Consider the following 66,667-nt stretch of genomic DNA (forward strand, 5'->3'; position numbering starts at 1 on the left):
TCCATTACTTTTTTATTCGTATTCATATAACATCCAGAGCATCTCTGGGGCACGTTCCGTTCCCGTAGACACCCAGGCCCGGCCCAGTCGACCTCGAACCGAGCCACACAGCAGCACGGTCTCCTACGGGGCTTTGCCCCCGCCCCTCGCTCAGGGGAGCCTCCCCGCCCGCAGAAACCCGACCACACTCCCTGCCAACTGCCTTTCTGAGGCCGACCTCTCCCGGCACCGCAGCCGCGGCTTCTCCGCCCGCGCCCAGGCACCGCCCCCGGCGGTTCCGCCCCCTCGCCGGCCCGGGGCCAGGCGGCGGTTGACGGCAGCGGCCGCGAGGTATGGCGGCGGAAGGGGACGCATTTCTGAGGGCCCAGGGCAGGACTCTGACCGCCTTCCGCCAAGGTACGCGCCCCGAAGGGCTGCGCCGAGCGGAACCTCGGCACAGGGCTGCGGCTTCCGGCGGGCTCTCTTCCCCGCCGCGCAGCCGGGGGGTGCGGGCGGGGCGTGGGGAGGGGAGGCCCGGGCCCGTACCCGGCGGCAGCGGGAACGGGGGGCGGCTCGGAGCGGCTGGGACAGGGCCTGGGGCCGTCTGGGTGTGCTGCTGCCGGGCGGTGGAGGCTGTGCCGGAGCGAGCGCCAGGCGCCCCAGCTTGTTACCGAGTGTCGTTGGTTTGCACCAAATTCGTTTTGAAGTGCTTGTCGGTGCTGCTAAACCAGATCTCTGTAGCTCGTGAAACTGACGGTGCCAGCGCTGTGCAGTCATGTGTTTGTATCCATAGGGGTGATCTACCAAGTTATAAACACTTTATGTTACTTGAGTGAAAGGCTGGCGTACCATAGGATGCGTAGTACCAAGGTCTCAGTTTCTTCCATGTGCTTCAGCCTCTGTCAGGGTGCAGGTCAGTAGCTAGTTCCTCCGCAGCTTCCATGCTGTGCAGAGACAGCTCTGTTAATGCCTAAATATAAATGAGCTCCGTAGGAGACACACTTCCTCCCAGGTGAAGAAGGTGATGAGGCCAAGCCAGAGACAGAAGCCACCTGCTTACTGCTGTTTTTTGTCTTGTGGCCGGGCCATCAGAGGAGTATGTTGAACATCTCTGTGTACCACACCTCTTTATAAAATTTCTCGCAAGGATGGAGGTTCTACAGTGTGCCTGGATTTTTCCAGGTGTGTAACTAGCACTATGGAAGGTATTTTGTTTCATTGTTTGTTTATAAATTACAAATTGCTCTGGTGGGATGGGCAAGGCTACTCAGTCCCAACAGTCCTGTGGTAATCTCTTGGGCTTCATTGGAAATATTTGCCTGTACTTGTTGCCAAATAAAGAAAACTCTGAATACATGAAGTATATGTATACAATTGTTCTGGCAACTTATTGCAGATGGTGTGGTTGATTTGGAGCAGAATACCTAGCATTTGTTGAGGGGACAGATGGCAGACAAGCCATCTAGTGATATCAACTGTATAGTGATTGTAACAAAGGGAGTCTTCAGCAGCACTGTAAAAATTTCTGAATAAAAGCTTTATCCAAGTACTTGAAAATTGCCTTAATTGTGGAAGAAAGAAAAGTGACTTGCATATCTATTTTACAGGTGTGGATTTTTTCCTCCTGAAGTGCCCTTGTTTGATACTCTTTAAATATTAAGACTTTCTTACCAACTGGTTATTAGTCTCATTCAGGACCTTTTTAGGCAATCATAGTCCAGCTAACATCTTTGGGTACGATGTTTTTCATCAATAATTTACTTAGCTCTTTCCTAAGAGTCTGAAGTTCAACTCAAGCTTGTAATAACTAATTGATCGGGGAAAAAAAAATAGAACTAAGGGCTGATAAAATTGAAGCAAAGTTTCTTGCGGTTTAAGATGAAAACTAGTTATCAGTGTTGTATTTCATCAGTCTTTAGGTTTCACTTCTCTTAAACAGGTAGCTACACAAAACTTTTACTACCACTGCTATGGCTCGGCATACAGCTTCACCATTGAGATCTTAATTTCCTTTTTTTTCTTAATACCCTTTCTGCAAAATCACTCCTCTACACCTTATCCCCTAATAGTAATTTGCTCAGTCTGCTTTCACATAATGTGGCAGTTAATACCTGTAACCTGCTCTAATCTGTTCTTGATAGGTGACATATATGAGTGAGAAGCTCAAGGTTAGAGATGTAAATTACCCATGTAATCAACAGAGCATAGTAGCAAACAGTGCATAAATAGATTACTTGGCTGGCAAGAGACCTGTTTATGCTTTGGCTTTATTGTTTTAATAAATTCTCTCTCTTTTCCATGCATGTGAATTTATGATTCAGATGGCTACTACTTAGTTGAAGAAACAGGACCATATATTTGGGTAAATTCTGTCTTCAATGCTTCTCCCAAAAAGTCATGTGGTTTTTTGAGTTGGATTTTGTTTGTTGGCTTGATTTTTGTCCCAGGTATGTGAATGGTATATTATGCAAAGAATTTCTGTGAAAGTAGGTTGTGACTGTTTGGCCCTGTCTGAGTGCCAGACAGACCCTGGTCTGGGGTCCTCCACAGGCTGCAAGTGGATCTCTGTTCCCCCATGGTCAGCCATGGACTGCAGGACAGCTGCCTCACCATGCTCTTCACCACAGGTCGCAGAGGTGTCTTTCTTCCCAGGCTTGAGCACATCCTCCCCCTCTTTCTCCACTGACCTTGGTGTCTGCAGAAATGTTTTCACATTCTTCCTCTTGCTGCTGCAGTTCAGCAGCTGCCCAGCAGCTTCTTTCCCTTCTCAAATACATTATTCACAGAGACATTACCTCAGTCACTCTGTGGCCAGGCCTTGGTCAGTGGTGGGTCCATCTTAGAATTGACTGGCATTAGCCCTGTCAGCTACAGGGGAAGCTTCTGGCAGCTCTTTGTTTAAAGAAGCCACCCCTGTAGCCCCCCACTACTAAAACCTGGCACAGGCAAAACCACTACATAGAGGGAACACTTTTTTTCAAGTAACTAAACAAGTGATAGTAATGTGGTCTTAACTGGTTGACAGGTGTCTCTGCTTTGAACCTGTGTTCTGCTAGTTTTAGTCAATGGTTCCAAAACCTTTATCTGGAAGAGGTGGATAAGCAGCATTGCAGACTCAGGGTCTGTTCCACATGTGATTTTTATGTTCCTCAGTCATGCCTTCTTTGTTGCACGTGCTGGAACTATCATTGTTTATACAAAGTTAGCGGTCTTTTTCCCACGTTCCTTATCCTGCACTGTTCTGCGCTGCAGTTCATCTGCTTTCTTGAACAGTCACTGCACAATGAAGTCTCTCCCTAGTTCTTCGTGCCTTATTCTCATACTGCTTTGTTTGTAGCAAATATTTCTTCCTTGCTCTTTAGTCACTGTTACCTGTTGCTTTGCATCTGCTGAACTGGATAGGTCCCAGTAGAGATTCAGGGAGGATAGATGTGTCTTGTCCATTTCTTTATTTTTTCTTTTGTGCCAGTTTTTAATGCATATGAGGACATTCATAGAATCACAGACTATCTCAAATTGGAAGGGGCCTGTAAGGATCATTTCAAGACAGCTTGGCTTCTTTAGGAGGCTTTGGTGAGTAACTGTCAGTATTGAGTGGATTTTCCTTGGCCATGTAAAAGCTGTCCGTTACTCTCTCTGAAGAATCAGGAACTGCAGTAGTTATTGTCTTTTTTATACTTTAAGTTAACTTGTCCACGCAGATTCCAGCTTTGCATTCAGTGGTTACCAGATTGCTCAGGAAACCCTTTATAAGTGTAGGTGTGATACTGACCATCTTCCTGCTCATGTGGTACAAAGGCAATTTTAAGCAAGAGGTAACTCTCCAGGGGTGAACGTTTTTTTCCTTTTGAGATCTTCTGTGGATGACACCTAATCTGAATGGTTTGTTGTTGTTCATAGAATTATAAAATGGTAGGGGTTGGAAGGGACTTTTAGAGATCATCTAGTCCAACCCCCCTGCAGAAGTAGGGTCACCTAGATCAGGTCACATAGGAACATGTCCAGGTGGGTCTTTAACACCTCCAAGGAAGGAGACTCCACAACCCCTCTGGGCAGCCTGTGCCAGGGCTCCCTCACCCTCACAGTGAAACAGTTTTTTCCTATGTTTAAGTGGAACTTTTTGTGTTCCAGCTTCATCCCATTACCCCTTGTCCTGTTGCTAGCTACTATAGAAAAAAGGGATGTCCCAACCTCCTGACACCCACCCTTTAGACATTTATAAATGTTAATAAGATCACCCCTCAATCTCCTCTTCTCCAGACTAAACAGCCCCAGTTCCCGTAGCCTTTCCTCATATGAAAGATGTTCCATTCCCCTGATCATCTTGGTGGCCCTGTGCTGGACTCTCTCCAGCACTTCCCTGTCCCTCTTGAGCTGAGGAGACCAGAACTGGACACAGGACTCCAGATGAGGCCTCACCAGGGCAGAGTAGAGAGGGAGATGAACCTCACTCGACCTGCTGGCCACACTCTTCTTGATGCATCCCAGGATGCCATTGGCTTTCTTGGCCACGAGGGCACATTGCTGGCTCATATTTAGCTTATTATCAATCAGGACTCCCAGGTCTCTCTCTGCAGAGCTGCTCTTCAGCAGCTCGACCCCCAGCCTGTACTGGTGCATGGGGTTGTTCCTTCCCAGATGCAGGACTCTGCATTTGTCCTTGTTGAACCTCATGAACTTCATGTCTAGTTGTTGAATTATCTACTGATACTTTGAAACAGATCTGATGCATTGTCTGAAAGAAAGAATTCTGGCATTAGATCTTCACAAGTTCCTTCATAATAAGCGTGGATGCAAAAAAATTCCATTGTTTGTCTGCTCTGCCTTTATCTGTGAGTGCATCTTGCATGGCTGGAACATGTTAGCCTTAACAAGTGTCTGTCAGATTACCTGCTCCTAATTCCTCTAAAAAAGGCTTTAATAGTTTTCAGATTTGTCCTATTTACAGTTGTTCTTCACCTTTAGTTTGTTTTTGAACTTTTGTATCTAACCTTCCAGTGTATAAAGTCTTTACTATTTTCTTTATTTGGATGCTTTAGCCTTTTGAAGGGATGGTTTCCTGCTCTTACTAGTGTCCTTATGGCTGTTTTTTAAGTTGTTAAGTCAGTCTGGATTCTTTTTTGGTCTTTCTGAAGTTCTTAGTAAATGCTGTGCATATGGTCTGAGCCTTTGGGATAGTGTTTTTGAATGGTTTCCGTGCTGCCTTCAAGGATTTTTGCACTTTATAAAAGCATCATAATTACATATAATTCGCCTTCCTTTGAAATTAAATACAACCACAGTTGATTTCTTATTTTTTCTTGCTGTCACATGAGTGCTGAATCTTGGCACATTACAATTACTGTTCCAGAGCTCTTCAACAGTAATATTTTTGAGCACTGATCAGAAGTGCTTCCCAGCTAGCATATTCCATTCCCAATACTGTCTCCATCTCTCATATGAATTAGGCAAATTTTTACGTGGGTTTTGAGCAACTTTCTGTGACTTCACCTTGTCATTATGCAAGCCACCCCCCTTCACACCTACAGTCTTGGGCTGTAAAGTTTCTGTAATGAGTTTACATGTTAAATTTAGGGGTGGGCATAAAGGCATGACTAGAATTTAGCATTCTGTAGCCCTCAGTCCAAATAAACTGTGTCTGAGGGGGCATTTCTTACCTTGGTAGTTATCTAAGAAGTTTAAAAGTATACTTTTTAAAAATAGTAACACTGCCAAACTTATTTGAGAAACTGTATTCTGTCAGTTAGAGTTTTTACCAACTACATCTCTTTAGTTTAGGCTCACTGTATGTCATTTGTGCAGTAATTACTCTTCAAAAAGGTTTTATTTTCTCTCAAAAAAAGCCCCAGACATGTTTTAATACCTATTTTGAAGGGTTTTTTAGCCTGGTTCATAAAATTGTGCCTTCCAAAAGAGGTTGCCTTGGTCATTCATCAGAACCCTGGACAGTCATATCTCTCAGGTACATGTGGAAAATATAGCTGCAATGAATGCAAATTCAATGACATTGAAATCTCTTGTATTTAGAGATACAGACCGTAACAATGGTGTCTTTGGAGCCATATTTGTTGATAATGTTTTAATATTAAATAAGGAATTACTAAGAATTTATTGCAAGTCCATTATTGTTTTTCAAGAGGAATGAAAACAAATTCCTTTAAAGGTAAACTGCAAAACAATGGCAAGGAAAATATTTCTGCCTTCTGTGTTGTTTATGATGTGTAAGCACTGCCTTCAGTTAAAATAGTCTAGTTTCCTTCCTGCTTATAGCTTCTTTATAAAACCAATGCTTCTTTTCCAATTTTACCTAAAAAAAGAATCACAGGCACAGTTTGTATGCAGAGATAACTCAGGGCAGGGAGCCACATACCTGTTTCTGCAATTTGGTGATCTTTCAAAGAAGTTAAATTTATTCCCCTGTCAAAGCCAAGATGAGAATGAGGGTATTTTTATTTATTTATTACTGCCCAGAGTATACTGAGAAAACACTAGGTGTGTGTATCCATGTCCATTCTTCTCTGATACAGTAGTGTCCATAGAGAAACTATGGACAGGAGTAACTTTTCATTACTAATTTGTTTCCATTAAATGCTGTAGAGTGTAGAGGAAGAAGAAAACCATTGTACTTTTAAAAGAAATCCCACCAAGGAAATACTGGAAATCCCACCTGTACTACCTGACTGTCAGAGGCCAGTTTGCTGTGGTTTATGTGAGCAATCTTTGTGTATATGTGTTTGTGATCCTTGGCGAGGAAGAAGAAAAGGGAGGAGAAATTAGGAAAAGCAAAAAGAGAAGAAATAAAGGCATGACAAGATAGTAGCTGTTGTCCTCTAGAAATGGTGAGATTTGGCTTAAATCCCACCTGATTCTATGAAGTGTCTTTTTGTGAGTGATAACAATGCACGGCTGAGGTTTTCTCTTGGGAATTGATGCTGACTGCTTTGGCCCTTCACAGAATTAATGCTTAGATAAAATTAGAAGCTGGCACCATTTTTCAGGCTATGCTACTAAAAATGCATTGCATTGATCTTCTCTCTGTACTTTGGCATCCATGAGAGCAGAAAAAGAGTGGGAAGTTATTGAAACTGAGGCATAACAACATGTTCTGAAGTTGGACATCCGTGGCAATCAGCTGTACAGCTCTTAAGGAGGCCTGGGAACTAAACAGACTTGGAATAGGAGTTTTTTTGTGGCTCAATGTCTAAGAGCAGCTCCACAGACATTATACGTCTTTCAGAAATGGGAATCATATATGTATCAGTTATCTGACACATCCCTTTGCTTGTCTGGCATTTGCATTTTCTATTGTTGTGGTGAATTCTGACAGCTGCAAACAACCTCTGCGCACAGGGATGAAAAGCCAATTTGCAGGCCTTCTCAGCTCTGCTCAGTTTTGCTATGCAAAGGAAAAGGCAGGAAAAAAAATACTTATCAATTGAATCCTTATCTTCTTCTGCTTTACCTAGCATGCACTTTGTCTAATACTGCTACATAGCTCATCTAAAGGCTTGAAAATTGAAACTCCCAGCAAGAAGGAAGCCTTTGTCCTTTCCATAAAGTCCTTGCTTGCTACATTTGAAGCAAAGATAGCAACTGTACACGCCGTTTCATTTAAACCTTATGGAGTAACATCTAGGACCTGGATCATGACTAGATGATCACTGCAAAAGCAGCTGTTCCCCCTCCCACCACTTGTGCCCAATACTGTTTGTTACTAACCCTCTGCCAGACTTTGGCATTCCCCTAGCATAGCAACAGAATGATTTGTCTGAGCATTCTCCTTGTGATTCAGTGCAAAGTCCAAAAAAGAAATGGTTCAAGTAATCTTTTATGGTGTCTGACTTAGCACTTAAGCGGGCAAGGTTCATTTGCACAGCCTACTGTACGTGTTCTGCTTGAGGATGCTAACATGCAGCTGCCGAGGGACAGAAGTATCATACAGAGGTTTTGTTGATAATTATCTGAACACAAGCCACTGATAAATCATATGTTACACAAAAGACTTCTAGAGCCATCTATGGAAGATGTTTTTACATACTATTTCTCATTGCTACCCTCTCATCATATTGGTCTGTTATAAGAGCAGGTGTGCATTTTAAGCAAAATTAGCCAAATTGCACTAGTTGCAACTCTAAACTGTGCTTGGACTGATGTTATGCCTTGGACAGATAAGGGAAAACTTGCATAAACTCCTCTGCAGGCACATCAGTGAGGGTAGTTAAGAGTTATTTCCTGGATGAGCTAATATCAGAGCAGGCTTTTTGGTACAGGTGCAAGTTTGCACTAGTAGTATTATACCAATACAGCCCTCTTCATGATATCCTGCTTTTATTTATAGTACTTTATAGTAATTGAAACACATTCCTGATAAGCAAAAACTTAGATTGTTAGTTTAAATTGAGTGTCCACATATTATTTCCTTACCATGTATTTTATTGTTTTGTGGGGAACTAAATCAGTAAGCACTTAAACTAAATCAGTAAGTTTAACTTGATAAGTAACAAGCTAATGGAGTTTGGTTTAAGTACTAGGCTTACTTGCTTTTAAATAAGAGTTCCTAGTTGAAGTGATTAAATAACAAGACAAAGGTAGAAAATATTTATTCAACCTGTTATTTTTTGTAACTATTTGGTAAGTTATCAAATACCCCCAAAATAGCTGTTGACTGAATTATTTGACTAAGACCAGTTAATTAAGCAAATATTTTAAGTAAATGTTTTCTATGTAGCTCTGATTCACGGATCTTTTCTGTTGTCCCTGCTTTGCTTTCTTCATTTTGTCTTTTTCTTTCCTCCAGGAGAATATAGCATGTACCTCTGCGTCATTTTCAGTTCCTTTCTCTTTTTCACCTTCTATCTCTTTCCTTTTCTCCCCACTCTTCTTCACCTCCACCCCTGCATCTTCTGTTTCTCCTTTCTTCTACCACTTCTTGATTCTGTCTATGTACTGAACTTCTCTTTTGAAATTCATCTTAGCAGTGTCTCTCTCTCTGCCTCACATGACCATCACTCACCCACTCAAACCAGAGCATCTGTGTACAGTCTTGGAAACATTCAGGTACTTAAAACCTAGAGAGCTACTGTATTGGCATGAATATAAGGCAGGGGCAAAAAAACACCCATATATATGAAGCGTATATTAGAATAGCCCCTAGTCTGGCTTTGCAACCTGCTTTGCATCAGCTCTGCATGCTCCTTGGCAGTGCATTGTCTTCTTGCCAGACTTCTCTCTGTTCAAGCATTATAGATGAAGCTCCTGGTTACCTGGGACCTGATCCAGTCCTGCTGCCTATGCCAGCCAGCCTGCCTGACAGCTACCTGGCCTGCTGCAGGAGCTCCAGCTGCCTTTGGCCACCAGACCCATCCCTGGGGCTCTGGAAAGGGAAGCACAGTTTGTCTGTAACTGCAACACAGTCTCTTTTGAAACAAAGACCAGCTGTCTTTTCTAAGTAGTTCCTGTAAAAATAAATGGGTAAATGTCTCTATATTTTACTTAGACTACTATGGTGAAACTTACTGGCTTCAGATGAGTTGATACAAAACAAGTAGATTTTGCACAGCACTAGTTATCAATACTGTCTACAGAGTTACTGTCAAGGGCACAGGTGTTAAAAATCCTGCCTTGTTATTCAAAGATTTGAGTTTGAGGATTGTGTCGCTCCTCTAAAACAAATTCCCATTTCAGACTTTATTTTTTGTTAGTTATATTTTCTCTAGGTCATAGTGGATTTCTCATACAAACTTCTTTAACTGATTTCTTTTCTATAACTTTCCACTTACAAAAACTGTCAAGTTTATTTTACTGTACAAATGATGCCTTTGATGCAGCATGTAAGCTGGTTTTTATAGCAATTACATTTTTCCATGCAAGATATGAAATAAAAACCTAAATTACTTTGTGTCATTGAGCTGCTTCCATGAGTCTTCTATTTCAAATTCATGGATACATGGATCATTTAACTCCTCTGCAGAAGTTACGTAATTGGAAAAGTTAATTTAATTTCAGAATTAAAGCCTAATGAATGGCTAAAAGTTTCTGGCTATAAAATATGTGATTATTGTTCAGAACAAGAGAATGCTAGTATAAATTAACACATAGTGTTAACAGATTATAAATACTTTTGTTTGGAAATTAAATGTTACTTTAACTAAAATGTAGAGGCTTGCATTTGGCAAAATGATCTGATGCCATAGCAACAGATGATAATTACAAGCAGTTTCTGGGACTTGCCCACATTACTTCTCCTTCACCCCATCCTATCTATGTCCATGGTGCAAGAGATGATTCCTGAACTCTGGTTTCTAACCTTCCTTGAAAGAAACATACCTCCCTTCTTGCAAAGTAAGAAGCTGCAGTTCTAGATCACTTGAAAGAAAACGAAAAGTAAATCAATGCAGTGTGCATGGTACTTGCTTGTGTACTGTCATTGGAAGATTAGTTTTGCCTCAAGACTGTATTTCAGAGCAGGCTGACATAATATAGAAATAAATTTGTGGATTATATTTTCCTTTGAAATCATTTGGTGTATCTGATTTTTTTAGATTCACCTATAGATTGATGTAGTCAGTGAGTTTAACAGGTGAAATACTGTTTAAAATAAACCCCAATAACACTAAAATGTATTCAACCAAATGCAGTCATCAAAATGGAAATGTTCAGGTTGCAATTAAATGCACTTAGCTGGAGAAACCACAGTATATTTGTGTTTGTACTTTAATTCCAACTTGAGACATGAATCTAGGACACAAGATACCCAATCTTGTTTTTCATTTGTAGCCAACTGTTGCTTTATTTGACCAGTGTTATTTTTTTTTCTTAATGTGCGTGTAGTTTTACATATCAAACTTCTTTTTTGGTACTTGTTATTATAGCCTGAGAAAAATGAGTATACAAGAAAATTGTAGCAGTACAAATTCTGTTGTAGCCTCCATCTGCACTGACTTTACCAATGACCATTTTTTTCCAAGTTTTCACCTTTTTATCATAGGTCTCAGGACCTATTGTGACCATTTTAAATTAGGATTTTCGTTGTTGCTCCTAATTCTGATGTTGCTAGCTTTTATTTGCTGACCTTGGCCCTGTTGAATAGCTTCAGTTCCAACTCCAAAAAATGGGCTACATCCAACTTCTATGTAAAAGTATAAGAACAAAATGCATTTTACCCCTTAATAATTTATGAACAAGTCTCCTGGAACCATCAAGTGTGAAGTGTGTTGTGTATGTTTTAACTTCTTAATTAAAGAAGCAATAATTGGAGACTTAAAAGAATCAACTGAAATCTAATGTTATACACTTGTGCTATGTTGTAGTCTTGTAATTCCAGCACTATTTACTGAATTCCTCACATACTTTTTTTCTCTAATCAGTCTGTAATTACCATGTGGTATAATTAGATTAATATACTTTCATTTATTGCGACTACCCATTAGAGGGAAATTTTGTACTTCTGCCTTTGTATTAGTCCTATATGAATGACTACAGAATTCTGTACTTTCATTAAAGGAGCCTCAGCTTACTTAGGTGAAGAGCAATCAATTTAATGATGCGTGGAAACTTCCATTCTCCTTATAAGTTTCTCTAGAGCTTAATTTTTTTTCTCTCCTGTTTAATTCTAAGATGATGAGTACCAATGGAAGGGGCCTTTCTACTTCATCCAAGGAGCAGATCCTCAGTTTGGACTGATGAAAGCTTGGACAGTTGGAGACACTGAGAATGGAGATGATGAATGGGGAGAAGAAATAAAATTAGCAGAGCAAGCAGTCAAGGCCATCAACAAACTAAACCCTAAACCCAAGTTCTTTGTGTTGTGTGGAGACCTGATCCATGGAATGCCAGGTAAAGCAATTTAAAAGTGTAGAATGGGCATTGTGATTCTATTTTCTTTATATTTCAGATTAGCAACAAAGCTAACTTAATTTCCTTGGCTTCTCAATATTTTATATGCTACTGTTTTGGTGTTTGGGGAAAAAAAGTGTGCTTTGTGGATGATTCTTGAGATGTGATTTCTTCATCTGACTACATGTATTATTCATTTTAGGGATATACTTTTGTTAGTTGCTTTATTTTTGGTGGGCCCGAGGAAATTTTCTTTGAAACAAAAGCGTACACATTAAAATTCTTTCTTCTAAACAAATTGCTTTGAGAAGACAAATGGAGACTCTAACCTTTGAGGAAAAGCCATGTTAAGAAAAGAACAAAAAATAGCTGTGACTTTTTGAGTACCCGAAGTGGATGAAGCTCAGAGAATTGTCTGGTTTTTTTAATGCTTAATAAATGCAACTGCTTCAGTATTTAAATTCCTAAAATGTTAAAAACGAGCAAATTCAAGTTTTAGCATAGTGTTGCTGTGGGAATTTGAGATCAGTGTTTCTGAGCACAACCATTAGGAATAACAGGCAGTCAAGAAAGGTGAGTTGCAAAGTTTGACAGCTATAACTTTAAAACAGACTGGTATTACTTTCAACTTCATAAAAAATAAATACTTTTCTTGGAAGTGGGAAAAAAAAGTGATGTTACCAGTTGACAAGTGGTCTGAAAAACAGATCTAAGTTTAGTGCCATAGCTATGTATTTGACAGCACAACAGTCCATAAAATGAGCTTGCAAATACAGTGTCCTGTCTGATCTGCTTTGTGTTCCACTTGCAGCTTCCAAGCTCTTGTTTGTTCAGAAAAATTTTGAGAGTGTTGGAGATCTTTCACTACTTCCTTCAGTGTCCCACAAAGTGGATTTTAAAACCTTGGCTGTCAAATTGAAAAGTCGGTTTGATTGATATTATTTATAAGCTACAGAGTTTCTTTTGATCAGAACATGATTTTAGTGATAGAGCAGGGAAAAAATAAAAAGCAACAGATACAAGCTTGATCCTGTCTACTGTGTAACACCTCAGTAGTTTGACCATAATATAAAGTCTGCCATTATGCTGTTTTATTGGTTTACATTCTTGCTTTTCATTTTGGAAGTGCATATTTAACCTAGAATCATAAAAGAGTAATAATAACCTATTCCTAAGAATCATCTGGCCTTCCTATATCAGAGTTTTAATAAGTATTTTCATTAGGACTTCTTAATTTGTGTAAGTGTTCCAAATATATTATCTTCAGTATCTCTTGTAAGAGCAAGAAAATTCAGGACAAATAATAGGCATTCTACATCCCGCTGGAAAGAGTCTTTCACTCACAGATTTAAATAATGTAGCAAGCTAAGTTAATTTAATTTTACCTGGATATTTCTTTAAGACTTATAAAACAATACAAATTTCTGAATGGCTAGAAACAATTAATCAGGAGTGTGTGTGTGGCAGCTGCAGGGTTTTTTTCTGGTAATGGATCTCTGTAGTCATTGTCTCAATTACCAGTATATGTCTTGGACTTCTTCAACGCACTAAATCCACGTCAGAGTTTTGCGAAACTTTGTCATGTATTCACTTTGCTAACAAAGACACAAAAGAAACTGAATCTTTTGCACTGCTGAGATCATTTATGTTGTGTGATGTATGTGCTGTGCATTATATAAGTATTGGAAGCTGCCTAGTGCAATTTCCAAGAAACTGCAAGAAAGAGCAGTTCATTGCTCAATGATCTTAATGGTCTTTTCTAGCCTAAATCATTCTGCAATTCTATGATTACCTCACTTGAGCCACTGTATTTTAATTCATATAATAAGCTCTTGTTGATTGAAATTATGTTAATACTTTGCAAGCCTGCGTTATCTTGTAGTTATATAAAGTAGTTAAGGAAATGGACTACTATAAAGCATTTTAGAATATTCAACTGGAACAAATACTTGTTTCATTACTGCCCTTGTAGAGGCTTGTACAAAAGCCATACAAATGGCTTGCTGTGCAGTGAGTTGGTAAACATATAAGTACAATTTAATGCCATATATATAAACAATTTTACAGTTAAACATTTGTCTTTCTGATGAGAGGGATAAAAAGTAAATCACTCTGCAGGTGCAGATACCTGTAGATTAACACACTTTGACTAGTGGCCCAGAAGGGCAGGGACACGTGGTACAACAAGGAGACATAAATGCAGAGTCAGAAATATACTTCATAGAAGATAAATCTAAATGTGTGTGTTGAAAAGATTTTTTTTTTTTAAAAAAAAAACCAAAACACTTTAGTTTAAACTGTATGAATGTGTACCTTGGAAATAATAGTTTTTTCAAAGGATTTTTTCCTATCTTTGCCTCTCGCTTACCTTCTGGAATAGAAATACCTTCAAAGCACAGAAAGAGTTAAAGGATACTTACTGACAAATTCATTGGTGTGGCTTGTTCATAGCTATTACTAGATGAGACATTGCAAGACATTTGCTTTAAGAAGACAAGATGTTGGCCTTGTAAGAACTTATTTGCTGTGTGTTCTTTCATCAAAATAGAAATCCTCCAATGTTAGAAATGAAAACTTTTCACATACCTCTCAGCGCAAATTTTTGGAAAACTTGGAAGCCCTGCACTTTCTCAAGACACGTTCTCACCTTTTCTGCCACATTCCATGCTAAACTCTAGGGACTGAGATTACTTCCTTCTTGTGGAGAAATGCTTAAATTTCTTCTCTTACATGGGTGTGGGAGGAGCTGGGAAACTACAGACAGGGCAGCCTTGCCTTCACCCCTGGAAAGGTGAGGGGACAACTCATCCTGGATGCCACCTCAATACACATGAAGGAGATGGTTATCAGGAGTACTCAACAGGGATTTACCAAGGGGAAATCCTGCTTGACCAACCTGATAGCCTTCTATGAGAAAGTAACTAGCTGGCTAGATGAGGGGAGGGCGGTAGATGTCATCTACCTTGACTTCAGCAAGGCTTTTGTCACTGTCTCCCATAACATCCTCATGGAAAAGCTCAGGCAGTGTGGCTTGGACAAGTGGACAGTGAGGTGGATCGAGAGCTGGCTGAATGACACAGCCCAGAGGGTGGTGATCAATCAAGCTGAGTCAGGTTGGAGGCCTGTAGCCAGTGGGGTTCTACAGGGGTCAGTTCTGGGGCCAGTCGTGTTCAGCATCTTCATCAACGACCTGGATGAGGGGACAGAGTGTACCCTCAGCAAGTTCACTGATGACACCAAACTGGGAGGACTGGCTGATTCCCCAGAGGCTGTGCTGCCATTCAGCAGGATCTTGACCGGCTGGAGAGTTGGGCAGAGAGGAGCCTCATGAGGTTCAACAAGGACAAGTGTAGAGTCCTGCATCTGGGAAGGAACAACCCCATGCACCAGTACAGGCTGGGGATTGAGCTGCTGAAGAGCAGCTCTGCAGAGACCTGAGAATCCTAATAAACTAAACATGAGCCAGCAATGTGCTTTTGTGGCCAAGAACAACGGCATCCTGGGATGCATCAAGAAGAGTGTGACCAGCAGGTCAAGGACGGTTCTGCTACCCCTCTACTCTGTCCTGGTGAAGCCACATCTGGAGTCCTGTGTTCAGTTCTGGGCTCCCCAGCTCAAGAGAATCAGGGAACTTCTAGAGAGAGTCCAGCGCAGGGCCATGAAGATGATCAGGGGACTGGAACATCTTTCCTATGAGGAAAGGCTGCAGAAACTGGGGCTGTTCAGCCTAGAGGAGACTAAGGGGGGAACCCCATTAATACTTAGAAGTATTTGAAAGGTCTATGTCAAGAGGATGGTGCAACACTTTTTTTTCTGTATTGTCCAGCCATAGAACTAGGAGTAATGGACATAAACTGGGACACAAAGTTCCACTTAACGAAAAACTTCTTTGCTGTAAGAGTAATGGAGCCCTGGCACAGGCTGCCCAAGGGAGAGTGTGGAGTCTCCTTCTCTGGAGGTTTTCAAAACCCACTTGGACGTATTCGTGAGTGACCTGATCTAGGTGGACCTGCTTGAGCAGAGAGGTTGGACTACATGATCTCTAGAAGTCCTTTCCAGTCTATGATTCTATGTGTTTGAACTGCTAGTGTATTCATGCACCAGTTATGACTTGGATAAAAAGCAGGAGCCATTATATTCCACTGTCACATGGCATAAGTCTCTCTACTAATACCATGCTTGAGATTTCTTACTTCTTCACATGTCCCATTTAGACAATTCTAACTTAAAGTGAAGACACAGTGAGATAAAAAGCTGCCAGCAACTGATTAAACTCTTTAAATATTTTAAATAATCCCATTTCATTATTTGTTGTACTGCTATATTATTTTTGTTATCTTTGTGAGCACTTTCATTACTTGTTACAACAAAAACTTGAAATTTTAAGAACTTTTTGGCAATATCATGTTAATGAAAAAGAGCAAACAGAGAATCTAAATTTTTGTAGCAAATAACTTCTCAGGTAATTTGAACATATAAATGTTTGCAGAATTGAAGACTAGTAGCAATATTTCTCTTGCTGGAGAAATTCAAATATTTTCACTCTTCTATCTAAGGAAGTTTAGTCCTACATAACACATTCCTGTAGTGTAATGGCCCTGCAATCATTTCATACTTCTCCACTGAGGGGTCTCTCCAAGAAAAATCTCTATGTCAATTCCCTTATCAAGTTAGTTCAATAAAATGAAGGATTAAAAAATCTTTTGTTTTCAGTAGGCAAAAAATATAAATTACGTGAGACAAAACATTGATTTAACAATTATGAATGTCTTGTACGTGTATCTTATTTAATGTCTCAAAATTGCCTTTTAAATCACTTGTGTGTATCACCTATATTAAAACAGATAACATCAGAGTTAATGAAAGTTTCACAGTTACTGTTGCAGCATGGTTGTTGAAGAAAGTAATCAGCTGAAAGATCAGCTGAAGTTCAGCTGTATTTTATGATCCATTGGCCAATGTCTGTCAAGTCCTTTGTATTATACTGCTTTATAGTCAATGCCTGTCAATAAAAAGGAGGAAAGAAAGATCTTACTCTCTTAATATATATATTATGGGGTATTAAATGTGAAGTTTATGATGACATGTTCTAAAACATGCATTGTAGCCATTTAGCTGAAGCAATGTTGAAGCCCTTTGCAAAGGAACTCCAAGAAATCTCAGAATTCCAGCAGCTAGAAGTGTTGAACAGAATCCTGATCAGCTGGGAAGCAATCAGGCACAGCACTTGGAATACATTACAGATGTCATTAGAGCAACGAAGTAATCAGTGCCAGTATCTTGGTATTTATCTGCTGATTAAAAGGAGTTTGTACTCTGAATATTATTTTCAGAAGTTTTTCTTGATTACATAATCAAGAATAGAATATCTATTCCTGGTAATGCTAATATTGTGGTACATAATCAAGAATTTTAAGCAATACTGTATAGGGCAACTGTGTTACTGAAAATAATTTCTCTAAACTCAATGCTTACACCTAGATATACTTACACCTTACACTATCATAATGAAAGGCTTCATTCTAAAGACATTTATGTGCATTAAGTTAGTGTACTACAGCTTAATATGGCAAAAAGGGTAACCTGTCAAGTGGAAAATATTGTTGGTTGGATTATCCATTTGTTTTACTGCATATTTCTAAAAGTGGCTTTTTTCTTTTATCAAGTTGGAACCTTCTGCTTTGTTTTATGACAATTTCCTATGTTGTTCCATTAACAACCACCCTTTGAGCCGTTTTTTTTGTCCATCTAGTTCTCCACTCATCTAGACTGCAACAGTCCACAGTCTTTTGATAATTAGAGGGATGCCTCATGGTGACATCAGCCAGGTCTAGCAGTAGTCTTGAATGCATCCCATCAGGTCCCATGGACTTGCTTGGGTTGAAATTTTTCAGGAGATATTCGACAGAATCCTGTTCCACTACTGATGTTTCCTACGCTCCTTTAACTCTGGAAGAACATTACAGTGAAGACAGGCAAAAGAAGCACTGAGTTCCTGTCACTTGTCACTGCCTCACTCAGTAGTGGGACTATATTTTCTTTGTTTATTATTTTATTGCTACAGATGCCCCTTGCTGCTTTCAGCCCTGAGCGAGCTTCAGTTTTTCCAACACCAGCCCTGCATGCCCAGGTACTTTTTCAGTATTCTTCCTTTCAAGTCTCTGTGGTTCCATCTCCCTTTTACATCCCTTTTCCATCAGTACTCAGCATGATTTCCTCATTTAGCAAAGTCATTCTCTTGTCAGTTTACTTTTTTTTTCCCCCTCCCATCTCCCTCTCCCTCCTCCCCCCAGTATCAGGAAGGATCATTCTTGTGTTAGGAGGAGCTTGTTTTTGAAGACATGTCAACTCTCTCTCTGTTTTGCCTTTCAGAGTTGCCTCCCACAGGGTCCTATATATCAGTTAAGCCAGTCTGCTGTCCTGAGGCCCCAGAGCCACTGCCTTCCTTACTCCCCACAGGATCCTGAACTTTGGTGGCTGTTACAGCCAAGCTGCCCAGCATTAACACACCCCTAGTACTTTTATGTTTGCGAGTGGCAGGACTAGGAGAGCAGGCCCTGGTTGGCCCATCTGTTTCAGCAGGTTGCCCCAGACTCCTTTCTTGATTGGTGTCAGCAGCCATGAGAGAGGTTAGTCTCCCATAAGAGCCAGAGTCTGTGGTCTGGAGGATTTTTCAAGTTGTTTGTAGAAGACTTAATCCGCTTTGCCCATATTGGGTGGTCTGTAGCAAAACTCTACTCTTGGTGGCTGACCTTTCCTCTGATCCTGACTTATAAACCTGTTACTAGGCTCAACAAACCTGTTATCTGTACCATAGTGTAGCTCCTTCCATACACTGAGGAGAAACTGCCCTACCTTCTTTCTTGCATGTCTTTTCTGTTTCCATTTAACATGAAGCTTTGTGCTTTCTCCTTCGTCCCATGCCTCAAGTGCAGATTGGTGTCCATGGAACAGCTTCTGCATCTTGACACCTATCATTACAACAGCAGAGAATGCAGCTGTTTGCAGGTCACCCTGCTGAAGCCATGGAGAATCACTGACTTGTGAAGCTGAGAATCTAGCAGCTCTTTTTATGTGGCTGAATTCCTTTGGAGAAAACTGCATTGTTTTCAATGATAGTACCTCTGTCAGTAACTTGATAGACATCACTTCTAGACAGCAAAGTCCTTTATGTGATGAGGCTTTAGACCAGGTGTTTAATTAGTTTTCATTAATTGTTCTGCTTACATGGGTGAAAGAACAAGTAAGACAGCAAGTCTCTTGCAAACTTTACTTAGGTCTGGCTGTAATAAAATGTGGCTGTTTAGAGACTAAATGAAACGAGACTTGTCTAATAATGTGTATAATGAAAAAACCTGATAGAATTTGATTAAGCTTGATCTGTTAGCAGTGTGATAATGGATCAGTGAGCAGGTAATGTTTGTGCTTGCAGTTTTACATTCATTTGTGTGTATACGTTAATTAGAAGAAATCAAAATCACTAGAATTGAGTATTACAGCACTTGAAGTACACCAAATACTTGTGCTAATCCTTCAGTTAAGTGAAGACGTAATCTCTAGAGTACACACCTCTTACCTGGGTCATTCAGTGCTATATCATCTGATATCAGATTTTTCAGTCAAGTCCACATAGTGAATTTTTTTATTTTTCTTTTTTTCTTCTATCTTTGTTTTATATTGTTAAATATTTCTGAAACATTTAAGTCTGGTGAGGGAACCTCTAGTTCTGCCAAGGTGAGTGGAAACAGCACCTGACCGGTCAGAGCCATGAGTGTTGTGCTCTGTGTCAGAATTCCTTTGTTTTGCTTAGAGGTGAGGAAGATGCCTACATTGCTTGCATCTGCTATTTCAAAGTCTTTTCTCTGAAGGATTCACCTTTGTTTTTTTTAATATCCATTTGGAAAGAACAATCTAGAAAGCTGCGTAACTGATGGCAGGAGACTAAGCCATTGTATTTGAACTATACTGAATTCCAATGCAAAATTATTCTTATGTGCCTAGTGAAGTCATTATGATGGTACATCTTCCTTTTAATTAGTCTGCCTATACTTTCATTTCTCTCATTAGCTTCAGAAGCAATTGTGTATCTTGCTTTCTGTCTTGACCACAAGAAGACAAGCAGTTGTGCCTATTCATGCTTTCTTATTGATTCCTAAGGTCTGATGTTATGGGACATTTTTTTGCATAGATTTTTATTCATTTTACAGCTGATAAAAATATTTAAGTGGCCTTAGTCATTTCAGACATGTTTAGTAATTGGGTTTTTTTAATTTACCTTTCTTAGCTCTCTGGAATTACTTGTGCTGCATTTCTTCTCTAGGGCAGAGGCTGTGGGGTGGGAGGGAATCTGCAAGGCACTGTTATCCTTTCTTTCCAAGGAGCTGGAGTTAAAGCTGCTTTGTGCCATTTTGGACCTCAGCAGCAGCCCTGAAAGTGGTACACCTGGTTCCAGGAGATTGGTGCACAGAAGAGAACAAACCTTATTTAATGTGGTACATCTAAGTGATACTTGTTCTTGCAGTGGCTTTTCCTGCTGTCCCAGAATACTGGGGATCTTTGCAGTCTTTCCAAGATACTTGGTATTATTTCAAGTGTTTGCAATGCTGTAGTAAAGGGGTCTGTGAGGAAGGGCAGTACCTTTGTGGAATGAATATGATCACAATATGCATTTTGATCCAGGCTAAAGATGAGCACTCTTTAACTTCTTATATTCTGTTATTTAAAATGTTTCCTTAACATTAGACACGTTGACCATATAGGTTTAGCGGTTGTCTGCCTGGTAGAATAAGCATTGTCCTGGTTTTCATATGCTAATATGTATATTTTTTTGTATGTTTTCTTCCAGTCACATGTATGTAGAAATACATTTAAAGTCTTTTAAGTATTATGAATATGGTACACTGCAATAAAAAAGGCATATATTGTTTTGGGTTTTTTGAAGACACAAACTAGTTTTGCTTTAAAGACCAGAAAGTGGTAGGAGAGAATTAAACTGAAGGTGTCAAGTTTAAACAAAGCTGTCCTAGTCTGCATGGTACAGCAGGAGAAAAAATGAGAAGATTTTTACCAGCCATAACATTGCATGGCAGTGTATGCAGGAGGATGTCAACAACTAGTCCAGTGTCAAAAACTTAACTGTGCTTTTCAACAACACAAATTGTACAATGTTCAAAATTATTTGTCTGCAGAGACTATTACTGGGTAGACAAAGATGCTCAACTTAATTTTGTCCAACTTTTTGGATAGTTTTTGTTTAACCCACCAGTGTCAACCAAAGGCTGGATGGTTCTCTATAGTAGGCTAACAACATGGAGATGGTCAGAATATTGGTGCCTTAAAGCATGATAAAATGTGGATTCTCTCTTGTAAATGGACCAAGTTAAAACATCTGATTAATCATTTCAATCAGCTTTACAGAGCTGCAGTCATATTTGATTAATGTTCTCTTACTTCTCCTTGGTGGGCTTGCTATCTGTGTCTCTCGCTCTCCCTGTTGGGCCATAATTGGATTGTAAATTCTTCCAGGATTGTGACTTACATATTTTAATGACTTTACTGTGTTGTCTAATGTATACTTCAGGCTGTAAGCCCAATAAAAAGTGCCAGAACTGCAAGGCAGAAAGCAGAGGCACACCTATGGAGCTGGATGGAGTTAGGCTGCTGCTAAAGGAGACTGTTAGAGTCTGAATGTCTGAACTGCAGTTGAGGCAGCTACGTAAAATTTAAACATGCTAAAAAGAATAGCAGTGTAGCAACAACTGCTGTTTAATCCAACAGAGATCCATATGCTGAAGCAACATAGAAGATATGTAGTCTTACATTTGTAATATAACATTAGGAACTTAACAGGAGGGAACAAATGTCTGCTGATCTTGATGGAAAAAGCAAATTGTGCTTTGCACTGATGTTCTGCAGGGAGCTGGTATCTATATGTACAGTTTTCCATAGTCTGTTTCATAGGTGCATTACAGACAGTTATAGGTGTAAATTGACTGGTATCAATTTGAACCCATAACAAAACCCCTAATCTCTTGGGAATGCCATTTCATACTTTCCCATTGCTCAAGACCCCAGATTTGTAAATAGGATCTTTTTTTAATTATCCTGGGAAATGCTGGAATAGTCACATGTAGGTGTGAACATCTTTGTTACCCAGGAGCACAGTCAGAATGGTGTTACTCATTGCTACCTACAGACCAGTAGCCACATGCTTGTGTGCTTTTGGCTGACTTTGAAATGCCACAGTCCTGATCTATTGTGGTTCTTGTCAGCTTCTTACAGGAACGTGGCATGTGAACTGGAGTTTAGGGATGGGGTATGTTGCTACGGTGAATAATTTCAACACGAGGTGATGGGAAGTGGAGGGATGAGCTGACAGCAGAGGTTCCCAAGCTATAAACAAACAGCTCATTGATGGTCTGTTGCTGGTCAGTGAGGCAGTGCAGAGTTGGAGTTGGAAAAAGTCTACTTTAAGAGTAACGGGGAAAACAGCAGCCAAGTAGCAGGGCAGGGCACTGCTGCAGCTGGGAAAGCAGTGCTCTTGAGCACCATGCCACATGTACAGGTGAGAAAAGTACTGACCACTTAAAAAGTCTGACATCCTGTAAAAAGACAAGATCATGAATTTGGAGGGGAGTTGTCACAGAAACACTGTGAGATTGCTGGAGGTGCAAGTGCCTCAAGCATGCCTCCCTATTTCTTTCCCCTCTTTTGCCTGCTCTCTCTCTCTGCCTCAATCATCCCTGCCTGGCTGTCCCACTCCCTGCCTGCTGCTTTCAGGGGTCCTGACTTTTCTGGAATCTTCTCACCTGACAGCCAGTTCCCCATGACTGCATATGGTGCTCTGTGTGTGTGTATGTGTATCTCTAGTGCATATTTTTCCCCACACAAATTCAGCACATGTCACTAAGGCTCTAACTCCTCCATGAAGCCTCAATAAAGCATATCAGCTCAATTGGACTAATTACAATTTTGAGCAACACTATGTGCCTTATGTGAAAAGCAAAACCGTTGGCTACGTGTGTCCTCAAAATTATGTATCCTATCCTGTCTTCCATGCAAACAGTGTTTTTTTCATACAATAATACAGGTGATGGCAGGCACTAAGATTTTAAAAAGCAGGTGCCAAATATTGGGATTATGAGTTCATGTTTAGACAGCAATTAAGGGACATGATTTTCAAATCAGTGCTTCTCTGTCTGACTTCTGCTTGACAATTTGATGATCAGGATACAAGATGAGCTGGGCATACTGGCTTTTATGCAATCAGTACCTCTTATAAGCTCTGACACGTACACTGTAGAGAGTGAAGTTATTTACTTTCAGAATAGACAGCTTCAGAGCTGAGGAACATGTGAGCTGATCGTTTTGGTGTCCAGACAGCAGTATGGCTTCATTTCAGTTTATAATCACTGTAACATTTGAAGGCATCCGCTCTCCTGAGAGAATTACTAACTGGATTATCTTGAGCCTCTTTCCTGTGCCCAAATTTGATGTGCAACTGCTGCAGTTCAGAATGTCTCTGTGTCTTGTTTCTGTTAAATATTGAGTGCATTAATATGACTTCCTCCAGAAATGAAGTTTTCATAGGTACTGAGTCTTAAAGCACAGGCTGCAGTGTATTATTGCAAATTCCTGCCTTACAGAGTAACTCTTCCTTTTCTAAATCAAAGAGAAAACATATATCATAGCAAATGTTCCTAGTCAAAGCATTATTGTTTAAAACCTATTGCAAATGTTCTAAATTCTCTTACTTAAAGAACAGCCTTGGGCTTGACCAGGAGAGGTCAGTGAATACATCCTTTCTGCAAGAGCCAAACTTGGTACCTCCTAGGAAGTCTTGCCTGTCTTTTGGATTGGGATTCACTGAACAGAAACGTTGAGGTAGTATTGAATTTCACAACTCTTACATATTTGGTAAAGTCCACAGTCATTTATATAGGTGTGTTCTTCTTTCTTAGGAAACACTTCAGAGACGTTTACTGTACAGACTTGTAGATTTGCAATTGTTTTGCAGCCAGTTCAGCCTGATGTCCTTTCTGGGAGGCAGACTGCTGTGCTTGTACTTTATTATATCAGATATGAACTAGTTTGTTCACATTTCAATAACTGAGTTGTTGGGAGATTTGGAGATTTGCTGCTGGTAGGTTTTGCACAAAAGATGTGATATGAATGTAATGCTGAAATGTGCATGCAAATGCACTGGCTGCCATTTGTATATTTGTGAATTGAATTAATTACAGGGAAATGTCAGGTTCCATTCAAGTTCTTAATATTACATACAGCAAATGAGTAAGACATTTGACAAAGGAAAAAAATGTCTGGTAATGCTTAATATCTTTCACAAGAAGTGATTTTACCACAGTAAATATAGCTGTGAACTGCTTTTATTATTGCTTTTAAACTACCATTAGATAACCCATTTTGCTAAAACAAAGGAACATTAGTTTTAAAAAAACCTCACCAGTTAAAATTAAGATGCTCTGCTATTCCATAAGGGAAGTATGTCTATAAAGAGGTACTTGTAAAGTTTTAATTTCACTTAAAAATAAAAAGTTCTCTCAAAAATTTACTTGCTCATCTGGAAGGCAGAAGCATGAATGATGATGTTTGGTTTGTCTGTATAAGAAGCACATAAGCGTGTCTTAAATGGTGTCTTAAAATATGGTTCCAGCTTTAAAAATGACTGTGAGCAAGTCACCTCTACTATACTTGCTTATATTTTGTCATTTGAACTGGCTCATTGGTTTACTAACAAAAACAAGTGTATGTAGTTGTTTGAACTCCCATCAGCCTGGCACAGCTGGGGAGGAGGCAGCTGGATTCTACTGTCACATGCGGTTTCAGCAAATTGTCAGCTAAATCCCAATTCCAGAATCTTTGTCAGTGGAGATTTATAATAGAGCACAAAGTTGAAAAGGCACAGATCAACTTTTTAAGTGCAATGTAGAAGCAGTAGCTTTGAAATGTTGATACTGAATCAAAACTGTGGGTAAAAACCACATTATTGGTTGGATACAAGGTAATTTTTTTTATAAATACGTCACTGACTTATCAATGGGATTTTTTGTACTGTCACCTGAAATTACACAAGCATTGTTTAAGTTTGACCTGTTTTCCTGACAGTAAGTTAGCTTAATCTAAATCAACTCACCATATCAATCTCTTTTGCCATTGAAACCTATCAAAAACTTGGATATGCTCAGTAGGATGGAGCCCAAACCAGAAGGAATCTTTGGCTAATTTCCTCTCTAAACTCTTATGGTAATGTTAGTTAATAATGTCTAAAGAATTTTGGTAAATAGCACCCTATTTTTCAAATATCTAATACCTATTTCAGGAAATGTCACTATGGTTGTATAAATAAACACTTTATAGTAATTATCTGATTCTAGTAAGACCTAATGGAGCATTCAAAGCCTCCCAACTGCTTAGTGTGAAACGTAATTTGCTCTAATCAGCCCAAGAGTAGTGAAGCATAAGAGATTCTCCATGCATGTTTGACTATACATTGCAGTCTCATAGCACAAAGAAACCATTGAGCTGTCAGAAGCAAGTATTTAATCTTTAGTAAGTACTTACTTGTATTTGAGACCAAATCTCTAGTTCAGTCCACAGTTGAACTAAGGAATCCTATTGACAGTAAGTCTCCATATATGAAAGTCTTTGAGATATAACTAATTATGCTATTGTCTCAAATAATATACTTTTAAGTACTGATGCACAAGTATTAGGTTCAATACCAGTACTGAAAGTCTAGTAAAAGTACTAGATTTTATAAATGTAAATACATAAGGAAGCATAGTTTGATTATTTTTTCCATGTTCTATTTTATTCTCAGCTTTAGCAATTCAACTCCTGTCTATGAATATCTGAAAACTTGTACATGGAGTGGGCACTAAAAGAGACTTATTTCTTTTTCACATTGTACAGTGAATAGAATCTTTGTTGCCTCCTTTGTTTTCTTGGAATTGGATTTGCTATTTGTAAAGAGTAAATTCACAAAGTCAGTGCTTTGGGTTGTGAGGACAAGGTGATTAGAACTGTCTTTTTAGTTTAAAAGTATTTGCTTTTTAAAAGACTCATTTCTAGACTTTTCCATCCCTCTGGATTGTAAAGCATTTTCTTCTTCTTCCTTGGAAGTCAGTGGCAGGAGATGTAGCACACATAATTCACACAATAGTCAAGCTGAACCAAGTCTTTTCCAAACTGCCAACTGTTACGTGGTCAGTGTAGGCTAGCATGATTTTAATGGGTAAGAATTGGTCCAGAGCATCCAGCTCCTCCTGTCTGTAGCTCTGAGCAAGCCGGGTTACTACTCTGACCAGGGCACATCATCTATTTGTTGTGGGCTGTTCTCTGAACACCCCATAACCAACATGAGTGTGGGACAGACACACAAACAGGCAAAAAGATTATTTGGGCTAAGAGAACATATTCTAAGGAACAAGTGGTTTGTCACTGGTTGATATTAACTGCCTTTTCATTCTGCACTTGTTCTGACAGCAAAGATGTCTTTGCAAAGGTAGATGGTGCCTCAGATGTCAAGAAAAGTACATGTCTTTTTAAGGAATTGTACCCACTTGCTGCAAGTGTTCCTCAGTTGAACAGTGAGGGCAGTTTTGTCAGATTGAAGAGATTAATATTTCCAAAGAGTTACTGTTCATACTGTAACTACACAATATGAAAATATAAATATGAAGGTGGCCTCAAAAAGCTGTAAAGTTCTCACAGGTAGTCACCTGCAGGATATGTGAGAGACTAAAATCTTGCTCTGTCTCTTAAAAGCAAACAGTTATTGGAAATGACACTTTCATACTTTCATCTTGTTTTCAAGTTTGTTGTTGTAACTCCTGTAAAATTGTGGTATTTTTTCCCTGCTTTTAACGATGGTTTCTCCAGAAGAACATACCCAAAGGCAATGATGACCTATGCTTGATGTGACAGCTCTGCAGAGCTAGAAGATGAGTACAGATAAGAGCAGAGTTGTGCTTAAGTGAAGCATAATACTTATTTTCACAGCAGAAGGTGGAACAGTAAATGCCACAAATTAGGTTGTTAAGTGGGCACCTGTGTTCCTGGCACTCAGAAAAATGCCAGCCTTTGCAGTCATTATATTTAATACCGTGCACCAAAACTCTGGGAGCAGTTGATCCCCTAATAGGCTTCCTCATTCACTTTTGGAGTTTTGTCACTACTTGAATATAATAATCGTTAATTGTTAGCTAAAACTGTAGTTACATTTTCTTCTTGTTTCAATGCTCAAAGTTACAAAATGAATTTAATTTTTGTTTTCATGCAGGGGAATTCTTTAGTGTGATCACTTTTTGTGTCTTATTATTACTTGTTTCTAATTTACTGAAAAAAATCAGTTGCTTACAGCTGTAAACAAGTGAATATTTCCATTCCTGCTTTACAGTGGAACTAATGAGATGAAGTTCTTTATAAGTTAGACTGAGTAGTCAGTTTGTCCAATAGTGAATATAGTCATTTACATTATTCTTAACGACCTGATCATTATTCTTGTGACCTGATCTAGGTGGACCTGCTTCTGCAGGGGTGTTGGACTACATGATCTCTAAAGATCCCTTCCAACCCCTAACATTCTGTCATTAACATTGTAACAGGGTTTTTTTGCACCTCATAAAATCTTTTTCAGGCTATTTCAATATTAGAAATATGTATGGCTAAAGAAGAACTTTTACCCTTTACAGTACAGACAACCAGAAAACTATTTCAGGACATGACCATACTGGGTTTCTTAAAACTGATCAATTTACTCTTGCATGTAATAATTTGGAATAATGCAGTGTATTGTATGTCTTCATTATGGCAGATGCTAGAGGGGAAGCTTTTAAGTTTAAAATGAGTACAAACTAGCAAGAGCACTGAGTGGCCTGATAGATTTATTTTTTTGATTAATTGCAGTGCACAGTCCATTATCACATTTTAGAAGCATCCTAGGAAAAATGAATGTGGAGAGCAAGGTGGTTTTTTCCTAACTGTTGATGGACAATAAGGAAATCATTGCTTTTATGGGATAGTAACATGCAAACAAATGAGAAGAGGATGACTTCTGCCATGACAGGAAAGAGGAGACACTCATATTGATAAGCTGGGAAAGATTAGAAAAGGAGGCAGCACAGCAAGGAGCTTTTGAGGTGCTCTGAAGCTGAGTTGCATTTGCAAGGATCAAAGGAACCTGTGTATTGGTATTTGAGATATGGCAAGTTTAGAGGTCAGTTAAAGTTTTAGTTATGATAGCACATAAAAATTAGATGTGGTAAAGACATAATTGCAGAAGGAGCCTGCAAGAGACAGTCTGATCTTGATGATACCATTGGTTTTAGGCCTATGCTGTCTTCCAAGTGATGGGTGCAGCAATGGGGCTGTCACTGGGTAGGGAGTCGGCTGAGAGATACAGAGAGGGATGATGTAGTAGCTTGGTTGTAGCTCTGTTAAGCTGAAACCAACAGCCAGCTATCCAAAATGACAGCAGAGATGAAAGGCAATCTTGTTTTGAACAGGAGGAGACTGCTTTCCCACAGAGGGAGAGGCAGCAGTTAAATTTGTTTCAGTGGAGGTACTTACAAAAGGAGCATGCTGTGAAAGATATAGCCTTGGACTCCCGTCTCCTCTAGAAAGTTAGGGAATGCTACTAGGGAAAGTCCTTGAAATGGCCTGCAGAAGGAGTACAGCCACTACAGACAGTCATGAAAACTGAAAGAAAGGACAAAACATCTCAAGAACAGGAGAGTGCCCAAAATAATTAGACTTTTTGATTAAAGCAGTTGTGGTGCACTGTAAGGCCCAGGGAAATAGACAAATCTGTCTTTTGTTTGTCTGTAAAAGTCATGTGATTGCTTCCAACAACAGTTACTTGCCTTTTGATGTCAGAGTAATTCTCCTGATATCATAATAAATTACAGAAGGAATGGGCCCAGTGTGTTTATAAATTCCATTTTCATTGCTGGTGTTTTGACATTATTTTTTTGTGCTTTTATCAGATCTAGTTACTGCTTCTATTTGATATTTTGTACACTATTTTAATGTACAATTTAGCTCTTGCCTGTTCTTTGATAATCAGTCTCTTGGGTTAAATGTTAGGCAGATTGCAGTTGTCAAATCAGGGCTTTTCAAGAGTGTTGCTTGCATAAATGCTCATAGTTAAACATTTTTCAACTTCATTCTCTTTCAAGCGGGAAAATTGTGCTTTCTGTTAAAAATGATGTGTTTGCAGATCCTCTAAGTTTGGGACACTTTTAAGATACATTGAAATACTAAGACACAGTAATTTAGAAATCCAGGAAATTATTGTGCTACATTTTTCAAGTTAAATTGGCTGGGGGTATTTTGGTTAGCTTTATCCTAAAAGTGCCTGTGCCAGACCTCAGCTGAAGTTGAGTGAAGATGTTGCAGACAGAGACCACTGTAACTTAGTGCAAAGCATCAGAGGGGTGTAAACGTATACTCTGGTTCAGTTGGGACTCCCCTTGCCAAACTCTTTAGAGTAAGATGTTAGGTCCATGTGGGTTGTAGCCTGTTCTGTGGCAAACCATGACACAGTACCTCCCGTGTCAAGATTTGCGAACTGGTAAACCAGAGGTGCTGTTCTGGCTCCTGAGAACACCTACCCCAAAAGGACATGTAGAAACTGCAAATCACAGGTAGAGCTGCAGTAGTTGTGCCCTGCAGCTGAGTCAGCTTGCAGCAGCCAGATCCCTGCAAGTGACTTCTCAGAAGACCTTTCGAGAGTAGAAAGTTCTCTGAAATCCAGCATCATCACGTAATATTGAGTAATTGACCTCTGACAGCCTTTTTGTCTGTGAATTTAAGACCAATAGCTGTGATTGTTAAAAGAATTCAGATTACCTCATTAGAACTTCCGTCTCCTGAAAAGTGGCATGAATTGAAGATCCAGGCCAATACACACACACACACACCCCGCCGTTCCCACCACATCCCTATTCTCTGGCAGGGGCTGACAGGCTTCTGCTGTCTTCTGGGAAGTACTTGGACATCTTCTACACCAACACAGAAACACCTGGGAGTACCAGCTTATAATACCTTTATTACCTTCCTCTTTCCCTCTCCTAATTTATATCAGTAGAAGGATGAGTGCTATTGTTAATTGATCATTAATCTTTCATTTGAAATACTTTTTGGGGAAAAGTTACAGTGTTAGTGAAGGTCACTGTAATTTAAGAGTTGCCTCAGGTGCCAAAATTGCAGAGATATGGTTTGGGGGTAAGCAGTGCTTCAAGTTGTTTTTATAGCTAGTGCATTAAAAAACCCAAACCCAACAGTTCATTACAGAGGTGCTCCCTTCTGTGAAATACTAAAGTAGGCTGTAACTGTGGATGAGTAGCTAAAGGATTATTTCTTTGGCGGATTAATGTGAATTCTACTTCTGCTGACTGAAGGCAGCTTCAGCAAAAATGCTTTTAAAGTACTTTCTTCCTTGAAATCTGCTCTTTCAGTGAGTGAAGGCAGATTGTCTTGACTCCTTTAAGCAATGCAGGAAATAGTGTTGGGAGTGTTTAGGCAAATAGTGATAAAACATACAACAGAAAGATGTACTGCAACAGAGACACGGACATCACACATTTATGCTCCTTTTCACGTCACTCAGCTTTCTAAAATGATAGACTGGGAAGCTGAGGAAAATTGTAGGCAACTACACTAGCAACAGTTCTTCCTTTCACATTGTTCAGAAAAGCCAAAGTGCCCTTTATAGGCTATTAATCTGGGAAGTCATTTATCTCAGGGCAAGACTGTATTTACAGAGCCTAACGTAAAGACAGAATATTGTATCCTGAGATTTAAAAATGTCACTGCACGTGATGCCAGAGTAAACAGAACAGAAATTCATTTCAGTTACATCTACCCTGACACTTCCCAAAAGATTTTTTCACACTGCCTCTTGGCATTGTATTATTTTCTTATTCACCTACAACAGACTTCTGTTTAAGCTAAAGAAATATTTGTCATCAGTTAAAATGTTCTTCATAATAACTGGAATAATTAAATATTATAGCAAGCTCTGTGCCTGGTAGGGTTTATAGGGGTACGTGCTATGGCAGTGAGCAGTGTAGTTTTCTCATGGCTTCCTTCTTATCCTTATCACTGCTTTGCCTCCTCTTCTGTATTTATTACTTACCTCAGTTGTAAATCTGGAGGGAGGTGCCATCAGGGCAGCAGTGCATAGTGGTGTGGCTTATTGTAGCAAAAACAGCGCGTGCCACTGTGGTGCAATTCCCAGTTACCGTGTGTGCCCTTGCCCTTCCTCTCCAGTGCTACCCACAAAGAGCACGGACACATTACTCCACCTTTATCTCCATGGGTTTCTCTTCTTTTGAGGTTGTTTTCACCTTCTACCAAGCAAGGGTCAAGCCAAGATACAATTGTGTTAAAATAGTCTTTACTTAGTAGATTTTGTAGACTCTTTGGGCAAAGACCTTGATTTCCATTTTGAGCAATCTGTTTTCTGCAATAAAACCCTGAATATGTGTCTCTGTTGCTATAGAAATAATATTGCATTAAATGAGGGAACCAGTGCCCTGCTGCCAACAGATCTAATCTAAGTGTTAGTCTCTAGAGCTTGAATTTCACCACTGGGAAGGGGTATACATAATTCTACAAATTATTTCTGTAACTTATGCATAAATGACTTTATACTCCAAAACTGTTAGCTAAATTTCCCAAAGTGATAGCATGGAGATTAACATGGTGTAATGTATTTACATTTAAGAGAGCCTTCCCCCTCCCCCCCAAACATTTTCATATTTGTAGTTTGAAATTTCCAACTCTTTCCAACTCCCATCAGGAAGAGCAGCTTGCTCAGCCAGGTTCCCTACCCTATGGACAATAAAGTGTGACAGGTTTATTTAAATTTAGGGGTTTATTCTTTGAAAATCCAGCTCCTCCAAGTAATATGAGACATCACTTGCCCTGTTTCTTCTAGGATTAGTAAGAATCTTTCCCATAACTGAAAGGACAGCCTAAACTGACCATGGTCCTGGTACATTAATATACCTCACAAACCGATCTGCTGTCCACTACTTTCTAGACTATGCTGGGTGTCATATGCTTGGTATTTCTTAAGTTACTCAAATACTTTGCTGCTATACTTTTCTATCCTGGAAATCAGCAAAGCACAAGAGAGTTGTGGACTTTGACTTTATGCACTGTATATCAAATCTCACATCTGTCTTTATGTTTAGACATAATTTAGACATAAAATGCATATGGGTTTTTTTCCCCAGTATTTTTCTAAAGTTGTGGAATTCTAGTAACAGTAATGAGATTGTACTTAAGCCTTCATCTATAGGACTTGAATATAGGAATTGACATCTTCACCAATAATGGTTACTAAGGGTTAACATTACTGTAAGTATTGTGAAGAAAATAAATGTTTTAGCTCATAGTTACATTTTAGGAGCCCTCCTAATAGATTTCCATGTATTCTGTATTTGTGTAGTTAGAAAAATAGAACACTGTTTAAAAATACATGATGACTGATTTTCAGAGACCTGTATGCATATGTATGTTGTAAATCTGATTTCAGAGTTCTTGTAAAAATCTTGTTACAACTTCTTGGTTAAATAATGCAGCTGTTATTTGTGAAATGGGGCCATGTTAGATACATGTTGTGTTTTGCAGGACAAAATACATTTTATAAATGTTCCATTGAAGTAATGAATAATAAGTATATCAGTGGCCTCTGATTGAAGATTATTCTTCAGTAAACTTAAAAAACTACTCTGTCGTCATTAGAACGAAATAACTGTGGGGCTTTTTCTAAATCTTTTCCCATTTTTTTCAGTGATTGTAAATTAATCCAGCAATTAGATAAGCCTTCCTAGACAAGGACAAATTTTTGACAACCAGGAAAGTAACTGTCTGGGCATGCATGTTAAAATAGAGTGATGCAGGAAAAACTAGCAGAGTACACAAGTACCTTTCTCTGAAATTAAGGCCATGCTCGTTATTAAAACAGACTCATCATACAAGCAAGTCACCACAAGACACTAATTATATTTTTGCTGTTAAAGTAGTTCTTGTATTAAAAACTCCTGAACTTTAATTCCTTTGCACAGCCATAAAATGTAAACCAGAAGTTGACCCAGTTTTTACCATTGTGTAAAGCTGTTATACCATCCAAGGTTGCTGCATTTCTTTTCCACATCTTCAGTCTAGAGATGAAAAGAATCAATCTGCTAAAGCTTTTGGTGCAAAACTCTGTCCTCTGTATCACCTACTGCTCTTTCTGTTGGTTGCTATCCAGAGCCCTCCTTAAGGCAAGTTGTTGAAGATGGCTGAGAACTTGATAAGGGAGAGAAAGGGTTGAGTGGACTTAAAATATGAAAGATGTATTCTAGATCCCTGCATACTATTATGATCACATCTAATATAGAATACTTTCTTACTATGACTAGTTGCATGATTAAAATCTAACAATGAGGGTAGCATAAACACTAAAGTGTGTGGGTTTTGCTTTCTTTTTTTTTCTATAGGAACTCAGTGGAGAAAGAACCAAGAGCAAGATTTAAAGAATGTTCTGAAGAACACTGACCAGGACATCCCGTTAGTATTTGTCAGTGGAAATCATGATCTTGGCAATACTCCCACAAGAGAAACAATAGATAGTTATTGCAAGAACTGGGGAGATGACTACTTCAGCTTCTGGGTTGGAGGTGTTTTCTTTCTTGTGCTGAATTCTCAGTTATACTTCGATTCTTCCAAATGCCCTGAGTTAAAGCAAGCCCAGGATGCGTGGCTCAACGAGCAACTGGCTGTTGCTGAAAAACATAAATGCAAGCATATCATAGTATTTCAGCACATTCCTCTGTTTCTGAGAGAACCTGATGAAGACCACAATTATTTCAACTTGGATAAATCGGTTCGTCAAGAGATAATGGCAAAGTTCCATAAAGCAGGTATTGCCTTAAATTTTCCTGTTTTTCAATTTTTGTTTCAAATTGTTAATGCTTATGCTTCCAGACAAAATACACTTATCTTGAATGGTAATATTTTCAAGGAATATGGCTTATAAGCCTCATTGTTGCCTGCAGGTCAAAATTATGAGTTGAATCTAGTCACCTGTGAAAAGTACCAAATAGAATTTAAAACTTTGAGTGAGAAGTAAAAAATTAAAAGTGAAAAACTCTTTTAAATAAATAACAAGGATTCCATTTTGCAAGTATGAATAGAGATAAGACAACCTGAGTTTTTCCTGCCTAAAGAGTGAAAGAACAGGTATTGCCATAGGAGAAAATACAGAATTTATGGTTTACATAAAACATGGAGACAGAATTCAGAATTACCTTGTTTTCTCCTACACTGAGCCAATTTTAAAGCAAGTGTAATGTACTCCAAATTTATTCAGTATTAAAAAGAGTCTTACTTGCTCTGCTAAGATCCATCCTTTGCATGTTCATTAATATTAGGGGCCATTTCTGGGATGAAGGGCAGGTGGAACATGTACTAAGCAAGCATATTGTACGAAATCCTTTAGCATTGATGACACTTCAATGCCATGGAGACAGACACGGTACTCAGCTACTCCTCCATGCTGTTCCCATTGTTTCCTGTTAATTGCCTTCATGTTCCTGGGGTGCTAGTTCCTCAAAATTTCCTGCCATCATTACATCAGAGTGTCATTTTCTCTGTATCTGTAAGAGAGCAGGTTATTTGGATTACTGAACGATGCAATTGTTTATGATATTGTTCCTAATTTACCATATCATTATTAAGCCTGGACTCATCCAAAGCCAGCCTAATTCTGATCTTTGAATCTCCTACTGTTTTCAATCAGTGGGGCCAAAATTCACAGTTATCTGAGGGCTCTCCAGGAGACAGAAGTATTTGCAGACTCAAGATTTACAAGTGGTGTTTTTTTCCCACAAAAAGACATGCTGAGAATGCCTCATAATATCTCTTTTTTAATTTTTGTGCTAGTGTTAATACAGTGGGAAGTATTATGATTGGAAAGTTGGGCAGCTAAATGACTGCTTAGGTACTGCTGGCTAAAAACACATCCCAGCCCACTGGAAAGCTTGTTAACAGAAGACATTGCCATATAGATCTATCCCAGTAAATAACATGCACATGGAAACCAAAGCAGTTCTGTTCTAGAGCTTCCTTCTATCCAGATAGTTTACTAACATTTGGTAACAGTTCTGGGAATGTCATTCACCAAGAGATAAAAGAAATTATGCAAAATGTTATTGTAACTTATTATTACGTTAGCATGTTTCTTAGAGGGATATTTCAGACTGATTCTTCTCAAGTATCCAGAGGGTAAACCAAAAGGTGGAGAAAGGGAAGAGAGAATTGGGTAGCTGACAAAAAAATTTCTTCTGTGGAAGAAATTCCCAAAGTCCTTTCTGTGTCAACATCCCATTTGTACTTACCCACCATCATTTCTCATTGTGTCCCTTGTTCCCATCCTTAAAAACCTTCCCCAAATGATGTGTTATTTCATGACTATGTTAAAACATTGCTTTTTTTTTTACTTGCTCTTTTATACAGTAAGCAAATGAGTCAATAAGTAATATTCACAATCCAATAATCAAACTTTTTGCTAATTAAGTGAATACAGAGAGCAAGCAGTTCAGCCATAGCTCAGCTTACTGAGAAAAGTTAGCTGAATGAGGAGTTTCCATAGTAACGGGTGTGTTCTGTTTCCATCTTATCGTTCAGTTGAAGAATGGTCATTGTAGGACCACAAAATATTTTCAGTGGATTGCAAACAGGCAGTTATCACTGTAGGATAAATGCACAGATACGCAATGACACCACTTACTTTCTGACTCTCTGCTTTGCCAAAGAGTAATCAATTTCAGCATATCCTTGGACATGAAATTGGTTTTCACCCAGTCCATTTCCTTACATTCTCGGAGGATCAACACACAGAATATTGCACATAAAATCCCAGTCTACTTTGCATCTGTTTGGGGTTGTTTTGAAATTAGGGCTTGCATTTTAAGAAGGCTAACCTTTTATAGCACTTAATATAGAAATCTGGTATAACTACTTCATTCTGTAAAAACAAAGTCAGTCAGCCTTTTTAATGAGTCCACCAGGCTGCTGCTGCTGTTCTTCTGCCAACCTGTCACCATTCCTTCCTTCCTTCTGCTCTGTCACTCTCCGATTCAATGTCTGCAATGACAAGAAAAGGATTGTTGTGTAATTATGAAAACTTCCAGGATCACATGCGTGGTTCAGTGGTTACAATGTTTGGCAATGTGATCTTATTAGATAAGCATGATATTTCAGTTGTTGGTAACACAGGAGCAGACCTGGAACTATCCCACTTTTCACACTCATGTTTTTTCTAGACGTGTCAAATAACAGAGCTGTAACTTGCCTGGTTAGAGAGAGACAAGAAGGAAGGACAATCCAGTAACTCAGGTCTTTGCATGAACAAAGACATCCATATGGGTATGTGTAGGAAACAAACAAATATTTACAATATGGTGATTTTGCACAGGTGCTTTAAAGTGAGGTATGCAACTTCAGTAAATTGATATTTTAAATACAGAGCCCAGATCTTCTGTAGCTATTCTAATCACTTACATATTGCACAATGTTTTTGGTTTAAGTATCCGCTCATTACAAGCAGAGATAAAAGACTAGCTGTAGAGGCTACATCTGGTACGAAGTACTGAATTACATTTCTCACATTAGAAGTGTCCTTAACAGTTGGGCTAATTAAAGATAAAATCATGTCCTTATGATAAATATTTATAAATTGGAAATCTGGCACTTGTAAATATGTATTACTACTACAGAAAGTTAAACTGTACTTGGAAGCTGCGTGTCTAAGAAATCCTCCTGGCCCGTTTCTTCTTTCAAAATATCACAAAAATTATAACAAGTATTGCCCATGAAAAAGTGATTTCACAAACAGTGAAAACCAACCCAGTTGAGAACACAGGTTAGCTGAAAATACCTTTCTGAAAGCATGTCTGAATCACTCTTGAAAGTCTGGCCTCAGTTGTCAAAGCTCTGTCACCTCTACGTGCAGAAGCTACATACAGAAAAAAACCTGTGTGCAAGAACTGTGACTGAGCTGACCTGACGTTCTCTTCGGTGAGATCTGCTGGAGTCATTCGACTCTGCTGCCTGAAATGCATATTCAGCTTTTAAGGATTTTATAGTGCTGATATAAATAAGTTTGCTCATAGCTTTGTAGGGAAAATAAAGAGGTGGTAGTGCTTAGCCAAAAATCTGGTCTGCATGTCATATGTCTTTGATAAACATGAGTAATTAGTGTTTATATCAAGCAGTCTATGTAACACAAGACTAAAAGACATACTTTTTCTTACATATCTCATTCCAGTATAATTTTCTCAGGATGTTAAAGATATCTTTTTCTATGGCCTGAAAAGTATGGATGTTTTTGTTGAGCTTTAGACAATCTTTTAAAGACTTTCTGTCCTGAGGACTGTCGCTGACAAGCTGAAATTACTGAAGGCAATGTAGTAATAAATGTCTCTTAATGGTCTTAGTGAATTAAAACCAATGTCTGAACTTGTTTAAGAGCTCTGTTGAATAAAACCTAAATTAATAGTTGGTTTATCACCAACAAAGTTGAGAAAAGGCTTTTTGGTTCAGAGTAAGATGAAGAGTATAGGTGGTCTATCTAGGTGAGAGATTTTGCATCCAGGAGAGAATCACTAGAAAATAAATATAAAATTTAGAAGGAAAAAATCTCTCCAGTCTCAGTCTATTTTAACTAAAAAGTTTTAAGTTCATCTAAATGTCTTCAAAGCCATTTTTCAGATGTGGTTAAAAATACTGAATTTGTACATATGGGGAAAAATAACAACTTAACTTTATTATGTGGCCTGGTTTTTTCTTATTGGTGATTGTAGGTGCTGTAACTTCTAACACCTTTGCTCACTAAAAGAATGTGATACCTACATTCTCCTCTTCAGAAATGTTGTGACAGGAGGGGTAGTATTAAAGGAAAAGGAAGCTTTCTGAATATCCACAGCTAAGATATATTTGAGCACAAAATTAAAGCATGGAGTGCTGAAAGCTGTTGTTTCTAAATTTGCCAGACAACATATGCTATGTTTCATTATTTTCTTTATTGTGTAATCAAAGTTGACAAGGGAGTAATATTTTCATCTTCCTGCCATTGAGACCTTGATTTTGGCAAAGCCCATGCACCAAGTGAGTAATCTCAGCACTTGCTTATGTATCGCTTTGTCACTATTTCAGATCATTTAGATCTCACCTTCAGTGATTTAAATTGACCTGTTTCAACCTTAAAATTATGTGCTTAGGGTACAGGTAGAGTGACCAAATTTAGTATCTTCTATATCACTGTGTAAGAGCAGTGTTTCTTAAGACTGTTCCCCAGGTATGGTAATGCCATTTAGCACATAGATGTAAGTAGACATAAACTTCTCTTTCAGAAATTCAGTAGCAAATACAAAATACATTTGTTTACTACAGTCTGTAATGACATTAATTAACTTTTTTTCTTTGGCATGTTTTTGAAATTTGTAGTTTTGGTTGACTAAAAACTTCTTTTTGATCCTCAGAGCACATGACAAACAAGGGTTGTTTGGGGTTGTGTCAGGTCTCTGAGAAACCTTCACTTTCAAATGGAAAAAGCAGCAAAACCAGGAAAGAAATTCCACTGAAAGGTCACAAGAGGCATTCATAAGAATTAACTTGAAGCATAGAGTGACCTTCTACAGACAGCACCTCAAAGGTTTATTTAGAACAGCACTCTAATGAGGTGACCTGGAATCAGAACCTTTAGCTGTGCCTGTTGTTTCTCTTCTGATTGTATACAAAAAACAAGTGAGACCATAGCTGTATTCAGCATTGGCCTATATAAAACCACTTTTGCCATAGATACACTTTGCAAAGCCATTTCTTGTCTCCCACTTACACAGATCCACTGACTACTAGTTGTATCAAGCTCTGGGTTCTTTAGTCTACAAAGCAAAATTAAGGAAAAGTTTTCCTGCAAACTGTGTCTGTAACCAGCAGTACATGGGATGTTTTTATTAAGATGCTTATAGTGCTGTGTGCTGTAAATTCTAGTTATTCAATTCTGTTTTGTTCACACAACTCCTCTGATGAAGAAGGTAGGATAATACAGAGCTTCTAAAGAGCTACACAAACCAATTCTGTAACGTTGTTATTTAAGATTGAGTGAAAAGGTTATGAAATGGAGGGTGCTGGTCCCCAGTACATACTGGTGGGACTGTTTCCTTCTACTGGAGCTCTGTTGGTGGGGTTTTTTTGGAGAACAGGGTGTGAGATCTGCCTGAGCCCTGAACAATTTTGTTAACAGTGCTGCGAGTGTTGCTTTCACATCTTTGTTTGCTGCTGTTACACCTGCTTGGTGGATGGTTTGATGTGAGTACTCTGAAATTGCAAAGAGATAAAATCAATTCTATTCCATGTGAGGGATTTTGTTTACAAAGAGTACTAAAAATTATCATTCACTTTTGTAGCACTGGAGTCTTGAAAAAGATTCCACTATCCCGCCTGCCCAGGGGAGAAAAAAAGATACAGAAAAAAAAAGCCTATGGTTAATGTGTACTCTTGTAGGGAGCTGAAAGGACATCATTTTGGAGCACAAAATCGTTCCGAGAAAAAGGTATTAGTGTTGAACAGACCACATTGTTGAGCACTTCAGAAAACAGCTGTATGCTGCAAGTGAAAGGGAGAAAAGTCAGTTTGTGCCTGATATGCCAGGGGAAGTGCTCAGGATCAATTTATCTGTGACTTAAATGATTGTATTTGCCAGAAACATTGCCTTTTCAAAAAGTGTGTATCTACACGTATATGTATGTGGGTGTACACACACACATCTCGTATAGTGGCGTCTTCCTGTGCCTGAATACTACTTGTTTTGTTCTCCTCCCTCTGAGAACTCTGCAAGGGGACTAGTGTTGATAATTCAGGTTTTCATTCAGTACAGTTTCATTTCTTTACAGAACTGATTGTCCACCTATTTGCTTCCATTTTGTCTCTACTGCTGCTCCTCTCTAATTCCTGCAGTTTGGGGCCAAATTACATGTATAGGATCAGCTTTTACTAGTATATGCTCTTTCTTCAGTCCTTGATTGAGCTAGAGGTGTGGCCACAAAGCAGTGATTTTTTGATAAGCATAACTCTTTGAACTTGAGCAGCTAACATAAAAGCAGAGTAACTAGACCAGAATGCTGATCCCTGTAGCCCACTCTCCTGCTTCTCCTACTAGCCAGACCCTTGTGAAGAAGAACAAGACAGCAAAGGGCATAATGGTGTTTCTCCCAGGAACTCTTCCTATCTCCAATAATTATTCATTCAGAGACTTACTGTATCATATTAATGTTATCAATACAGTGCAGTTCAGTGATCCTGTCATAGATTTGTTCAGTTGATTTTTGAAAACTCAGCTTTCACAATGGTGTGTGGGAGGGAGTTTCATGTTTCAGCACTACATGAAGAAATGCCTCCTTTTGTTTGCTTTGAACTTCACCTGTCTGTACTGAGAACCATAAATCTGTAAATGAAGTGCAGTGAAAACTGATACATGTCTGCAGTTACTGTAAAAATAGTTCAGCACTTAAAGGGTAATAATCTGGACCATATGATAAATTTTATTGCTCAGAACCACTTTTTTTCCCCAAAATTCTCTACAGAGTGCATGGGAGGAGAAGCAAGGTCTCTACTGTACCCATTACATATTTATTATGTCATTCATACTGCACTAATTTAGCCTTCTCCTTCTCTTACAGTCTCATTTGCTTTTGCTGAGAAAAGCATTTATTTAATTGAAGGCTCAGTCTAAATAAAGCATGCTACTGATTGCCTGTGCTGATTATTCCAGGCATTCTACTCCTAATTTGGAAAATCTGCTTGCTTTTCTTCAGTTTATTTTTATATTAGTCTTTTTTTTTTCCTGTATTTTTACATTGTCCATAGTGCTGGGTTGGGCACTTTGCTTTCCAACTGAGGCAAGGCCAGTTGCTTTTTGGACAGAGTAAACCTGCCTCAAAATGGTTTTTGTACATTAGGAACTAGAGTTGGAAAACAGCTTCTTCTGAATTCAGGGGGTTTTGGAAGCAAGCCATGGAAGTGAATGTAATTATAGAAATTTGAGTCAGACACCTCTGGAATTTAAACTCTTTCAAGTCTGAATTGCGTATCATCTGATTGTGTGAGAAGATTTGCTGCTTTGCATGTTTCTTTATGAAATTATTTTTACTATTTAAAGATAAATGTGGGTACACTGTTTTACATCCTGTTTTAACCTATTTGGATTCCTGTAATCATTCCAATTAGATTTCCTTTGAGATTGAGGCTCAGTTTGTATTTCTTGTATTAAACTGGCAAACATCAAGAAGTTAGGAAAACACCTATTTCACAAAATCTTACTGTTGCCTTGTTATGAAATATGCCTGTTGTCTAATAAAGCAAAAAGATGACCTGACTAGCTTGTCACATTTTAAATAGTGACATTTTATATTGACTTAACTGGGCCTTAAACAGAAAGGCTGATCAAAACACCGATTAAGAAAGATGTAGTTGTCAGTTTGTCCACATAGAGAAGAAAGGCCATAGTCCCTCTTCTTTCTTGCCCCAAATGGACTTCCACATCCTCACATTTTTCTACTCTACAGACTACAGCAGCAGTAGAATACCAAGTAAAGGAGAAGAGTTGGAATTACAAGACTGCAACTGCACAATAAGCTAAGACTGGGATGTGATCACTGTCAGGGGAATTATCCATGAGATGCGGCTAAATGCTTTTGTTCTCTTACAGTGCAATTATGTCGAAATCATGCTGACCCTTTTCCCTGGTGCTGCAGCACTGTTGTTTAGAAGAGTTTCTCTGAGTGATAAACTACAATTTGTGGGAAGAAGATGTTGCACTTTTAAAATTCTGTAAAATAACCTTAGCTGCTTCTGCTAACAAAGTGCCTTCTGAATGGTATTCAGTATGTAATCTTTTATGTAATGAACTATTTTCTCATCTGATTCATTAGAAGTAAAATCAACGGCATGCTAACAATGCTGGCATGCCAAAGTTTTCTTTCCAGTCTTTTCTAATATCAGTGTCCCTGAAAGAGGTGGTGACTATTTCATAGAGGTCTCAGTTTCCTTCAAAACATTATTGTGCTTTGGGTTGTTTGGAAACTCAGAAGTGTTGTAAGATCGTCATCATTACAAAGAATAATTTCTTTTAAATCAGAGCTATTGCGGTCAGTGAGGATGTGATCATTGCATAGATGCAGTTGTTCCTGAGCCTGGCTGGCCTGGCCATCCCTTCCTGTACCAAACTTTTCCATGAAGCATCCAAAGCAAATCTCAGATACTTATCTAAATCTCTTTCCCTATAAGGCCAGTGAGACTGTTAAACAGTGCCCTTTACACCATCACTGTAAGAAAAGCCCTTTTTAATACAGTGTGCTGGTTTGGTTCACAAAGCTTGAAGAGAGAACCAAGGAAAAAAAAGAGAAAATGAGAAATGCCAGTAAAAACTGTCCATCTTACCAGAGCTGTTAAACTGAGAAAGATGCAAATCAATCAGAGCTTGCTGAAGGTCTTGCGATGACTGCTTATTTGGTGAGCTGACTCTGAAAGCAACACGGGGCGGAAGATCTTCAGAGATGTTTCTGAATTTTCTGTTGAGAAATGTCTGCAATAGAAACCATATCATGTTTTGACTTGGAAAAAGGCATCCAAATTAAAACATGAATTTTGTTTGAAATTTTGAGTGAACATACAGGTAACATCAAAGGTATTACATGAGTTACATGAGTTGTTAATTATCCTCCTCAGCACTTACCTCTTGCCTTGCCAAAGCCACTGTGTAGCTTCACACTCTGAAGAAACATAATGCAGAGTGTGCATTGGCACAAAAGCAAAGTAGTTATCAACATATTTCATGGTCAGGCTCATGAAGAGTCTTATGATTATCAACATTTGTGGTAACATCACTTCAGGTGACTCTTGAACAGTCCATGTTTTGCTTGGTTGTTATATCATGAATTATTTGTGCTAAATTATTTGTGCTTTGGGCTTATAGAATTTGTACAAAGACAGGTACTTCATTCTTTAGCAGGAATGCATTATTCTACAGAGAAAATGAGATCTTTGAAAACAGTAAATGTTTTGTCTTATGGATTCAGCTTTGTCAGATCAGAACTGAAAAGATTTTTTTTGTGCTTGATCAGAAAATGATGGTAAATTGCATGGCAGGAGGACATCTCTGTTTAGTAAAATCAGAATCAATTCCTATATTTAATCCTTTTTTTTAAAAAGACACTGTTTTTTTTTTTGCAGATTGATTCTGAAAACTCATGTTAGGTGTGCAGGGATGAAGCTCACTGGTTTTAGGTGTTTTCATGATTCAAGTACAGTTTTAGAACAGAGCAAGACCTGGTGTCCAACACTGGATGGTGCCCATCCTGAGTCTCCAGCTTCCAGTCCTTTTCTGGAAGGAGGGATTAATTTGGCAGTTCAAGCCCTTTTTTCTCTAGCAGATACTACACAACTGTTGTATTATTACACAACACAATTAGACAGTGATGCTCACAAAGAATATTTGTGGTTTATTTTGCATTTTTTTAATAGTAACTATCTGCACAGTTTGGGATTTTTTTTTACTTTATTCTTATTTTAATCTCTTTTATTTTCTTTTAATGAATAATTCATTAGGTATGAATAGTGTCTTGCAGTAATAGATCCTGCTCTTTTTGGTTAATGGATACTGTGAAACCTCCAGTCACATTTAAATTCAAATTACTATGTATTTCATGAAAAATGAAATAATAAATGCTTGTGAAGGTGCCATCCTTTGTACATTTATTTACACATTAGTTTTTTGGTATTTCATACCAGTTTTTACATCAAAGCTTTTCCCAGCTGTGATTTCAGAAACCAGGGATTAAAACAAAATCACTTTTCTACTTTTTTTTTCCTTCTCTTTTTTTTTGGGGGGTAGGGGTCTGTAGCTGGGTTCATTTAACTGACATGAGAATACCTTAAAGCAGGATGCAAAAATGAAGCCTGCCAGGACACTGTTCTTTCTTTACAGAGTTTAGGAAAAAAATAAAAGAGATGGACAGGGGTTGCTAGGAACTTGGCAGTGCTACTTCAGAAAAACATCTGAAATGAATAAATTAAATTTAAGTGCATACATCCCTAAGATTCTTTTTATGTTTAAGATCAAAAGCAAGAGCAAAGTAAATTGCCTGCTTGTCATCTTAGTATTATTGCATTGACTGGTTCAGGCTTCCTTCTTATGATAACTAACAAAAGTGAGTGGAATACAGTTGAGGGAACAAAAAAGTGTTATTGAAAAATAAACAACATCAGTTAGACTTCTATTAATACATAGCAGTGACCTGTTTGTTTTTTTCTTTGAGATGTAACATATTGTAACACAACAATAACAAGAATTAATACTAGCACTGGAAATAAAGAGTACTGGAGAACTGAAGTCTGGGTAGAATTTTCACTGGGAGGTCTCTAAAGCAGACAGTAAATCCCAGCTGAGACTGGTGCTGAGCAGCCAGACCCACAGGGCATTTCAGAACTCCCCTCTAGTACAGTTAGGACCTGAATGACATGCTAAAAAATGATAACTGGGATGAACTGAACCTGTGAACACCAGCTTGTTTAGGCAGAATGTGCCTCCTGTAGCCAAAACGAGATAAAAGAGGTTTCTTCCATTATTTAAAAAAAAAAGAAAAACTAAACAAAAAAAACCTCTTTTGCTGGGTCAGAGCAAGATCTCAAAGTTACTGTGCTGACTTACTTACTTACAAATGCTACTAATGCACCAGATAGGTGAGCAGGTTACACTGAGCAAAGTACTGATGAACCAAAATAGAAGAGCGTATGAATTCTAGCTGACAAGGACCACATACAACTAATCAGTGCAAAGGTAACTTCATTCTCTGTTTTCCACCTTGAGTCACTTGCCATTTCAGAAGGGTTTGGATTGTGAAATATGAAAGCCCCTGTAGCTTTTACCAGGCACACAGCAGAATAATTTATATTATGCTTTCCAAGATGCTTAATTTTTAACTATACTTTGAGCCTAGTTTGTATATTTTATATCAGTCTTCAAATCACTCCCACAAAAGCAAAGGATTCATGTAGCCAACTGACTTAAGACAAGTTCACTTACTTCCCTTTTCATTTAATCTCTCTGAAAGAGGCTGAAATCGACTGCAGAGGAAAGGCTGGAAGGCTTTTCAGGCTAGAGAAATAACGTCTTCCTTGTGAAGTTATAGTGTGTTCCTAATCACAGATCTCTGCCTTTAAATTGCTTCTACTCTTTTCCAGAACTTCTACTGTCTGAAAGCAAAATCAGTTGCTTCTATTTTTTTTAAATGTCATTTAAGGCTCAGTATCTTACAAGTTACCCATTCTGTGTCTTACCTCTTGAACAGGACTAAGCACGTGTTACCTTTTGTCTTAAGCATGGAGTGGCAGATTGCTGGAATATATGAAAAATAACCAATGCTGTTTGTTGTTGTCATCACAGTGTCCTTCCTTAGGTACCTTTACAGGCTTGCTCATTATGCTGTAATGATAAAAGCAAGGTAATTAGCAGTGCTGCATATTTAAAGGCAGGTTTTAGCCTGGGGTGGTGAGCAGGACACTCGTGTGTGCAGGGTGAAGGAGTGATATCAGTGAAGGCCTCATGCAGCCCACCATACCTGGCACTGGTCCCCACATGTGCTGAGCCTCACTCTTCTCAGCTCTCCTCCTCAGGAACTGGCCCGTGTTTAGAACCTTTGCCTGGAAGTTTATTTTTCAATATAAGCACAAATTATGTTCAATGAGGTACAGCTTCTATAAAAGAGTGCCAGCAGAAGGGGGTTTTTTTGTAGCACAGCATGTTTTTTAGCCAACATGGCAAATTAATAGGCCAGATTCATTTCATAAAGTAGCTAGTTATTTTGATAACCTGATGGCTATCTAGTCATAGCTGTCAGGAAATACTTAGTCTACTTTTTATATCACTCAGTGTTAATATGTTTTGAGATGCTTTACGCAGTGTCCTTATGATTAAGGAGCACACTACTTATTGTGTATTTCAATAGAAAAATTATACCTCAATCCTTTAGGTGCATTTGAATAGTTTTGAATTGTCATGAACAGTATCAAAACCAGATCTAATCACTTTCTCTAACAAAATTTGAAATTAACTTACATGTTTTACACTTGATGATAAACAAGAAACTTCCCAGTCTTTTCAGCCGTCTGGTCCAGTAATTTTACTGTTTCACAACAGTGCAAAATAGTGTTAGGTGCAGTTTCAGGAAGCTGCAGTAGTCTGAAATCCAAGGATCTTAAACAGAACATGCCAAAAATTCATCTCAAAACTTGTTTGTAAAATTATCAATTTATCCTAACTCTACATTTTCATTCACAATAAAATATGCACCAAGAAAGCTGATGAATAATATTTTTCTTGCCAAACTATGAATGCTGTTCAGTATGATGTTCAGCACTATCTCTCAACAATGCATAGAATGGCTAAATGGTAAAGCATACTGGCATCATAAAATCATAGAATGGTAGGGGTTGGAAGAGACCTTTCAAGATCATCTAGTCCAACTCCAACCGATCACCGGGAAACGAAATGCAGGTTTATGATAGCACATTCTCTCTTAGCAAGGAGCTAGGTTCTCAACTCTGTCCTTAATAGTTTTACAGACTTTGACAGGAATAATAAGTACCTAGCATTAAAATTACTTTAATTTTTTAACTGATGAGACTAAACAAGGTTTCATTATTTTATACTAATAAAAACATTTGATTAAAATTTATGAAATGTCAAAATGGGGATTGGAAAATAATCTATTTGGTAGCATGAATTTGTCCTGTAAAGACAATCAGAAAGGCTACTAAGAGTACTGAGTGCAGCTTCTGCCAATTTATTTATATTTGCATGGAAGAAGAAATAAAAAGTTGAAATTACTGGCCTGGTGGTGAGGATGACACTATTTTATTTTACTTTATTTTAAATTGTTTCAAAATTTCTGCATAAATCCCATAGCTACTGAGGAGCATGGCAGGAAAGTAGACCTGGCATGTGGATCAGCTGTAGAAGCTGGTCAGTCAGATGGAATTGGCAAACTGATTTTTCTTGTTAAATTACTGTATTCTGTGAGAAAGGGGAGAATGGTTTGACTTCCTTAAACATTTGTTTAGCCAATGATTCAGACAAGGATTTCAAAGTACATTGTAAAGCCTTAAATATGAAGCATGTTTGTCCTCTTTACCTACTGCTGCTTGTCATTTAGCATTGTACTCCTTACCAAGCTTGGATGATAGACCTACCCTGGAATTTTTGCTGTCTCATATATAAGAAATCAAATGCATTTCTTTCTTTTCAAATTTATAATGGAATGACTTTTTTTTTTTTACCCCAAGATAGTCCAAAGTATAAATAATCTATTTTTAAAAAAGAAAGAAACAGAACAGCCTTAAAATACATTATAGATACAGAGGAAATCAGAATAAACCTGCCTTGTTTGTACCCCATACTAGGTAAACGTTTATTCGTGTCATTACAAGCCTGACTCCTCTTCACAGGTTGTCAACCTTTCCTTTTTTGACTGCTCTCATCTTTCTTCCCCTCTTATTATAACTCACAACCACTTCTACTTATTAGGTTTCTTTGATGTACATGGCTCTGTTCCATCTGTGATAACCCCTCAATGTCTTTGAGAAAAGATTGAAAATTATCTTCTTGGTTTTGAGGGGGTTTTTGTTTGTCTTGCCTATTTTTTCTTTAAGGTCACTGGCCCTGGGTAAACAGGTTTAAGCACTCAGTGAATTTTCTGCATGTTAATTCACAAATACAGCTCCAAAAAACTTGGCTTTCAGATTATGTTTTTGCAGCAGCATTCTCCAGGTACTTATCTGTTACTGAAAACTTCTAATTTTAATCAATTTCCTCTAGAGTGTTCCTTCTTTCTAACCAAAAACTAGCAAGAAGAGAAACACACCTTGCAGTCAGCATAACAAAGTTGGAGCCCAGTAGCCTTAAACAGAGCTAGTGGAGCAGATTAAAGTTTTTCCTAATTATTTATTACTCTTGAAATTAATTCTTGTGTTCACTAATTACCTGTTTAAAATGCAAATTCAGGTAAATTATTTACTTTTAATTTTATGCCTTCTGAACCATTAAATAATGAAGGTAAACATGACATCTGTAGCTGTACTTGCTATTAAACTTCCTCTACAACCCCAGCAGCTGTGTAAGCCTCAGTGTATAACCTCAGCAGCATCTTTTACTGTAAGCACATTATATGCATAAACTGCAACTGCTAACTAAATACATGCTCTCTTTTTTTAAACAGGTGTTAAAGCTGTCTTTTCTGGACATTACCATAGGAATGCTGGAGGGTCCTACAAAGGATTGGAAATGGTGGTTTCATCAGCAATAGGATGTCAGCTGGGAGAAGATGCACATGGGCTGCGAGTGGTTGTGGTCACAGATGAAAAAGTTGTTCATAGATACTACAGTTTGAATGAATTGAGCAGCCAGGGCATTGAGAAAGAGCTGCTAGATATGCTTGCAAAGAAAAATTAGGCTATTCAAATGATGTGATTTTCTTTTTCCATATTAGACAATTAGAAACAGTTTCAGAAAGTTTCCCTAAGCTGAAGATACAGATTTCTAACTGTGCCCCAGAACAGCTCTCAATTTGTTGTTGTCCTAAATAACAGGAAAGTTGTTGATATGTTTCTCTTTTAGAAAATGAGACCTATGTGGAATATGGTAGAATAGTAGAACTAGTATGGTAACATAGCATTGAACTACTCTGATAGTTTTTATATTGCTCCTATATATACTTTCAAAGGGTAAGAATTGCAATTTCTCAATAACCCTTTAACTCAAGTATATTTTAGTTTTATATTTGAGAGGATATTTTAAAATCAATAAATTTAACCATTTCTGTTACACTCTGGACAATATAAATGGGGCATTTTTTACTCTATAAAACAAATCTCAAAAACTCTGAGATAACAGACTCTCACTGACTTGCAGTAACCTTTGGACCAGGTCTTATTACCTAGAGGTTGTATTTTCTCTCATTTCTTGACTGATCTTCAGACTCAGCAGCAATAGGAGAGCAAACACATTGTGTTTTGCAGTCACAGCTTGGGTTTACATTATATCCTAGTTTAATATAATGAAAAGTCTATAAATGAAGCTGATATAGGTGCAGAAAGGACCTATATAGGACAGAAACTAACCATATAACAGCTATTTTCCTATTGAAATTTAACTACCATTCAATTAGCACATATTCCTGCTATAGCTCCAGAAATTGGAATAATTGCATGGAGACAATACTCTGTACAGAATACTGTTACCAGAAGTCACTTTGTTGATTCCAAGACAAGGGGAGAGCTTTGATTTCCAAATGCAATTTAAGAGTGCCTTGCTGTAATATACAATATTGAATGCTGAAGATCCTAAAAAGTTTGTTTTCTTCACTGAAAGATGTCTTCAAAATAAATTATATAAAGAAATCTGTGTTCTGTAATGCATCTTTTTTTTTTAAGTGTATCTGATTTGTTTACTGTTCAATAATAATTTGAAAGTCTTAATATAATTAACACATACCTTGTTTTTTTTAAATGTTGAGTTGAGTACATTACAATCCATGCCACAGGTTATCCAGAGATAGAGATTGTGTTAGCACTTGAAGAGAAGAAATGCTGTATCGAAGAGTCAGCTTCATTACATTTTAGCCACAACAGCTTGAGGTTTCTGAGATTGGAAAATTACTTCTGTAGCATTTCCTTGCATCAGTGAAGCAGCTGTACCTGCAGATGGACAGGACCAAATGTGAGGTAATGTCTCATGCCAGTAACCTCAGCATAGGTAATGATTGATTCAGGAAGGAAGAAAATTATTTTGCTTTTCGTCTCCACCTGGTTTCCCTTAGTTGAATGTCTTCACAGTCTCATTTTCAAGGGAACATCTGGGAAATGAGAACTAAAATCTGAGGCTAGATTACTCTGAAATAGGTAGGGACCTAAGGACCCAAGTGACAGTTTTTTGGACATTAAGCACTCACTACTTCAGATACTGGGCTTAAAAACCTGTGTCCTTAGATGTCTTCTAAGCCAACAACTACTTTGGAAATTTGATTTTACATAGCTGGGAGCTGGTTAGTAATCACAGCTAATTCACACTTTCAAGAATGAGATGATGCTAGCTGTTTTGCCAAGGGAAGAATGATCTCTCTCTGACACAAATCTTTTTAGTCAGTTTATATTGTAAGGCTGATGAAGTTCAGCGGAGGGACCTGAAACAATCTGAGCATGGAATATTCACTCTGCTCTGGCTTAATATTGTAAAGCTGAATGGAGGAAAAGTTTATACATTTTTTAATATACCTGTTTATTAAAAGACATAATTTTAACTAAATATATGAAGCTTGAGAGATTGAAGCATGACTTTGGGAGAAAGTCCTTCCACAAATATGAAAATGCTAATAGTAATGGTATGTATTGTTCTAAAATCTTGTTTTTCAGAGTTACATAGGATTAAGATACTAAATAAATGTTTCTACAAGCATAATTTTCATTATTATTTTATAACTATCTTTTCACTTTTTTCAAGCACCATTTGAACTGTAACAAATTCCACGACATTTTGGCATGAAAATATCACTTAAGTACAAAGCCAAAGTTCCATTTAAAAAAATAAAAGCTTCCTTATATCCAGTATTCAGTGATTTCGGTTCATGTCTAAAAATATTACCAGGTTTGTCTTGGGTTTGGAGTTTTATAGCAAAATTGGGCTGTTGATTTTTTTGAATGTCTTCTTGCCCCGAGTAGGATTTGGGGAGCTAACACCAGGGTTGTGTAGGTACACGTTACGCAGGCACTTGCCTGGATTTCTGTCCCACCAATTGTGAGAGCAGGTAACCACTAAGTAGTGCACTTTTGATTATTGTCTACTGAACTAGAAAATGTCAGGTATTTTTTTTAAGACTTGATGACAAATGTGATCAGCTTCACAGAATGAAGAAGAATATTCTCTGAGGTTTGTATTTGAAACATGGCAACCATTTATTTTCATTCTCACCTTGCAAGTTTTCAAAACAGAAGAAGTGTCAGAGACAAGCAAGTTTTGTGAGTAACCATGACTTAGTAGCTTGGGTGTTGGAATGAGGAAATGGTCTCTGTACTACTTTGAGCCCCTGAATGAAGAATTCCCTGCACTAGCCCAAAATAGGAAGGGATATCCTGCATTTCATCAGTTGTTTTTTTGCCATTGCCTTGATTTGGCAAGTGTAGTCTGAGTTAGCACAACAGTAAGCTTTTTGGCACTCTAAAATCTAATATAGTGGAAAAATAAATGAAATCTATTTCCCTCACAACATTTTTTTTCAAAACATTTCTTATTTTGAATGACAACTCAGAACTTCCACCCAATTTCTTATTCAGATGGGTTCAATCACTGTAACTCAGGTGAAAACACGTCCTCATTCATATTCTACAATCATGGGAAGAAATTTAACCATAGTGTGTTCCTGGACACTATTGTATGAAGCACAGAGTTCAAAAAATAAAATAGGAATGTGCTTTTTTTACCTGCATGAATGACAAATTTCATTTGATCACTGTTTTTAGTATAATTACCTAATTTACAGTTAATACTGATGCCTTAACTAATTTGAAATGGCAGAGGTCCTTGGGGTCAGCGCCTCATCTTGTTTATGTAAAGAAAAATAATTCATATTATGGTAAATTATGAAACAATCCACCCATGGAGACACTAATTATCATTTTTAACAAAAACATCTTTTGATCTTGAGGACATTATTTTTGCATCTCCAGCAAAGCCTGGTAATTGTAATGCTCTGTCAGCATATGACTGACTTGAAAGCAAGGTGTCACTAAAAGTTCAAACTGCTGATGAAATAGAGAGCAAGTCCTTATACATTACTGTGAACTCAGGGGATTGGGCAGAGAGGAAAAGAAGTCAAGTGACCATAACTCATTTTGGTTTCCTGCAAGCAGTAAAAGGCTCAGATAACCCCTGATGACTCTTATTAAATGTGGAAAATTCATATTAGAACACCAGAGCAACCTGTGAAAGTAACCAAAGATTAAATAAATACAATCTGAGGTGGGGACCTGTGAACAGGAGGCAAGTTACTAAACAAATGCCCTTGAGATCAATCTTGGTTTGCCAGATTCATTGTAAGCAGCAAATTTAGGAACACATTTCTTCCAAATCTTTCCAAAAAGGTCATTAAGCCTTAAATACACTCTGTTTGTGTACCACTTGCCTTAAGTTCATTTGGGTCCAACATCTCATCTTGCAAGTTTTAATAGGGACAATATTTTGATAGGGACTGCATTATTCAATTTCTGGAGATTACAGACAGCTAACAAATGCTTGACATCTGTTAAAACTTAATCACATTTTATATTGGGAATGGACAGTGACAGAAGTCTCTTCCACCATCCCTATTTGCAGCCTGAATATCCTGGACTCACCCTGCTTCAGTGGCTGCTTTCTTACCTCAGCACAGCAACTTGTTTTCTAATGCCTGTTTTTCTCCAGACATTATCCTCAATTAGCTGGTTTTATTCTGCTAGAAGAGAGATACATCTAACATGAGCAAATACACAGTACATTCAATACTAAACATTTCAGTGCTTAAAAACGCACAGTCCCACTGTCTCTGTATGTGACTGCACAAGCCATTGCAGGCTAACACGTCATTGTTTCAGCAAATGTTAATGCTGTGAATAAGCTGCTTTCCTTAATGCTTTCATTAAGCCTTCTTTGCAACTTGGATTTGAACACAGCAATATCCTTTAAAGCAAGGCACCCATTTACACGTGTTAGTTACCAGAACACTTGCCTGCCAAGCAAACCCTAACATTACCAATTAATCATGATAAAGGGTCACCAGATAGAAATGCTGGTTTGCATTAGAAGATTGTAAGGAGGGCATTTCCATTTCCCTAATATTCCACAGTTACAAGGAATTACTTTCTCTTCCTACTCTGTGCTGCCATAGGAGACGTCACATCCCTGGCAGATACGGAGATGCAAAGCCAGATCTAGGCTGCCAGCATGCCAGTCAGTTGCCAGGAGCCACTACCAAAACCACAGCCAGCAGAGAGGCAAATCTCTTGGGCAAATGAGAAACAGCTACTAAAAAGCAAGCTAATATAAGAAACCTTTTTTATGGGCAGGCACGTGAAGCCCAAGATGTGAATCTGTTGCTACAGCTCCATCCACCCAGAAGACAAGCAGCCACGTGGCACCTTCCACATCCACCACCTTGATTCCAAAAGGACAAAGGAAGCTGTCAACTTCTCACTACAAACAGCAGCCTCACAACAAGGAGGTCTTAATGAAAGATTTGTAGGGCATTTTTTAAAAGTTTTAGAAAAGCTGTTTTTGCAATCAAATTTCTTTCCTCTTACTAGGGAGCAATTTCTTTCCTCTTACTAGGGAGTAGTTTGCACCCATTCTAATCTCATTCTCCCCATCTTATAGGGGTTTTATTAATTGTTTGTTTCCCAGTCATCTGAAGATGAGGCAATTCAAAGCTGATTAATAGACTATGCTCTTCAACACATTTTCATTGGAAGGAGCTCTGTAGAAAATTGGGAAAACGAAACATAATAGAGAAAAAGCATAAGAGCAGAATATTAAATTAGCCTCCAGTCTAGATGAAATCCAACTCCGATTCAGCAGCTACAGATGCTACTAATGCAACAGCTACAGATGCTACTAATGCAACAGAGACAACCCAAAAGCTTTTCAGGCAATACAAAAACACATACCCAGCACTTTGCTTAAGAAGAAAAAAACCAAAAATACCCCACCAAACCAACCCACATTTCAGAGAGCCATTCCTCTTTTTTAATTGACACTTTCATTTGTTTCTTTATAAGTAATTTCCTCCATTAGCACTTTGTCAAATGCAGGTAGTTTAGTACATTTCTACTAATAAACAGGGTTTTTTTTCCTCTAGGAGACCCATTAAAGCCTCATCCTATTTAAAATTAGAGTGTTGTTATGTCACTTTCAGGTAGGCAGCAATTGAAACATTCATCTTCTAAATATATTCCTATCTTTCTCGAACATTGTTTAGAAAGGTGTAGTGTCAAAACAATACAATGTGGTCTTTTAAATCAGCTGGTAATGACATTACCTACGTATATTCAATTTATTCTCCTCTGTTTCCATATAAAAAGGGCACAGAAATACAAGAAGGTAGTTCACACTGCTCTAATGAACTGACATCAGCAGTCCTACATACAGCAACCTTCCTGTCCAGAAATTTTCTGCATATATCACCAGCACACCAGTGAGGAAACCAATGACTTGTGTTTGGGTATGTGTGAGACAAAGAACATGGTTCCTCCAACTCAGCACCAGCACTGAAGCCACAAGGGTGCCAACAGGGCACAGAGCATGAAGACAATGAATCTTCTGTCTTTTTTTTTACAAAGCCTGAGCTGAACTTAGTTGCACCCTTCTATTAATCCCAAGTCTTGGGCTGGCTTAACCAACAAGGAAGAGATGGAGCCACTGCTAGATTCCTGCCTATATTGGAGATAGGTTACTCCAGCAAGTAATTAACCCTATCATGCAACTGAAGTGTAAGTTGGATGGACTGAATCATCCCTGAAGATGTTTCTATTGCCTTCTGTGGTAACCTATGTGATTCATGTAGACAACATTCCTAACCTTTACTTGAGGTTAGGCTAACCCTGGAAGAGGCAGTCTACCCATCCCTACAAGCCACTGGGCATTGAAGATGTTGCATCTGACTATTCCAAATTACAAAAAAATCTCTTTTTTTGCAAGAAGGTTACTTAATAGAAATAAAGGGACTAACCATACTCTGTGTGTCCAGGACAAACATTTAATAAACAAAAGAGAACAGTGGGTTGCATGCTGATGTAACGGCTGCTTATGATTTGTGAAGGTTTGTGGGACAGGTTTTATTAATCTGATTTATTCTTATGCAACTATAAACTTCGACTTGAGTTCCAACGTTACACATTTTATGTGACTCTTAACATTTACTTTAACCTCTTCCTCTGATCCCAATACCAACCATAGCTTGTATTATCACTCCCAGCACCTGCTGCCCTCCAGAGAACACTTTTTGCTAAGACAAGAAAAGAAACTCATCCTAAAAAACACAACCTATACCAGAAAAGGTAAAATCAACTAAAAGAAAACAAAACTTGGGCCTACTACAGTTTATAATCTCTCTTAACAGTGTGTTTAGATGATTTTTAGTAAAAACAAAAAATAAACTGTTCAAGAAAAGGGTCATGTTTGCTCCATCCAACATCCCTGGACTAATCTAGGTCTATCAAAGACAAAAAACTACCCCAAACTTGAGCTTCTAAACCAACTACATTCACTCCAAAGAGGCCCAAGTGTCCTTTGGCAGCAGGACACATACTGCTTACAGAAATTCACCTCAGAAACTGCCTAACTAAAAACATGCTGATATATGTATTTTACTTTAAAAATATTGGTTAACAGTTTTCCTCATATTTTTTTCATCTTTAATGTTTTCATTTCTCATTTTGAAACAAACCACAAATAAGCAGCAACACAGCCATTAAGCCCTGCCCTGGAATGACAGAAAACACTGTAATGTGCAAGGGGGACAATTAAAGCTGACACAGACACTGTTGAGCCTAGTATCTTTTGTATCTTTGGAGTATAAACAATGTCAGTTGTGTAGAGAATATTCACAAGAAGCATGCAATAGGAGAAGTACACACATACACATTTGCACAGAAATGTAGAGTGCTATGTATTAAATCTATACCAGGTTGCATAACTTTAATCCAGACACTAAAGATGATAATGCCTCAGGTTTCTCACTTATGAGCACTCTCTGGTTTGGATATACCAAGGTTCCTGTACTCTCAATTCCACTGAAGAACAGTTTATCCAGGTTACCCAACTTCTTCTGCCCTCCATTGGTCCAGTAATTAATTTATACTCCCTTTCCATAGTGAGAGACAGGATAGGAAATCTTCCCTACTATAGCTGGTCCCTTTGTCTCTTTCTCCTTCATATTTTCCAAGTTGGAGTCACTGTTCCCACCATGTCTCATTCCAGCCCTCCACCACAGCAGGCACAGGATATCACACATATACTCAGATACTGTCTCTGCCACCATCTCTCTTCAAGCTCTCCCACATGTGTGGCCCTATCTTAAAGTCATACATTAAATCTAAGATAGGATGGGTGAGACAGTGTTAGGGCCTGTGCTAGTGCTATTGCTAGCCTCCTAAGGCTAGGACAGAAGGCAACAGATCAGCACTTGACCTTCCATCCAGCAGGATGCAAACTGGAAGACTTGTCAAAGGACAGAAAGATATTGGGAAGAAATAAAACAGAAATGAGAAGCAACCCATCACGTGCTACTGGCTACCCTTCTCAGCTGGAAGTTGTCACCATCCATCCCCTGACTCATTTGTCAAACATAAATACTGGTTAATATTATACATTACATATACCATACAGGCAGCTTCCCCAATTGCTCTGATGTTCACCATGGTCAAACGAGGGCAGAGTCTTCCTTACAGCTCCACAAGTCCTCTCATACTCTTTAGGTGTCCACATACTTAAAACTCAGGCTGATCCATGAGGTAACAGCTATGATCTCCTACAAAACCTTGCACAACCTATTTAATAGTCAGAGCAATTAGAGATATAACTGTGGGAAGTAATGTACCACATGAGCATTGTAGACCAGGGCTGACATCTTTCCCCCACTCCCAGTCCTTCTGTTTTGTTTAAAAATCATGTTTAAGAATATGACTGTAAAATAGTGTAAGATTAATCATTTCAATGTATTACATTTTCCCACAGCCCCTTGCAGAAGGGTGTGTTCATTAGCAAAATAGGTAACCAGGATTGCTGGACGTCTTGGGTGCATTTCAGCGTGTTTTGTTCAGGCTGCAGGTTTCCGCATTCTTCTTCAAGGTGTTGTACAATACAATACCATCAAAACCAGGGGCGAGGAAAAGGATCTATCCCTCATGAAAAATATTGTTTTAATGAATACACTGCCTCAATGCAGTAATGATTAGAGTTTCAAACAGTTTTTCAAGAAAGCAAGGAAAAAGAGAGAGAGAGAGAAAGCACGGAGAATGCTGTCTGTTACTGTGACCCAATTTGAGAGCTGAAATAGACCAATTATTGTCTAGAGAACAGCATTCCTTTTCACTGTGTGGCAATTTAACCCAGACAATAAATGCATATTTAAAATTCAATTGATTTAAAAACATAAATGCTGCCAATCTTCCCAATCAAAGGACTTTTCTTATTCCCTTCATTTAGTACGCTGCCACAATAGGATGAGAAGAAATATTTCATAAAGTGTATTTCTGAGCCATGTTTTTAGCAGAACTTTGTCTGCTGAGAGTAAATACAGGAGGGTAATATTTTATATGTGGGACATTCAAAATTAATGCTAAATTTTACAGCCTGCACTTTTTATACAAATTAGTTTGCATTAAATTCAGACTTCCAAGACAAACTAACAGAAATGGAGACACGGGGATACATATCAAAGGGGTGAGTCTAAACAGATCAAAAGAGTGATGAAACTATGTTAAAATTCACCTCCCAACAAGCTTTTTTATTGAAAGGACACTTTCAAATTTATTTATTTCGCTGCTTTTCTAATCTGTGCATTAGGCCATATAGAAGTTCCTTTTTTTCTCCTAGAGAAGCAGCTCATAGTGTTAGATTATTTCTAAGCCCTGTGTTATCGATGCAGATATCTCATGCCTCTCCTTATCCGCCTAAGAAATAATGCAATCCTAATTTATTTCTCATTAGAGATGCATTGTGCTACTAATCAGCTAAAGGTATTTTACTTGAAGCTTCTGAAGTTTATTTTTAAGTCTTCAACATTTTAATTGCTTTGCTTTGCCCTTGGGTTCCTAGAAATTAAATATAAACACAAAACTTCCTGTGGAAGTAAAATATAACCCATGAAATTTCCATACTCTTATTAGACACTATAACAATGCAAATTCAAGTATTTACATGTATTGCTTACTATTTCCATTCAGATTCCTCCTTCTTTGCTCCTCAGTTCTTTCTTTAAAGTAGCAAAGTGCTTTAAAGCACTTTGTCCCCTTATTGACTTCAACTATTAGTTGTAACTGCTACGCTTTGGGACATTTACCTACTTCCTAGCTTGTGAGTGTGGTTCTACTTCCTCATGTCTGGCTGTGATACACACTCTGGGATGAAAATTTAGTTGCACAGGCCATAACAGGGATGCCCTGGTTAGTGCAATATTAAGGACCTTGAAACAGGTATCTGTTATAACACAGATATGTGATCTAATTCATTGCGAAGAATAGCATTAAATAATTCAAGGTCTTTTTTCTCTTTCTTACACATATATGTCAGTGAAAAGCCTTGCTGTTGTTTTAGGTTTTGCAAATGTTAAACTGAGGTATTCAAAGACATACCCAAAGAACTTGCCTCTATGCAGAAGTTTCAGTTGTAAGGAACCTGGTGCTGCAGACTCCAGGATCTCTGAACCACGAGCATCATGTCAATCTCTCCTACAATGTTAGAAGGCAAAAGTCAGTTAATACTGGGACAGTGACTGCAGTCAAGGTCTTAGAAATCTCACAGCTATGGGAAGACCTGCTGATTAGCATTCCCAGTTTTAATTAAATCTGGTGTAGATACTGCCCTTGGGGACTGAAACATAGTGAAGATATTGTTCAGAAACTAGGACAGACCCTGACAGAGCCTTAGCAGAAAAATTGCAGTAGGCTGTAAACCCGACTGCATAGTCAAGACAGACTCAGAGATCTGACAGAGATTCAGGCTCCAAATCTACAGCCAGCTCTCAGCTAAACATGGCTACAGTGTGGAGGATAGAGATTGACCTCATTTTGTTAAGTTACCAGCCAATATTGGAAGTAGCTGATTCCTTTAGCTGGAGTAATTTACTGTTCAATCCAAGTATTTCTTTTCTGTCTATTTACAATAGCAAGAACCCCATTTCTCCTGAGGAGATATTCCTTTGCATTCCTTCTGATGACTTCTGTCATCCTCCACTGTCTTCACCTTCTGCCTCAAAGATAAGCAGAAACAGAGCTTCCAAGAACACATTCCGTGCAAACTTCCATCTATAAGGAACAGTGTAAATTCTAACTGATCTTCCCACACAGCTCACTGGTGGCATCTTACCATTACAACTACCACTACACAAAGGATATTTAATTATTCCTCCCATTAACTCTGGGTGAATGACATCTTAAGTAAGGTCTGCTAATGAGACAGAGATCAAACTGATGCTCAATGGCAGCACCTAGAATGTTTCAGCATAACATTAAAAAAGACATGTCACAGCTTACACACAGAAGTAGTGTTTGTATATATTCATGATGTACTTCTAACACACCACAGACTACTTGTTAAATACAACAGCATCTTCAAAATAATAAACATATTTACAGAGAATGATTTGGCAAATATGATCAATGTTTAATTTTAATGAATCTTTAATTTAATGTATTTTAAGAGGAATAAATCTCTTACCCTGAAAGCTACAGAAGATAGCTAGGACTGTGTCCCAGTGAGAAAAAAAACACAGGTCTGGAAGTGTAATAAATAACAAGGTTTATTTCTTACCTTCTGAACTTTCAGCCTTATAAGGCTGAGAGAAAAGTTTGCAATTTTCTTTTAAAGTTCTTCACATACATTTAACAGGTGGACAATCATAGAATGGTAGGGGCTGGAAAGGACCTTCAGAGATCATCCATTCCAAGCCCCCTGCAGAAGCAGGTCCACCTAGATCAGGTCACACAGGAACATGTCCAGGCGGGTCTTGAAGACCTCCAAGGAAGGACACTCCACACCCTCCCTGGGCAGCCTGTGCCAGGGCTCCCTCACCTGAACAGTGAAATAGTTTTTTCTTGTGTTTAAATGGAACTTTTTGTGTTCCAGCTTCATCCCATCACCCCTTGTCCTGTTGCTAGATACAACAGAAAAAAGTGCTGCCCCAACCTCCTGCCATCCACCATTTAGATATCTGTAAATATTAATGAGGTTCCCCCTCAGTCTCCTCTTCTCTAGACTAAATAGCTCCAGTTCCCAATTTACTTTGATCTCATGTACCCCTTTCTGATGTCTCAATACACTGTTTTGCAGCTTTCTTCTCAGATGTTTCTCTTTTTCCCCTTTATATCAATGCTAACAGCAAACTCTAGAAATATTCCATTGCAAGAAGTTTCTGTGTTAGTACAGTAAGGAAAGTATTTGTGTTTGTCAGTTAAGGGGGAAAAAAGGCTTCATTGTGAAGTCTCTCAGTTAGCAAGAACAGTCAAACTAAAAGAAAGAAAGAAAAACATGTTTGAAATCTACATTCATATGCAATATTTTCAATTCAATTCAATTCAAATGCAATAGAAAACTGGGAAAAACAGAGCACGTCCATGAGTGCCATTTATTCCCCAGCTGGGGAACTCAGACAACCTTTCCTTCAATATTTATACTCATTTTTGACTCATTACTTTAATGCTACCAGAAAATTAAATTATGTCCAGCTTTTTCACTGCAGAAACATAACACAGGCTCCAACTGTGTGTAGGATTTCTTACGGTATGAGACACTGGAGCATTACAGAGGGAACAGGACAAGCTGAGTTTCCAGGAGGCTCTCATGAATTCAGACACTGATGGCATCAACTTGGATTCTATAAAGTTATTTTAAATCAACAGCCATGCCCAGAAGTAATATGGGGAATTGTCCAGACAGCTCTCCACATTCAGAGGCTTAATAAAGAAGAGGGAATAAGAAAGGATATTCTGATAGGAGTGGGGTTTTTTTCCCACAGACTCAACTTCCCTTGACTGAACTCTTTGTGAAGACTGGTACCATGACAGCAAGTAATGTACCACTGAGTAGTCAAATGCATTGCACCTTTTTGTCACCTCAGCACTGAGTAGCTAATATTTCAGTGATGAGTACTGAACATGTGACTAATGCATTTTAATGCACTTAGAATTCTTGATAAAAATAACCATTTATCAAAGAAAGCTTTTTAGTAAAAAAAAAGCTTTATGAGTTTGAATAGTCTTACAGCCTTTGCAAAGTAGATCCAAGTTTCACTCAAATTAAGACTCTAAAAGCCTTCAGAAACATTATTCAAAAACATTTTGATGTGCTGGAATTGTTAGCCACTTTCTAAGTGACATCAAAGGAGGAGAAAATTAAAATCTTAGTAATCCTCTGAAATATCCTAACTTGATTACTTGACCTGGTATCAAACTGTTTGGAAAGGTTGTATTCAGAAATGTCAGGCTGTCACCATCTCTGCTCCTGGACATGAAATTTCAATAAGCACAGTGTAAAAGTAGCAAAGGTACTGGGAAATTTTAATACCTAATATTTAGCATCAACCAAAAACCTGTGGAAGTTACTTCCTTAACCTACTTGCAAATTAGGACATCATAGCTTTGAACTAAGGCCAATCAACTGCTATGTGTATATTTTATTGAACACATTTCATAATGTGCTTTGACAAATTGCTGAAGAAGTTATTGGCAGCATCTTGCATACAGGGCATTACTACTTCATTTCCGATGGGTAATACGTTCTTCAAATAACCATAGAGTGGATTTTGCAGTGACAGCTAAGTCATTCAAGCATTTTCACCTAGTATTCATCAAAAACCATGACTGCTTCCTTTATCCCCTAGTTATGTCACCAGGTATGGCCATTATTCCAAATCTTCCAAGATACTTTGTTGACTGACAAGAAGCTAAGATGTTGTTTTTTCTTAAAAGCAAGAATCTTTCAAGCAGCAAAAATGTTCTAGTTCTAAGCTGAAAACAGTGTATTTAGGGCTGGGAAATTGCTTTCTCAGTCTTTGTATACTACTTCTGAAGTTTTCACCTAAAGTCCTGTTAGTGTCAGTTAGGAAAATAAGGAATGGCTACCTCAAAACCAGTAACTAAGACAGCAAGGCTATCTTATGTGACATACAGAACACCGATAAAAGGTTAATAACTTTTTCTTTATAAATGAGATATATGCACTTTTATATCCTTTCCTATATATCCTATTTTTATTCCTATATATCTTTCACAAAAGGTATCAATATCCTTTTTATGTATTAATCAATATATGTTAGGTTAATTAATTAAATTGTTGATTTTTTTTCTAAAAGCTGTTGTGCTTGCATTAAAGGAATTAGTGCAGGAGGAAACTAGTCGACATTTGGAATCCTCTAAAGTTCCAGTGTGTTTTTCTTAAAGGTCACTGAAAACAGAATCTAGATAAGGTTAGATACAAAGGCATATATTTCAAATTTATATTTAATTACAAAAGGTCTTTGAATGCTGAGCAAGTTTTGAAGTTTCTAATTAGCTGTCAGTAATCTTCTAACATGTCCTAGTCAATAATTGCATAATTAGAACTCCCCCTCACCTTTACACATAAATTACACTGTGTGTTAGCAAAGAGAAACTCCCCATGAGATATGTTTGTTTGTAGAGTCGCATTCGTTGTATGCTTTTGACCTCACTCTCAGCAGCAGGTTTTCTGATGGGTGGTACTGTTTAAGTGAATTTGAGAGCAAGAGATCAAAGTACTGCTTTGAGATATCAACACCACAGATAACCAACCGTACCTTCTGCTGCTTAAGACAGAGCAGGTGATTAGTTTGGTTCACAGGCTTACAGTATTTCTTCTGAAAGACAAAGTCCTTACCCTTCAAGAGTGCTCCCCAGCTGAAGTCAGTTGATCATCTGGTTGGATTAAGTGTTAGGCTGATCACTGTTCCTCTTCAACACTGCCGCACAACACAGAGCAATTTCTGTCCTAAGAGCAATGGAGATTTCATTTGAAAAGGTATGCATATAGAGGAAGAAAGCATGAGAAAAAGCTCTTTTCATGCTTATGTTCAACACATGCTTCTTTTTAAACTCATCAGTGTCTGCTGTAAGAGACAAAGAGACCCTTCAACATTTCCATCTAGCACAACATACACCGGAGATAACTCTATCAGCTGTCACACCTGGAATAATCTTTGCAGAAAGTTCCAGCTGAAAGCCTCCACACTAATATTGATTAAACTTGGCAATGAGCTACAAATTGTAAAAATCTTTACAAAGCTCTTTTCAACATATGTCTCAAGCAAACTAGATCTGATAATTCACCTCCAGCAGATAGCAATTTTCAGTAAACATTTCCTTTTCGTTCCATTCCAGGTGGTATAATACAACTAAAGAAATCTGGATGATTGAGTGAGTTGTGGAACAAAAGTTTTTGTTCAAAAGACTGAAACCCACGGTCAAAATGAGGCAGAGATTTTAAAAAGCAACAGGAAATGTTAACAGTTCTCTATTATTGAGTACATCCCAATCATACAGAGGACTTGTACAAGATTTGTTCCTCTTTGAGAAAAACTATTTTTCACCACAATGGTGGATGTAAGAATTTGTAGCCCAAAGCATTTATTTTTGTGCCAATACCCAATGTTCTCTCAGTCTCCCCACAGTTTCATCCAACCGAAGGCTGAGGAGACAAAAATAAGGAAGCATCTCTAAAGAACACTGTGTATATATGGTTTCAGAATAGACAGTAGAACAATTTGGCTCGTCCAGAACTTTTGCACAAAGCTTTTTCATGTTCTGTATCTGTCGGAGTATTTATTCAACATAGCACCTTTACTATTAGTCCTCTACATCTGTTACCTAGTGGAAGATTTCACGAGGACTGGTGATATAAGATGGTTTCCTACCTTGGGAAAAAAATGAGATTTGTCAAGTATTTTTCAAAGTCCCATGACAAAGCCTTGATTTTTTTCATTCTGTCGCAGTAAATAATTGACCAGGTTTTCAAAGCCAGCTGAGCTCCAGCTACCTCTATAAGTTTCTGTGATTCTATTGCATTTGAGTGCTTCAGTCAATGCAGAACTCTTTGGGAGGAAGACATGGCAAACAATGATGGTGTTATACAACATGAAAAACTGAGCTTCTGAAATCCCTATCCTAACACAGCTACCAGTCTTAGCCACTTGAAAAGCTACTGCAGGCTCAATGTTCTGCTTTAAATATCAGGAGAGCTGTGCAGTGCCAGAATAATGCCTTTTAACATGGTCAATAACTGCAACAATCATATTGTGCTATAGAGAAAAGGATCAGGAATAAAAGTGATTGACTGCAGGTTATTTTGTCTGCTGATTACAGCTTACGTCTTACAATATCATTTCTGCAATTCTTTAAGGTTGGTTATTTTTACATTGCAAGGAGAGAGAAGAAAATGGATCTGTGTATATGAAAGGTGGCACTTCTGAAGGCAGATGCTGACAGACACTTCAGTGGTTCCAAAATTTTTACACAGTTTCTGATTCCAAACACCCATCTTCAGACATTGTGGTTTTCATTTGGACACAGGCTGACCTACAGTACCACCGAGAGTTCACTGAGAACAACGGGGTGAGAACTCAGGGAAAAGTAATTTTGTCAGCTATCCATTAGGATGAACCTAATCACTGCCCTCCAAACAGCTTTCTCCTTTGTATATACAAGAACTGCCAGTACATAGTGCTATCAGAACCGAATGCGGACAAAAGAAGTCATCTAAAGGATGCAGTAGGACACAATAACCTGGAACTTCACTTCTAATCCAATTTAAAGATTGCTTATGATCACAATTAATTTACAACATTCTTGGGAATTTCTACTACTTTGGATTCTGTAAAAATGAGACTAGAATAAGATTGCAAGGCCCTGCTTCAATATTACCTCGCTGATTTGAACTATTCTTAATTTTAAGAAATGACAATTTCTCTTGGTTTTTTGAACACTAAAATCAAACTGGGTTACCTTCTTTGTCATAATGATTAAATCAAACATATATTAAGGTGGCCAAATTAGCTTGTTTCAACCACACTACCAAATTTGTTAGATTCTACCTGCATATGCTAGGTCATCAATCAACTAATTATGGTTCTACAATCTTCCTCATTGACTGTAAAATCTCTTTCATGACAATCAATGGGCAATTTTTTAATTTGTAAAATAGAAACAAAATGTGTGGCATTTTTAGAGTCAGCTCAAGTTTTCTCACCAATAGTAGTTGCAAATACAGTAAGCACAAGCATAATACTGTATGTTAAATATTCTATGCAACGCATTAAATCCTGGTACCCTGTGGAGACATAATCACATTAGAGCTCTAAGCACATGTAATACTTCTATTTATTGATGTGCTGGAGAAAAAGAAGTTACCTTAGCTCAATAACATCATTTCATATTCATATATCAACTAGAGAACTATGTCACATGGTGACTGGTTATACTATCCTTCATGTTGCTATTCAGTAAAATATTCATATGCATACAAGCTTCAAGCAAGTAAAGAGTTTGCCAGTCACTTCATTGCTGAATTTCATAAGAAATGTACAAACAAAAAAACATCCTGTGACTTTCAGGCTTCAAAATGCATATTCCTGGGTGAGATAAATCATGATAAAACTTTCACTCCAGACTCACATGCTCTGCAACAAGTTTTTCAGTACCCAAGGGCTTGTAACAGACAACAGCTGCTGAGGGAAGGTTTTATCAAAGCCCATCATCAGTTTAACAGAAGTAACCAGGATTGTGTCTTTCCATGCTCTAGGAGTAAAGGATAATGAAGCAGATTAATTTCAGTAATATGCTTTGTTAAACAGACTGTGAAGACCCTGAAAAGGCTAAACTAACAACTGAATGAAAGCCAGCACAGTCTACCATAATTGTTGGGAACGACAGCAAGGAGTTTGGCCTATGTGTGTCCTCTTTGGATTGCTATGAATTGATCTGATATGTTAACATACATTAATGTGCAAGTACAAAAGTATTCTGGAGGCAACAGAACATTCCCTAATATTCCTACAATATTCCTACTTGTGCATATTGTTGTCTGCAAAGAGACCAGAAACATAATTTCACTTTGTTTCATATATGCAGACAGACTTTGTGGATACATCGTCACCAAAACAGAGAAACCTTTGTTTTGAAAGAGACCTCTCGAGGACATCTGTCCAAATCCTACTCAAAACATGTATTTAAGCTGAAATAAGCACATAACCTCTCCTTCCCTTGACACTCTGCATTAAAATATTTATGAAAAATCAAACCTTGTTTTTGCACCCTCTGATTGCAGTTCCACTCATGATTTGTTAAAAATGATGTTAAAAGGCTCACTGAACTGGTTTCACACTCTAGGCAGACACGATGTTCTGTAGCCATTTAGTTCTTGGTCTGTAAATTGGCAAACTGGAACAAAATGTCACACAAACCACAGAAGTCCCAACATCTACAACCTGGAATTTTTCTCTGAGAATTCCATTCCACTTGAAAACAGAACTTTAAGTTCTTTGTAACAAATCAATACAAGGTTATTTTGTAAGAATCTACTTGTTAGAAAGTTATTTTGATTCGTATAATCACAGTCTCCTTTTCTTGTTTGTTCAAACAGAATGACAGGCTGATCTACAGATCATAGCTTTTGCATAGCCATAGTTTTTTACTTTCACAAATGCATGAATCCATGCATTTAAAAAAAGACATGTGGTTTTGTGTTTCATCTCCTAGATGCCCAATCTTGTAAACACAAACTTTTGGCTGTCAAATCTTTTTATCAAGATGAGGTTGTTGGAAAAAGCCATTTGCATCCATTCACTACAGTTGGAATCAGATTCCACTAAGTGTATACTTTAAGAAAACTTTCTAAATCCTGACTTGCTTTCTTCATTCATTAGTTTGTCAGAAACAAAACTTAAACATGCAATAAGAAAAATTCAAGAAC

At 38.1% G+C, this 66,667-nt stretch overlaps 1 protein-coding gene across 1 annotated transcript; it reads left to right on the forward strand.

The window, feature by feature from the left end:
• The first annotated feature begins 221 nt into the window (after positions 1-221).
• Positions 222-49,323, forward strand: CPPED1 (calcineurin like phosphoesterase domain containing 1). The gene is made up of 4 exons (XM_061993331.1): positions 222-396; positions 11,596-11,814; positions 33,330-33,752; positions 48,165-49,323. The coding sequence occupies exons 1-4, from the start codon at positions 333-335 to the stop codon at positions 48,395-48,397; spliced, it is 939 nt and encodes a 312-aa protein (XP_061849315.1). The 5' UTR covers positions 222-332; the 3' UTR covers positions 48,398-49,323.
• The last annotated feature ends 17,344 nt before the right edge of the window (positions 49,324-66,667 follow it).

The sequence above is a fragment of the Colius striatus genome, chromosome 3 (assembly GCF_028858725.1).
Source record: "Colius striatus isolate bColStr4 chromosome 3, bColStr4.1.hap1, whole genome shotgun sequence".
NCBI classification, from domain to species: Eukaryota; Metazoa; Chordata; class Aves; order Coliiformes; family Coliidae; genus Colius; species Colius striatus.

Bases quoted from the DNA above. Each gene is read 5' to 3' on its own strand.
- CPPED1 (XM_061993331.1), top strand. From the start codon at position 333: ATGGCGGCGGAAGGGGACGCATTTCTGAGGGCCCAGGGCAGGACTCTG. The intron at 397-11,595 runs GTACGCGCCCCG...TTTAATTCTAAG, and splicing joins TCTGACCGCCTTCCGCCAAG to ATGATGAGTACCAATGGAAG. The intron at 33,753-48,164 runs GTATTGCCTTAA...TTTTTTAAACAG, and splicing joins GGCAAAGTTCCATAAAGCAG to GTGTTAAAGCTGTCTTTTCT.